The 71,371-nt window shown below is 53.9% G+C and overlaps 2 protein-coding genes across 2 annotated transcripts in view; both read left to right on the top strand.

Annotated features, from left to right (window-relative positions):
• LOC133358389 (hypoxanthine-guanine phosphoribosyltransferase-like) overlaps positions 1-2,120 on the top strand; it is a 20,285-nt gene extending 18,165 nt beyond the window's left edge. The window contains exon 9 of the mRNA XM_061576704.1: positions 1-2,120. This exon is cut by the window's left edge and continues 1,640 nt beyond it. The gene's annotated coding sequence lies outside the window, so the exon portion shown is untranslated.
• Positions 2,121-20,682: 18,562 nt separating this feature from the next.
• On the top strand, positions 20,683-66,209 carry LOC133358278 (macrophage mannose receptor 1-like). The gene is made up of 28 exons (XM_061576515.1): positions 20,683-20,780; positions 22,894-23,358; positions 23,805-23,975; positions 25,711-25,875; positions 26,476-26,589; positions 27,421-27,573; positions 29,231-29,404; positions 29,760-29,923; positions 31,514-31,618; positions 37,133-37,248; positions 38,031-38,179; positions 38,624-38,844; positions 39,909-40,036; positions 40,161-40,248; positions 40,942-41,086; positions 42,182-42,220; positions 44,506-44,672; positions 45,255-45,322; positions 45,679-45,779; positions 49,947-50,092; positions 57,663-57,774; positions 59,853-60,004; positions 60,840-60,945; positions 63,081-63,310; positions 63,792-63,960; positions 64,492-64,644; positions 65,200-65,316; positions 65,968-66,209. Exons 1-28 carry the CDS (start codon positions 20,696-20,698, stop codon positions 66,207-66,209), a joined length of 4,245 nt encoding a protein of 1,414 aa, XP_061432499.1. The 5' UTR covers positions 20,683-20,695.
• Positions 66,210-71,371: the final 5,162 nt, after the last annotated feature.

Raw genomic sequence — 71,371 nt, 5'->3', positions numbered from 1 at the left:
TTTCAATTATAACAGTCGTCACGATGCAACTCGCAAAGCCCTTTTAGTTTGCCTTCACTGGTGCATGCGAATCGTCGTGAGTCGTGGTCGATCCACTGCCAGGTGAAGGCCGCCCCAAGTCTACGCACGCTCTATATCTCGCGGTCCAGCTGCGCAACAAATCTTTCGTCTCGCTCTCACGAGCCGGCTCCGTTGCCAATCTCCCAATTCATAGGCACTCGCGCGTGCGCACGAGTGTGTTACGTTTATCGTTGAATCTTTACGTTTCCTATGAGGACCGGGCCGTCCACAGCCGTTGCACCAAGTTCACGGGAGCCAACGCAGCCGCTCACGGATTCTGTGTGCACCGCTAGGGAAACATAAACAAATCTCATGTAATAGTGAACCCCGAAGCATCGTGTGATTTGATGAATCGTGCGTTTCCGCCTGCTGCAAGACATCGGTGCTCCTGTGTTGATATGATTTTTTATCTTTTACAGCCAAATATTTTTTCACGCCGTGTGTAAAATGGTAACGCTTTTACCGTTTTATGGACGGCGAGGCTGTAAAGTAATCGAGTGAAACCATTTTATTTTCTAAAGTATATATACACATTATATGTAAATGTAATATATACATTGTGTGCGCTTGTTGTTGTGTGTGAACGGTAATTGTGGATGGCAGGGGGCAAATCCATTCAGTCCTCCGCTAGCCGCGTAGGAATAAGCCAACCCTCGAGTGGCAGGCAGGGCCAACCCAGGGTTTCCTGGAGGCCTGGGGCTGTATGCCCCGGGGGGGGGGGGCAGAATGCCAATTGGCGGGGGGGGGGGGATGTAGCTCTTATTAATTCGCGACTAAAACGAAAAAGATCTATGGGGGAGGAGGGGCTCTTGTTTGAGGTCTTGGAGGAAAAATTATCCCCTTTTGCCTCACGGTGTGGGGGGTGGGGGATGTGGACGGCGCATCGATCGGTACCGGTCTTTTTTTATGCTCGCGATTTTCACGCGGCGTGGAATCGCGCGCGCAAGAAAACAACGGTCTGCCCTTGTCGTACGTTGTTGCGTATAATCGGGTTCACGTGATCGCCACCGACCACCCCCTGGAGGCCGCTACATTCGCCAAAACAAATTTAAAATATTTATAATATATACACAAGAGTTGATTCTCGAGTCGAATCGTGACCCTGAATTGCAACAATTCATGCGCGAGTTTTCGCGGGAGGGGGAGTACTGAATCGATGCACCCCTAGGGTAGTTATCGTATCAGCAATTGCTGATTGTGGCTTTGGTTCAGTTTCGTGAACGCAGCACAATGTCGCATATCCGACTCGCACGGGGGGGGGGGGGGGGGGGGGGACCAGGGTATAGGCCGCTATGTGAACCGGTCGATTACGGGAACATCCACAGAAATGTATCGTTAAACACCGCGCACGAACCTCGCACTGTTGTGTGCACGTGCATAGGCGGCGGTGGCGTCGCAGTGGTTAGTGCTGCGCTACGAACCTGGCGACCCGGGCTCGATTCCCGCTCACGGCCAACGTCAGTCACGAATATCCGAACTGGTCCTGGGTCCTCACCTAGGTCGACTCGGTCTCAAATGAGTACCTGGTGCGGCAAAGGCGGCCGAGCGTGTGGTGCTGGCCATCCATCCCCTCGTGTGCCGTGGTAACCTTCATAGGTGCTCGCTAACCGGACTTTCCCCAACAGTCTGTTGAAGCTATACGGTGGGTCTTTGTCCAGTTGAAATGACTGGTCAGGGCGGATATGCAACATTGTACTGTATACCTCGTGCGTTTTGCTCTTGAAAAGATACGCAAAGGGAACGCAATGTGCTGCGTGGGCCACAGGCGAGAGATTTTAATTCGGTTGATTAGCTTGGTTTTTGTTTGAAGTCCTCAGGAGGTTTTGTTTTTGGTCAGCATGTGTTGTATTTTCCCAGTATTTTATTTTATCACGCACACTCTCGGACGACCGCTTTGTGTGCGCACGCGTGACATATGGCACCTTCAGCCATTGCGATTTCTCCATTGGCGGAGCGTTAAAAGAAAAAAAGGTTACATTTGAATCTGCATGCGTGTTTTTGGTGTGTAAGCCCCGAACTTTAATGGTGAATGATAAATAATATGATGATGATAATAATAATCTTGCAATAACGTGCACGGCGTTTCACGGACAAAGATGACCATGATCCTGACGGTCGGCGTCGCTCGAAAGCCAGGCGAAGGATGGCGTCTTGTCCCCGGGGGAGACTTGAGCGCTGCTGCTGCTGCCGCAGCCGGTGCAGAGGGGGGGGACGATGGCGTTCCGGACGGTGGTGGCAAAAAGAGACGTTCGGTTTTCCTCCGGACTCTTTTCAGGTGTTCACGTTCACCGCAGAGCTCGCGTGACGATGATCGCAGAGCTCGCGTGACGATGATCGCAGAGCTCGCGTGACGATGATCGCAGAGCTCGCGTAGCGATGATCACAGAGTTCGCGTGACAATGATCGCAGAGCTCGCGTGACGATGATCGCAGAGCTCGCGTGACGATGATCACAGAGCTCGCGTGACGATGATCACAGAGCTCGCATGACGATGATCACAGCTCGCGTGACGATGATCACAGCTCGCGTGACGATGATCACAGAGCTCGAGTGACGATGATCACAGAGCTCGAGTGACGATCACAGAGCTCGCGTGACGATGATCACAGAGCTCACGTGACGATCACAGAGCTCGCGTGACGATGATCACAGAGCTCGCGTGATGATGATCACAGAGCTCGCGTGACGATGATCACAGAGCTCGTGTGACGATGATCGCAGAGCTCGAGTGACGATGATCGCAGAGTTCGCGTGACGATGATCGCAGAGCTCGCGTGACGATGATCGCAGAGCTCGCGTGACGATCGCAGAGCTCGCGTGACGATGATCGCAGAGCTCGCGTGACGATGATCACAGAGCTCGCGTGACGATGATCACAGAGCTCGCGTGACGATGATCACAGAGCTCGCGTGACGATGATCACAGAGCTCGCGTGACGATGATCGCAGAGCTCGCGTGACGATGATCACAGAGCTCGCATGACGATGATCACAGCTCGCGTGACGATGATCACAGCTCGCGTGACGATGATCACAGCTCGAGTGACGATGATCACAGAGCTCGAGTGACGATGATCACAGAGCTCGCGTGACGATGATCACAGAGCTCACGTGACGATCACAGAGCTCGCGTGACGATGATCACAGAGCTCGCGTGATGATGATCACAGAGCTCGCGTGACGATGATCACAGAGCTCGTGTGACGATGATCGCAGAGCTCGAGTGACGATGATCGCAGAGTTCGCGTGACGATGATCGCAGAGCTCGCGTGACGATGATCGCAGAGCTCGCGTGACGATCGCAGAGCTCGCGTGACGATGATCGCAGAGCTCGCGTGACGATGATCACAGAGCTCGCGTGACGATGATCACAGAGCTCGCGTGACGATGATCACAGAGCTCGCGTGACGATGATCACAGAGTTCGCGTGACGATCACAGAGCTCGCGTGATGATGATCACAGAGCTCGCGTGACGATGATCACAGAGCTCGTCTGACGATGATCACAGAGCTCGCGTGACGATCGCAGAGCTCGCGTGACGATCACAGAGCTCGCGTGACGATGATCACAGAGTTCGCGTGACGATCGCAGAGCTCACGTGATGATGATCACAGAGCTCGTGTGACGATCACAGAGTTCGCATGACGATGATCGCAGAGCTCGCGTGATGATGATCGCAGAGTTCGCGTGACGATCGCAGAGCTCGCGTGATGATGATCGCAGAGTTCGCGTGACGATGATCGCAGAGCTCGTGTGACGATGATCACAGAGTTCGTGTGACGATCACAGAGTTCGCGTGACGACGATCACAGAGCTCGCGTGACGATGATCGCAGAGCTCACGTGACGATGATCACAGAGCTCGTGTGACGATGATCACAGTTCGCGTGACGATCACAGAGCTCACGTGACGATGATCACAGAGTTCGCGTGACGATGATCACAGAGCTCACGTGATGATGATCACAGAGTTCGCGTGATGATGATCACAGAGCTCGCGTGACGATGATCACAGAGCTCACGTGATGATGATCGCAGAGCTCGCGTGACGATGATCACAGAGCTCGTGTGACGATCACAGAGTTCGCGTGACGATGATCACAGAGCTCGAGTGACGATGATCACAGAGCTCACATGACGATGATCACAGAGCTTGTGTGATGATGATCACAGAGTTCGCGTGACGATGATCACAGAGCTCGCGTGACGATGATCACAGAGCTCGTGTGATGATGATCACAGAGTTCGCGTGACGATCACAGAGCTCGCGTGACGATGATCACAGAGCTCGCGTGACGATGATCGCAGAGCTCGCGTGATGATGATCGCAGAGTTCGCGTGACGATCACAGAGCTCGCATGACGATGATCACAGAGCTCGCGTGACGATGATCACAGAGCTCGCGTGACGATCACAGAGCTCGCGTGACGATGATCACAGAGCTCGCGTGACGATCGCAGAGCTCGCATGACGATCACAGAGCTCGCGCGACGATCACAGAGCTCGCGTGACGATGATCACAGAGCTCGCGTGATGATGATCGCAGAGCTCGCGTGACGATGATCGCAGAGCTCGTGTGACGATCGCAGAGCTCGTGTGACGATGATCGCAGAGTTCGCGTGACGACGATCACAGAGCTCGTGTGACGATGATCGCAGAGTTCGCTTGACGACGATCACAGAGTTCGCGTGACGATGATCACAGAGCTCGCGTGACGATGATCACAGCTCGCGTGACGATGATCACAGAGCTCGCGTGACGATCACAGAGCTCGCGTGACGATCACAGCTCGCGTGACGATGATCACAGAGCTCGCGTGACGATGATCACAGAGCTCGCGTGACGATGATCGCACAGCTCGCGTGACGATGATCACAGAGTTCGCGTGACGATGATCGCACAGCTCGCGTGACGATGATCACAGAGCTCGCGTGACGATGATCGCCGCCGCTCAGGGAATGGTCTGGCGCAGGGGTCTGCAACCAGAATAACCAAAAACGGAGCCATTTTTTTTGTTTCCAATTCGGTAACAAAAAATTCAAAAGCCGCAATGCACGTGATACAAGTCGGTGGTCTTTAAAGAGCCACATGCAGCTCCAGAGTCGAGGGTTTGCTGACCCCAACCCCCGGTCTGGCGCACTCGGCACCCGCGCCGTGGTGGTCGCGCGAGGCGCAGCCGTCGTGACCGAATGGCACGACGGCTGCGCCTCGCGTCGAGCTTGGCCTGCGTCGGCTCGCCGCGGAGGAGCGTGGTTCGGATCCCCCTCGCTCCCCCGGCCCTGTTACAACTGCGGATGTTGAATACACGGCGCTGTCTGCTTCATAGTGGCGTCATTTGAAAAGAGTAGGCCGTGGGGTACCGGCGTCACGGTTCCAAGTTTGAAGATGTACCTGCGCAACGCTTGGTTGGGATGACGCGCAACAGCTCCGCCCCCGACTGCTGAAACTAACGCCTTGCGCTACATAACTACGGCACGGATACCGAATGGTCGAGACCCACACGGTCCCCGCCGTTAACACGCCACCGGGAGCGAGCGAAATTTCTTCCGTTTCATCTCCCCAAAGATGCCCGCGGTAGCGCATTGGTGAAAACATTTTGAGAGCGGGGACCGCTTGACGGGGGAGGAGGGAGAGGTGCCCGGCTTCAAGCCGCCGGAACGCCGCGCCCCGGACGCGAAGTCTGCTGCTGCTACTTCTATCGCGAACCGAATTGCCAAAGTATAAACCGAGGACTGCCTGATAGCTGGGGCTTGTGTTGCTATAACAGGGTTAGATCCTACACCTGTCCAGTTGGTGGCAGACGGTGGACACGTTGGTGGAATGTGGCGTGCATTTGGCAAGGTCGTATCTAAGCCAAACAAGGAGGAGAGGGTCTGTCCCAACATTCCAATGTTGGACCCTTCGGGAAAATATTTTGAGTCTTTCCTGGCTAAGCAAGCAAAGGGCATTATTATTATTTATTCTAGATTTGAAGCTTTCGTGACTGCAATGATTCATATTCTTAGGTTTTTTCGGTAAAGTCACGTAGGTAAAACATCAAAATTAATAAAAATAAAATAAAGATCACGACGTTTCGGAGGCAACACAAGTCTCCGTCATCAGGTGGGACCGTCACAGCCAGATTAGCTGCATCAAGTGAGGCAATGATTCAAGATGTAATCCCTTAAAAGCGAGTTGAGGGGGGAGGAGAGGGGGGGGGGGGGCTCATCAGAATGTATCTATCGCGGACCCTTTTGGCCCAGCCCCCCCCTCCCTCCCGATACGTTCCATTCATTGGCTACCACATTCTGATGAGCCCCCCCCCCCCTCTCCTCCCCCTCAACTCGCTTTTAAGGGATTACATCTTGAATCATTGCCTCACTTGATACAGCAAATCTGGCTGTGACGGTCCCACCTGATGACGGAGACTTGTGTTGCCTCCGAAACGTCGTGATCTTTATTTTATTTTATTTTTATTAATTTTGATGTTTTACCTACGTGACTTTACCGAAAAAACCTAAGAATATTATTATTTATGTCGAGCCAAATTGTCTTGTAGCTCAAGTCAGCAAAATGCGGCAGCGCTCACACCTCCGTTGTCGAACCAATAGTGGAAATTCCATATTCCCGTGGTGGGGACCAGTTTTTCCATATGATGACCGCTTTAACCCTCCCTGCAAAGTAGCCGTGTGTGTTTCATTGACGTCGGAGAGACATTGTGCCGAGTTGAGATCTGACCCGGGTTCAAACTCGAGGGTGGAGGGGCTGAAACCACTGCGTTCCCCTCCCTTTACGTCTCCCCCAAACATCGGTCATTAATCTGTAAACTATTTTTGTTTTAATCTTAATTTTGGAGCTTTCGTGACTGCAGGAATTATTCTTTGGTTCTTTCGGTTAAGTCACGTCTAAAGATAAAATAATAAATTAAATAATAGCATATTACGACGTTTCGATTGCAACACAAGCAATCATCATCAGGCATGTGATGTCTGTCTATAGTTTTCTAGTTAGATTTTTGTTGCTATTTCTTTTATGCCTGATGATGATTGCTTGTGTAGCAATCGAAACGTCGTAATATGCTATTATTTAATGTATTATTTTATCTTTAGACGTGACTTTACCGAAAGAACCAAAGAATATTTTTGTTTTACCAGGTAAGGCCCACTGAGCTATGTCGCTGTTGTTGACAAGCGACCTGGCCACAAATGTGTGAGCGCAACGAAGTTGCTTATCGTCGTGTGGAAATGTACAGCATCCAAATACTCTTCAACGCGTCATGTTGATTCTAAATGCGGAGGGGAAAAGCTGGAGGGCCCCGAGAAAAACCCACGCGACCACGGGGAGAGAAAGAGAGAGAGAGACACGCAAACTCCAAATCTACAGCAGCAGGCGTCGGGGTCAGGGATCCTAACCCGCGTTTCAAACAACTTGCGGAGCGGACCCTTCTGCCTCGCCGCATTCCTCTACAACAGTGGTGCTTATAACTTTGACCCCAAAATTACACCCCTAAAAAAAATCTGGCCACGTCTCGCGCCCCCCAGAAAGGTCATCTCGCACCCTCCAGTGGCTGCGTGCACGCACCCCCAGGGGAAGAACCACACCGCTCTAGAACATTGGCCGTGGTCGTGACCCCCCGGGAAATGTGGCCACGGCTACAACGCCGCTGACGTGGCGGTGGGGGGCCGTCCAGTATCGGGGTGGGGGGCGCGGGGGGGGACACACGCTTAAGCCCCCCTCTTCCCCCAGGCAGGTGCTGCCCCCAAAATTGTCTTCACGAGTTGGCAGCGTCACTGTGGCCGCAGGCAAAAATAGTCGCTGGGTCCAGAGTTGTCCAGCTGCCGTGGCTCGTACATCGAGTTTCCATCGCTCACTCGCGACGCCTCGGTCAGCATTTTTTTTTGCCTTTTCAATCAACACCGTTGCAAGCAACTTCACGGGGCATGTCACAAGCACAATTCTTACCGCGCGGTGCGAAAGAGGGCTGCGCTGCGTGACTGTCATCTTCCCCAGGGGGTTGGTGGTGGTGGTGGGGGATGGGCGCAATTGCAACAAGGTCGTAGTGCAATGCTGGCTGCTCGAATTCCAAGCGTAAACGTTTTGTTGGGATGGGAACGTGACCGTGCAGTGTTCACGATTTGGAATCTGCTCACCTGACCAGCCCTCTTGTCAGTCCACTGCTGGATGAGGGCCTTCCCCTGTGGCGTGGCGGTCATGGCTGTTTGTTTGACCATACTTCACCACGCTCTTCAGTGATTGTTTGCGAAGCGGGAGATGGCGTGTGGCGGGGTTGATGAGGGTACCAGAACCAGTGCAGACATCGCTCGCCACTGATGTTATCCGTGACGATGAATCGAATACGGGTCGTCAGGTTCATATCATAGCTCGGTTCACTAACCACAGTGCCACCGCTCCCCCCCCACCACCCCCCAACTAGAATAGATTCATCTTCTTGGTTCTTTCGGTAAAGTCACGTAGAAGAGAAGTAATAAAATAAAATTAAAAAAACAATAAAATAATTCTCACGACGTTGTGTTGTGGCTGAAACGTCGTGAGAATTGTTTTATGTTTTATTTTAATTATTTTATTACTTCCCTTCTACGTGACTTTACCGAAAGAACCAAGAAGATGAATCCCTGCAGTCACGAAAGCTTTAAATCGAACTAGAATAGATTCGACACGTGAACACCTTGGCAGGGTTATAGAGGGATGAGTGGACGGCGGTGTTGCCAGTGTCGTTGCGTTTTCGGCAGGCCACCAGTCAGCCCGTCCAGGAAGTTTTTGCCAGTAACTCGCACGGATTACATTTGTATCCATACTTTTATTCAGGTGACCAGGGTGGCTCAGACGTTGATCAATTGGGTTCGAATCTGGGTTTCAGCCACACCCCCCTCCCCCGTGATTAGACCGGGTTCTCAAGTGTAGTACTGGAGTGAGTTACTCTACACAAACAACAACATTAAACACCATTGGAACCTCATTTGCCAGTAAAAAATATGATAATAGTTTTTTTAACCTTCTATCTGGCAACAAAACTGACATCCTTTTTTACAAGGAGTCATGTTTGCATAGACCACAATACCTGCAGCCATAATGCAAACAAAAAAACATAACTCTGATAATATAACATAACTCTGATAATATATAATATATATCAGAGTTATGTTTTTGTTTGCATTATGGCTGCAGGTATTGTGGTCTATGCAAACATGACTCCTTGTAAAAAAAGGTGTCAGTTTTGTTGCCAGATAGAAGGGTAAAAAAACAATTATAACAACATTAAAATTCGTTTTGGACTTAATTTGGCGAAATCCCAGCTCTTGAGAATTAAAGTAAAAACAGGGACTCTTCTACTTACAAACAGGTTGGGTTCCAGAGGTCTGTTGGTAAGTCCAACTTTACGCCTGTCAATTACAGACATGTACGGCATGTACACTAAACACGGGGAATGGCTTTAAAGTTGTAAAATTTTCTGTAGATGCCACTGGTTCTTCATGTTCTGCAGATGTATACGCCACTGGTGCTTCATGTGGCATCTACGTGAAATACGGACGGGTTTATCTTCTTGGTTCTTTCGGTAAAGTCACGTAAAAGGGAAATAATGAAATAAAAATTAAAATTAAACAATAAAATAATTCTCACGACGTCTCATTCAGACGCTGTCTTTCCGACAGACCTGTTCTTCACATGAGGACGGCTGCTTGCGTTGTGGCCGAAACGTCGTGAGAATTATTTTATTATGTTTTATTTTTATTATTTTATTATTTCCCTTCTACGTGACTTTACCGAAAGAACCAAGAAGATGAATCCCTGCAGTCAGGAAAGCTTTAAAACGGACAGGTTTGTTCGTATCTGAACGTCCGTAAGTCGGTTTGTTCGTAAGTAGAGGAGTACCCTGCATATGTTTTGACTGTCAATACGACGGCGAGCTCTGCTGTAACAGGATGCGGGCCACTTAAAGCGGATCTAAGAAGCGTTTCTGCGATGGCTGCTTCCGCGGGACAACTTTGGCAATTTGCTGGTTCGTTTGTTGCCTCGCTCCGTCCCCCATTGGCAGCTGTTGTTGCCGGGCCAGTTGCAGTGAAGTGCATTGCCCGCCGGGGCAACGTCCGGTGGCTTTCGTTGTAAGGACTGAAAATGTTTTAAAAACGAAAAAAACAAATAGTACACGAGTGGCGTGAGCGTGTGGACGGCGGCGAGATTAAAAACGAAAATAACCAACCAATTCCACGGGTTGTGTGAAAAATAAGAATAGGTGTTGATTTGAATCATTCGTGACTGCAGGAATCCACGTTTTGGTTCTTTCGGTAAAGTCGCGTAGGTAGATATCACATTTTTAAAAAATCACGACGTTTCGATCGCAACAATGACGACCGCTTGTGTTGCGATCGAAACGTCGTGATTTATTTAATTTCTAACTACTTGAATTTACCGAAAGAACCAAAGAGTATAAGAATAGATTTTCATCTTTCTGACAATAAAGCAGGTGTTGTGTTAGGATGTTCGAACACCAAATAGATACATTTTGCAATGTATCAAGTCTGCATTGACCACACACGGTACTTGTGAACGTAATAATACTCGCATTGTTTTTGAAACTGATTGGTCTACACCAGAGACAGCCTTCTGTATGGCCTCGTCTCACCAGTGTCAGACCAGAGATTCACGCCAAAAGTCGAACAGCACAAAGACAATGCACGTGTCAGAGCATTCACAAGCTCGGGGTGAGCGGCTTCTACCGTGGGATACTTTTTTTGCCAGTATCAAAGTATGAAAAATCAAAGTAAGTTTTCCCCCTTTCTGGCAATAAAACAGGAAGTGTTTAAACACCACCTTGTCCACGTTTGTGTTTAATAATAATAACGACGACGTTGGCTCTGGCGTACGAGTGGGACGCTGCTTGTGTAGCAAACCTCCCATTGGTATTATTATTTCTATAATTTTTATTGTTTATTTATATTTATTTTTACCTACGTGACTTTACCGAAAAAAACGAAGAGTATACTCCCATTGGTGCTTTCACTGAATGGGGTTGGCGACTGACTAACTACAAACTACGATTTAAAGCTTTCGTGACTGCAGGGATTCATCTTCTTGGTTCTTTCGGTAAAGTCACGTAGAAGGGAAATAATAAAAATTAAACATAATAAAATAATTTTCACGACGTTTCCGCCACAACGCAAGCAGCCGTCCTCAGGTGACGCTGTCTTTCCGACAGACCTGTTCTTCACCTGAGGACGGCTGCTTGCGTTGTGGCCGAAACGTCGTGAGAATTATTTTATTATGTTTTATTATTATTTTATTATTTCCCTTCTACGTGACTTTACCGAAAGAACCAAGAAGATAGCTACAAACTAATTTTACTTGACCAGGCAAGCCCCCTCTCCCCACCAAGCCTGTCCCTAGCTCTTTTTCATAAGCGACCTGGCGGCCTTCACAGACGATAACAGCTTTACGAAGTGTCGGCTTGCTGTCACCACGTGGAAGTGCATAGCAGCAGCCCAATTACTCTAAACTCGTGAAGTGTGTGGAGGGGAAGAACCGGAGGACCCGGAGAAAAATCCACGCGGCCACGAGGAGTGAGAGAGAGACACGCGCAGACTCCAAATATACAGCAGCAGGGGTCGGGGTCGGGATCGAACCCATGAACTAAACTAAAGCGCTTTTATTTCACCAGGTCAGGGCCCCACTGAGCTATGTAGCGCTTTTTTTAAAATTCTGAAGTGACCTGGTCATCAAATATATAGCTCGCACGAAGTGGCTTGTCATCGCGTGGAAATTTATAGTGGCAGCCAAATACGGAGAAAAATCCACGTGGGGGAGAGAGAGACGCCGCAAACTCTAAATGTCCTGCAGGGGTCTGGATCGAACCCACGGCCTCCTGCATGCCAGGCGAGGTAGTTAACATCTCCTGGCCACCGTGATGATGATGAGAGAGAGATAGACACGCAAACTCCAAATCTACAGCAGCAGGCGTCAGGGTCGGGATCGAACCCACGGCCTCCTGCATACCAGGCGAGGTAGTTAACATCTGGCCACCGTGGCCGGAAGCGGACGGGGAGGGCAACGATGCAATGGACACCTAAATATTTATTCATTTACCCAGATGACGTCATGGTGTCTACTGGGGGGAAAGGTACGTTTTGAATTCAACACGTTCATAATGAAATGTGAAATGTATCGTACGAGTAATGGAAGAACTCCACGACTCCAGGAAGTGGCCCCGAAGTTTGCCATAAAACAAGGGACCGTGGTGATTTACAGGCAACGTGAGTTGAGCGTGGACAATTAGACCGAAGGCGAAACATAACATAACAACATTTTTTTATATATTTTTATGATAGAATATAGTATTGTCATCAGTATGACATAAGTATACCAAGTTTGCAGTCGATAACACATTGGGAAGTGGGTTAAAATTGAGTTAACAGGATTTGAGGATACAACAACAGACAGTGAGTTAATAGAAAGCGTGTAAAAACACATTCCTGCGGAGGGAGCTGGTAGGAACGTTGGGTTGCTCGGTCAATGGCCAGGGTCAACGGCGGCGTGGTGTATTCCGCAAATATGGCCGACTGTGAGGGCGGGCACAAGCCGGCGTGAGTAGGTTAAACGTTGAGTTTTATAAGGGCACCACGGGGTGACCAGCCCCTCCCCACCCAGCCCCACCCCGAACACCCCCCACCCAGCCCCTCCCCACCCAGCCCCTCCCCACCCTCCCCTCTCCACCCAGCCCCACCCCTCCAATTTTTTGATTCACGACGGACGGACGGACACAATAATCCCCTGTGGGCTGGTGTAACCAGGAGGTTCCTACCAGTATAACTTCTTTCCTTTTCAGCGAATGCTGCACTGTACGCTGAGGATGTAACGCGTCTTTAGTGCTGACAGCGGTGACGCCGCTGTTCGTGGAGGGGGGAGGGGCGTGGAAGTGACGTCACAATGGCGATGTCCCTCCCAGAGTTTTCTGATGATCGTTCCAAAACAACACGCGCTCGCAAATAACGTGGAGGAGGGGTGGGTGAGAGTGGTCTAGGCCCCGCAATATTTCACATCCGATACACGCTCCCACCACCCCCCAACCCCACCGTGTGTAGGCTATGTGCTCTTGTTAGCGCTCATGACCAACCGATCCTCATTCATACCCCGCACTGCGCAGCAATGGAGGCATCGCTGTACGTAAAAGGAACATCGCGTGAATGCCATACAATGTCAAATGTATAAGAACAAGATGGGTTGTTGTTGTTGTTTAATACGAGGTCATGTGACGGATGAAACAGACGGTGGTGGTTGATCGTCCGTTCGCACACGCACTCCCCCTGTCACCTCCTGACCGGGCCTGCTTCAGCGGCTAAGCGAGGTTATCCGCCGCTTAGCAACAGAGTCCACACAGCGGAATTGCCAGATTCCTCCGAAGGGGCCCGTAAGCCAAAGATGATGTCTGTGCGTGTATATGATAATAATCATCATCATCATAGTCCGCCAGTGTGGTCACTGCCCTCTCCTCTGCACGTTTCGCCGTCTGTGTCGGCGATTGAGGCCACGGCGACCGAGAGCGGGCGGGCGCGTGGCGACTTGTGGAGGTTTGCGGTCGAGGTGAAGTCTCCTCGACTCGGCAGCCTCGTCCTGTAACAAGCGACAACATTAGGCGGCGCGCCGAGCCGGTTCCAACGCTGAGGATCCGGGCTTCGAATGCTGCGGCCCGGGACGCTTCGCGGTTTGAAACCGGAGGCCTCGGCCGTAGCGAGTCGATGATATTCTTAGGTTTTTTCGGTAAAGTCACGTCGGTAAAAAATTGAAATTAAAATTAATAAAATAAAATAAAAAGCGTGCCTTTCCGGGCCCTTCCCCCCTCTACCATTATATATACGGAGTGGTAGCTCTTGTAATCTCTCATTTACTTGATACAGCTGTCGTGGCCGTGACGGTTCCACCTGAAGACGGAAGCTTGTGTTGCCTCCGAAACGTCGTGATTTTTTAAAATTTTACTTTTATTAATTTTAATTTCAATTTTTTACCTACGTGACTTTGCCGAAAAAACCTAAGAATATGAATCCTTGCAGTCACGAAAACTTCAAATCTAGAACGAGTCGATGATCTCTGCGCGGTCATCAATAACTGCAAAGACAAAGATCCCCCGCCCCTGTTTCCCTCGACAAACTTTCGGGGCAAGTGCCGGTCGCGAGTAGCAGCGTCAATGAGGGCCGGCACGGCACACGGATGGGTGGTGTCGGTGGCCAGCAGCAAGCCCAGCCGCCTTTGTCTCCCCAGTGGCGATGTTTACACACCGTACCAGGTTCTCATTTAGGGGCTGAGTCGACCTAGGGGAGGCTCAGGACCTGTTCAGATATTCGCTGTCACTGGTGTTGGCCGTGAGCGGGAACTAAAATGTGTGTTTTTAAATCCTTTATATTAAGTTCGCTTGCTTGCTTGCGTGCTTGCGTGCTTGCTTGCTTGCTTACGACCGTGCAAATCTTTCGGTCGTTTTTTAACCCACTTCCCGTGATCCAATCGAGCTGACATTTTGCACACAGACTCGTTGTGCGTGACAATTAATTTTCGTGAATTTTTTTTCTCCAAAATTTTACACTGTTTAGGGAATTTTTTTCAAATATTTAATTACCAATTGCTTAATGGTGGCAGACAATCATCTGACCCATAGGTGGCAGCCATCTCAAGCCAGAGGACGAGAGGACTCTAGCCGCCACGCATATACAGGATTTAGTGAAAAACTTTGTTTTTACGGGTTAATTTTTATTGTACCGGGTAAGGCCTCGCTGAGCTAGATAAGCGTCCTGGATGCCACAAATGACCGCTCAGCGAAGTGGCTTCTCATCACGTGGGGGATTTGTAGCAGCCAAAAACTCGCGTGATGTTGATTCTAAACGTGGAGGGGGGGTGGGGAAGACGGAGGACCCGGAGAAAAATCCACGCGACCACGGGGAGAGAGAGAGACGCAAACCCCAAATATACAGCAGCAGGCGTCAGGCTTGGGATTGAACCCACGATCTGCATGGCAGTTAACATCTCACCATCCACGGCGCCCGATCGAACTCGAGTCGCCGGGATCGAAGCGCAGTGCGCTAACCGCTACTCGACCACTCCCCACAATGACTGCACACACTGGCAAAGACAAGGACCCCCGTATAGCCTTAACAAACTGTTGGGGCAAGTGCTTTTAGCAAGCACCTATGAAGGTCGTCATGGCACACGAGGGGGTGGGTGGCCAGCACCACGCTCGGCCGCCTTTGTCTCCCTAGTAGCGATGTTTTTATACGTCGCACTAGGTACTCATTTGAGGTTGAGCCGACCTAGGGGAGGCTCAGGAGCGGTTCAGATTTTCATCACCGGTGTTGGCCGTGAGCTAGAAGCGAACCCGGGCCGCTGGGTTCGTAGCGCAGCGCGCTGACCGCTACACTACCGCTCCCCACACACAGACACGCTACACACATAGACACGCATGGACACACACAAAAGATAACAAAGATCCCCCATATAGCCTTAACAGACTGTAGGGGGCACGTGCTGTTAGCGAGCACCTATAAAGGTCGGAACGGTACACGAGGGGGTGGGTGGCCAGCACCACGCCCGACCGCCTTTGTCTCCCTAGTGGCGGTGTTTACACACTGCACCAGGTACTCATTTGAGGCTGAGTCGACCTAGGAGAGGCCCAGGACCGGTTCAGATAATCGTCAATGGTGTTGGCCGTGAGCGGGACACACACACACTTGGACACACACAGGCACACATGGACACACGCACCTGGACACACACAGGCACACATGGACACACACGCGCATGGACACACAGACACGCATGGACACACACAGACACACACACGCATGGACACACACAGACACGCAGAACAATCCCCGTCACGTTCATGTGCGCGGTTTCCCTCTCTCTCTGGAAGGAGAAACGGCACGGGAGCCAAAGTCACGTGGTGCTCGAGACGCGTTTGAGAGTTGAGCCCCCACGGATACTGTCGGCGAGTCGTTAACCCAATGAAGGATTATTCTCATTCAAAAATTAAGGTCGAATTTGTCGTATCAGCTGCTGCTGTTGCCGCTGTTCAACGAGCCCAGATAACCAACGCGTCTCAGCAGAGTCATTGATGTTGTTGTTGGGCGGTGTCCCGTTTTCCTCGTGTGCTTCCGAACCACTCGTTTGCTTTGTGTCGGTCGGTTTTCACTCGATTCGGCGTTGAGCGAAACTTGCTGACGTACACGAGCACCATTTTTTGGCGGACGTGTTAGATACACGCTGTGCCCACACTGCACGTGGAGAGAGAGATCAGCTTGTTCTTGGTTCTTTCGGTAAAGTCACGTACAATGGAAATAATAAAATAATAAAAATAAAACATAATAAAATAATTCTCACGACGTTTCGGCCACAACGCAAGCAGCCGTCCTCAGGTGAAGACCAGGTCTGTCGGGGAGACGCTGTCTCAGGTGTTATGTTTTATTTTTATTATTTTATTATTTCCATTGTACGTGACTTTACCGAAAGAACCAAGAAGATTAATCCCTGCAGTCACGAAAGCTTTAAATCGAAAGAGATCAGCTTGTTTGGTTGACTGCAGAAGTAGCTGTCCAAGCGTCATCTTAGAGCAGTAGCTCTGAACCGCTACTCCAGCCTGCCGCATCCCCTTCGGCTCTCAACGTGAATGTTTTCTCGCGCCCCTTATCAAACGTCGTTGAAGGAGGTCAGCCCTTTACACCCAAGATATGTCGTAACTATAGAGGAGGGGATTTAGCTTATATTCTTGGTTCTTTCGGTAAAGTCACGTAAATAGAAAACAAAAATCCAAAAATATAATAAAAATAATAATAAATAAAAATAAATACAAATCTAAATCATTAATTGAAAATAATAAAAGCAAAAAAAACCACAGTAAAATAAAAATAGTAAAATACAAATAAAATAAATTGAAAATAATAAAAGCAAAATAACCCACGACGTTTCGATCGCAACACAAGCGGCCTTCATCAGGCGGAGAGAAAAGAGAAGGGCAAGCCTCCAAACGTAGCTGCTTATTAGCGGTTCCAAGGTGAGTGAGCGGGCGGGGGGGGGGAAGAGCCGTGCAAGCAACACACGAGCTGCGGCAGCAGCGCGCTAATGGACATGTCACGCCACCCCCAGAAAGGGCATTTCGCACCCCAGGTCTGCGTGCACCCCAGGGTGACGAAGAAAAACCACTCACCGTCTTCAGAGGAAACAGCTCTGAGAACAGCTGGTGCTCAGCGTCCCTTCCGTAAGGATGCAAGATGTCTTCTTGGTTCTTTCGGTATAGTCACGTAGAAGGACAGACCTGTTCTCCACCTGAAGACGGCTGCTTGCGTTGTGGCCGAAACGTCGTGGGAATTATTTTATTATGTTTTATTTTTATTATTTTCCTTCTACGTGACTTTACCGAAAGAACCAAGAAGATGAATCCCTGCAGTCACGAAAGCTTTAAATCGAGATGCATGATGTATTTTACAATTGGAATCTTAAAAAAATTCTCCATACAGGGCTCACCCGTCTATGGGAGCCGTGCTCATTGCTATTGACGCTTCGTTTCTGCTCAGCGGGCCGTTGAATGCGCGTGATGGCAGTGCACGCGGGGTTGTTGGACGACCTGTGTTTGGGGGGGAAGGGTTGACGGCGTTTCATCAGGAAGTTGGGGTTGGTGGGAGATGTGCAGAGACCGAGATATGGACGTTCATCTGTCCGTTAAGTGTCTCCCCATTGACATCGTCTCAAGTTCTGCCAGTCAAGGCGGACTTGCTTCTCAGTTTTAGCATCGAGGCATTGGCGCTCATCTCCTGTTCACGGCCCTGCGGAGCCAGTGGTGGAAATTCCGCATTCCCATGGTGCGGCCGAGTCTATCCTTAGGACAACCGCTCTTCATCCCCCCCCCCCCCCTCTGCAAAATGTTTGGAAATTCTGTGAATTAAAACAAAGATGCCCGCAGCTTCTCCGTCGTTAGTCCGGTTTTTTTTTATATGCTGTGTTCACTTTGCACGTCGTCGTGTCTGCAGCAGTGCAGTGAAGAGCTGGAGCTCGTGTGGCGAGGGCTATGGTTAATGCCCGGTGAGTGTGTGGTTAGGATTAAGGATTGGGATAGGCGCTGGTTGGCGAGTGTGGTGAGGGCTATGGTTAATGTCCGGTGAGTGTGTGGTTATGATTCAGGATGGGGCTAGGGGCTGGTTGGCGAGTGTGGTGAGGGCTATGGTTAATGTCCGGTGAGTGTGTGGTTATGATTCAGGATGGGGCTAGGCGCTGGTTGGCGAGTGTTGTGAGGGTTATGGTTAATGCCCGGTGAGTGTGTGGTTATGATTCAGGATGGGGCTAGGCGCTGGTTGGCGAGTGTGGTGAGGGCTATGGTTATGGCCCGGTGAGTGTGTGGTTATGATTCAGGATGGGGCTAGGCGCTGGTTGGTGAGTGTGGTGAGAACTATGGTTAATGTCCGGTGAGTGTGTGGTTATGATTCAGGATGGGGCTAGGCGCTGGTTGGCGAGTGTGGTGAAGGCTATGGTTAATGCCTGGTGAGTGTGTGGTTATAATTCAGGATGGGGCAAGGCGCTGGTTGGCGAGTGTGGTGAGGGCTGTGGTTAATGCCTGGTGAGTGTGTGGTTAGGATTCAGGATTGGGCTAGGCACTGGTTGGCGAGTGTGGTGAGGGCTATGGTTAATGTCCGGTGAGTGTGTGGTTAGGATTCAGGATGGGGCTAGGTGCTGGTTGGAGAGTGTGGTGAGGGCTATGGTTAATGCCCGGTGAGTGTGTGGTTATGATTCAGGATGGTGCTAGGGGCTGGTTGGCGAGTGTGGTGAGGGTTATGGTTAATGCCTGGTGAGTGTGTGGTTATGATTCAGGATGGTGCTAGGGGCTGGTTGGCGAGTGTGGTGAGGGTTATGGTTAATGCCTGGTGAGTGTGTGGTTATGATTCAGGATGGTGCTAGGGGCTGGTTGGCGAGTGTGGTGAGGGTTATGGTTAATGCCCGGTGAGTGTGTGGTTAGGATTCAGGATTGGGCTAGGCACTGGTTGGCGAGTGTGGTGAGGGCTGTGGTTAATGCCTGGTGAGTGTGTGGTTATGATTCAGGATGGGGCTAGGCGCTGGTTAACTCGTGCGAGCTCTATGATTAAGGACTAGCGGCTAGAACTCATCTCGTCGCCTAGGGTCAGGGCTAATCCAAGTGGCTGCCACTCGGTTGAGGCTAAGTACCGGTTGACGAGTCGGGTTGGAGGAAGTTCTCACCTTCAGGGGCCCCTCGCTAAGTGCTGGCTGGCTCGTTGGCGAGGGCGGAGAAGCCGTCTCTCGCCTCCATGGAGGGCAGTGATGGAGAAATGCGCGTTCCCATGGCTATCTGCTGCAGTGCCCCCCCCTCCAGCCCCCCCCCTCCACCCCACGTTGTCTGCACCTCCTCCCATTGTGACCCGCGTCCTCTCTCACTTTGTGGAGATCCCCCCCCCCCCCGTCTACTCGTGACGGGAAACAGTGGCACGGGATGTGCCCCCCCCTCTCTCCCGACCCCAAGCCTATAAATCCCGAGATTGCCGATTCGATTCAACTCCCACCACCAGCTGCACCAGCAGTAGCAGCAGCAGTAGCAGCAGCAGCAGCACCAGCAGTAGCAGCAGCAGCACCACCACCACCAGCAGTAGCAACAGTAGCAGCAGTAGCAGCAGCAGCACCAGCAGTAGCAGCAGCAGCACCACCACCACCAGCAGTAGCAGCAGCAGTAGCAGCAGCAGCAGTACCACCAGCAGTAGCAGCAGCAGTAGCAGCAGCAGCACCACCACCACCAGCAGTAGCAGCAGCAGTAGCAGCAGCAGCAGTACCACCAGCAGCACCACCACCAGCAGCAGCAGCAGCACCACCACCATCACCAGCAGTAGCAGCAGCACCACCACCAGCAGCAGCAGCACCACCATCCCCATAACTCACGTCCATCCACGACCTCCTGAATCGGAACTTTCCTCTTTCACCACCACCACACTCGCCTCCACCACCACCACCACACTCGCCTCCACCACCACCATATCCACCACCACCACACTCGCCTCCACCACCACCACCACCACCACCACCACACTCGCCTCCACCACCACCATATCCACCACCACCACACTCGCCTCCACCACCACCACCACACTCGCCTCCACCACCACCATATCCACCACCACCACCACCACACTCGCCTCCACCACCACCACTACCACCACCATATCCACAACCACCACACTCGCCTCCACCACCACCACACTCGCCTCCACCACCACCACATCCACCACCACCACACTAGCCTCCACCACCACCATATCCACCACCACCACCACACTCGCCTCCATCACCACAACCACAATTGCATCACCGACCGCGCTCTCATCACCAACACCACCTCCATCACCACTTCCTTCATCACCACTTACTGTCCAAAACGATCATCATACATCACTACTAACCAACCTCGGTCACCACCATCACCTCCTTCACCAACACCACTTCAACAACCACCACCATCACAACCCATCTCTCATCTCCGCCATCAGCACCATATCCTCCATTACCACTGCCACCACTGACTGCCTCATCATCCTCTTCCACCACCACCACCGCCACCTCTTTCTCCAGCTCAGGCTGCTGAGTGTGGGAGTGCTGATTTGCTGGAACTCATGGCGCTGGGCATTCCTGCACGCACGCTGCCGCTGCTGCTGCTCCTGCAGCTGCTGCTCGTGCCGGACAGCTCTGCAGGTGACGGTGAGTGAGTGTCCGCTTGCTTTGACTGTGTGGGGAGCGGTGGCGCAGCGGTTAGCGCGCTGCGCTCCGAACCCGCCCACCTGAGTTTAGATTCCCGCTCGGCCTCCCGACGCCAGCGACTGGAATGTCCGAAGCAGTCGCGGGACATCCCCTCGGGCACGACTCCGCAGTCTGCGTCTAGGGGCCGCGCGCGGCTCTCTTCAATGAACGGCTTCGTGGCCGTTATTCAGTCGCGATTCACCGTCTCGCGTTCACCCACAGTGCATTGCGGCTCTTGAACACGCAGACACGAACAGAATTCGAAACAAATGGCTCTTCCTGTTGTCGTTTACCGACCCTATTAAGGGCGGGGGGGGGGGTTAACGAAACTGGATTGTGTGAGGAGCTCCACACATCCTTGAAAGATCGGTGAGCTCCTCCGGCAGGCAAGGCAGGGTTCAGGGGACAGGGTTCTGGAATGCCGCTGATCGAGGAGGAGGAGGAGAACTCTGCCCCAGCGGTTCTTAACTTTGACTGCAGCCTTGCACCCCCTTGCTTCTCAATAAATAAACAATGTGCGATGTTAATACATACGCAGGGTTTTATGAAACAAAGTAAGTTGTTACTTAATTTGTGTTTCGATGGTTTAGCTTCTAAAAAAAGGCCTGGCCACGTCTCGCCCACCCCCAGAAAGGGCATCTCGCTCCTACAGGGGCTGCGTGCACCCCCGGCTATACGAACCGCTGCTCTACACTTTAAGAATCGTACAGGAATCATCAATTCCACATGGCGGTGTAGGATGATGATGATGACGACAGCGACGTCATAGGACACCCATTCTGATGTAATTTGTGACGTAATGAGACAGCCACGTTGGGTGGGGGACCGTCGAGTTGAGTTGTCCTGAGCGGTGCGTGAGTCGTAAACTCGTAATGTGTTACGTGTCGAGGGCCAGGTATGCGAGGGAGAATGTATAGTCGCTGCCTTTCGGTAAAGTCACGTAGAAGGGAAATAATAAAATAATAAAAATAAAACATAATAAAATTCTCACGACGTTTCGGCCAAAACACAAGCAGCCGTCCTCAGGTGAAGAACAGAGCTGTCGGAAAGACAGCGTCCTAATGTAGGACGCTGTCTGTGAATTTTATGATGTTTTTATTATTTTTTTTGTATTTCCCTTCTACGTGACTTTACCGAAAGATCCAATAATACGAATCCCTGCAGTCACGAAAGCTTTAAATCGAAATTTAGTCTCTGCCTTTTTTCTAGAGACCCATAGACCGACATCGTCAACCTCCATCAAGAGGCCGTCCATAAATGACGTCACGCACCTAGGGGGGGGTCAGACATTTGTAACGATGTGTGACGGGGGGGGGGGGTGAGAAATGTGACGTCACATAAAAATGCGCAACTTTAAATAAATATAGAATTGTTATAACAACACTAATTGTTATAACAACACTCCTACAACATCAGAGTGCAGCGCCACATTAAATACGCACTACAATGACAATAGTTTAAAGCGATTTGAAGCATGTTTTATTTTCAAAATGGAAATATGGTTTGGGGGGAGGGGCAGAGCTTTGTGACGTCATATTTGAGGGGGGTCTGACTTTTTGTGAGGCCGTGTAACAAGGGGGGGGGGGGTCAAAAATCGTCCAAAATTGCGTGACGTCATTTATAGACGGCCCCCAAAGACAAAAGCTCGCCTGTAAAGCCTTAAACAGAGCTATCGGGGCAAGTGCCGTTAGCGAGTAGCACCTATTAAAGAATATTCTGGCCCTTTAAGGCTGAGTCAACCTACGGGAGGCCAAGGACCAGTTCACATATTCGCCATTGCTATTGGTCATGAGGAGGAATCGAACTCGGGTGGCCGGGTTCGCAGCGCCAACAACTGCACCACTGCTCCTCACCACCATCAACCCCGTAACCCTCCACAGGTCCTCAGCAGCTCGAGCTCCCCACCTCGTGACCTGCCATCTCTCCACCACCACCCCCATCACCACCACCACCACCACCAACCCCGTAACCCTCCACAGGTCTCAGCAGCTCGAGCTCCCCACCTCGTGACCTCCCATCTCTCCACCACCACCACCCCCACCACCACCCCCACTAACCTCGTAACCCTCCACAGGTCCCAGCAGCTCGACCTTCCAGATCTACAACGCGGCCCACGACCGCTGCCTGGAGGCCAAGGGCTCCACCACGGGGGTGGCGAAGTGCGACGCCGACGCGCCGGCCCAGCGGTGGCAGTGGGGCTCCTCGGCCACCCTCTTCGCCGCCTCCTCCCCGGGCCTGTGCCTCTCGGGGCCCCTCAAGCCCGCCGAGCTCAACCCCGTGGAGCTGGCGCCGTGCGGCGGGCGGCCGGCGGCGGCCGCGGCGACGGCGGCCACGGGGGGCGTAGCGGCCGGCAAGGTCGGCCTCCTGCAAGCCTGGGAGTGCCGCAACGACACGCTGCTGTCGCTGAGCGGAACGGACCTGCACCTGAACTGGCGCGGGACCCAGGGCTCGGTGGCCGTGCTGTTCAGGGGCATGCTGGGGTGGAGCCGCTGGGTGTTGTGGGATACCCGCGACAGTCTTTGCAGCCGCACCTACACGGGTACGTGAACTGTGCTGGGTAGCTCCCGTTTTTCTACTGCCGCTAACCGAGCCGTGCCTACACGGGTACGTGAACTGTGCTGGGTAGCTCCCGCTTTTCTACTGCCGCTAACCGAGCCGTGCCTACACGGGTACAAGAACCGTGCTGGGTAGCTCTGTCGTTTGGTCAATCGATTACCGATGGTGCCATTATTCGACAAATAATCTGTTTCATTCTTCGACGATGACGACACCTAGACTCGCACTGCAGATAGGAATGCAGGCGAAGCACGATAGAAGCCAATGGCAGTAGTAATTATGAATAATAGTAATGACACTGACAGCACAGGTGACATCCAATCAGACGGCTAGTGAATTAATCGCGGGAAGTTCAAGCCGCTGGCAAGTCACAGAGCCCCCTCCCCTCCTTCTCCACCCACCCCCCGTCTGTGACGATCCGCGCCGCAGCCGTCTACACCTTCGAGGGCAACGCCAAGGGGCAGCCGTGCCACGTGCCGTTCCTCTTTGAGGGCACGTGGTACGGGGGCTGCACCACGCAGGGGCGCAAGGACGGCCTCCTATGGTGCGCCACCACCCCCGACTACGGCGAGGGGAAGTGGGGCTTCTGTCCCGTGCCAGGTGAGGGCGGCGTGCCTCCACCCACCACCCCCCCCCCACTTACCCCTCCACCACCCACCCCCCCACCCACCATCCACTGCCCCCCACACACCCCGCTAGGATCGTAGCGATGAGGGCGAGCAGCAGCAGCAGCGGCTTTTGACTGCTGGCCATCGAGCAAACGCAGCGGTCATCGTCATCGCGGGGCGCTTTCAGATGCGCTCCCGCGGTCGCCTGACCGGTTGCCGGAGCGAATGCGCTGTGGTGAGGTCGTTTGCTTTGAGGTCGTTGCGGTGAGGTCGTTGCGGTGAGGTCGTTGCGGTGAGGTCGTTGCGGTGAGGTCGTTGCGGTGAGGTCGTTGCGGTGAGGTCGTTGCGGTGAGGTCGCCCTCGCCGCACGCACAAAGCGCTGGGCCACAAATCGAGCACGACACCTCGCTGCCGATCTCGCCGCGGAGTCATCAACCATCGTCACGCGAAGTCCGCTCATCTTCGCCGCAGCGGCGCTTGACGGACCGTCGGGCTGAGACGCTGGTCGCCGCATCGTCGTCGTCGCGCGGTGCTTCCAGACGCGCTGCTGCGGCCGTCTGGAACGCTGGAGAGCTGTGTGCACTCTTACATCGTCATCTACATTGACAAACTCGGTTTTTTTTTAGAACTGCTTTTTGCGTTTAGTTTGTTGTCTCTCCCCGCACCTCCGATTGGTGCGGTTGGCTGCCGCACTAATCGGAGGAGTTCAACGTGCACACAAAATGCAAACACACCTCGTCAGCATTTACACTATTGGTACCTCATTTGGCTGTAAAAAAATATGATAATTGTTTTTGTTACCCTTTTATCTGGCAACAAAACTGACACCTTTTTTTACGAGGAGTCATGTTTGCATAGACCACAATACCTGCAGTCATAATGCAAACAAAAAACATAACTCTGATAATGTATGCACTGTCCTTGAAGTTGACTCATCCTAAAAAATGTGTTAGTTTTGTTGCCAGATAAAAGGGTGAAAAAAACAATTATCACACCTCGTCAGTCTAACACGTAGGCATTCGCGACGAATATTATCCAAATCAAGACCAAAGGGGGGGGGGGGGGGCGGCGTTTGGTTAGATTGCGTAAATATAAATGCGTCAATCTTGATTTGACGCTTTCCTGACAGCAGGAATCCATACTCTTTGTTTTTTTTCGGTAAAGTCACGTAAAAAAACCAGGGTATAAATGCGTCATGAAACCCACCGCCACCCGACACAGCCAACTGGAAAGGCTGGTCGCGTCAAGAGAAGGTGCCCATTAGTTAGGAGTTCAGCACACACGGGTGTGTGTGTGTGTGAGTGCCGTGACGTTTCGCCTGGTGATTACAACAACAACCACAACCAAAACAACAACCACAACAACCACAGCATCGACCACAACAACCACCACAACATCAACCACAATAACCAAAACCACCACAACATCAACCACAACATACAAACCACAACATCAACCACCAAAACATCAACCACCACAACATCAACCACCACAACATCAACCACAACAACCAAAACAATCACAACATCAACCACATCAACCACAACATCAACCACAACAACCAAAACAACCACATCAACCACCACAACATCAACCACAACAACCAGCCTCATCAGGCAACAGCCTCGTCGCCTGGTTGCGATGATGTGGTCCGACCCCCTCACCGCCCCCCACCGCCCCCCACCGCCCCCACCACCCCCTACCACCCCCACCGCCCCCCACGTCAGACGACTCGTGCGAGCACTTCTGGCAGAAGGACCCCCGCTCCGGCTGGTGCTACCACCTGGCGCTGTCGGCGGCCCTGCCGTGGTACGAGGCCCGCAGCGCGTGCCGCCAGCGCGGGGCCCAGCTGCTGAGCGTGACCCAGCTCCACGAGCAGGCCTTCCTCTCTGGTGAGGGCACCACACGGCAGCCGGCAGTCGTGGAGCGCACTCAAACACAAGCGTGCTAATTGGATGTGCGGTGGATGTGTGTTGAACTTCTTTCGCGTCGTACGTAGCCAACCGTGCCGATCAGAGGTTCGGTGTGTGTATGTTGGACTTCTTTTGCACCGTACGTAGCCAACCTTGACAATCGGAGGTGCGGTGGATGTGTATAAGGTAGGCACTGATAAGGGGTGGACAGGTCTGGGTTCAAGACGTGTCACGGCCAGGGGGGTGGGGGGTGGTGACCGACGGGTCAAGAGCCCCGCGTCCCCGCGGTGGATTCCACCGCTATCGGCCCTGGAGGTCACGGCGGCGGTGCTGGAGGGTGGACTCCACCGCTCGGCCCTGGAGGTCACGGTGGAGGGTGACTCTCGCCGCGTCCCGAGGACGCCGTGGCCACGCGGTGGGAAAACGAAAAAGCGTGGGCGCCGGCAAGAAACGGGAAGCTGAAACCGTCCAGAGGGGGCTCTCGGGGGCGGTGGCGTGAGCAGGGGGATAGGGGGTGGTGCAGAGCTGCTCCTTTGCCTCGCGGTGTCCCGCACGTGACCCTGCGGCGTCTGCGGCCAGGGCTGACGAGCTCGCAGGACAGCACGCTGTGGACGGGCCTCAACGAGCTGGACGAGCGCGGAGGGTGGCAGTGGAGCGACCACCGACCCTTCCGCTATCTCAACTGGAAGGCGGGTGAGTGCGTGGGCGAGCGGGCGGGCGAGTGAGTGCGTGGGTGAGCGAGTGGGCGGGTGAGTGTGTGGATGAGCAGGCGGGTGGGTGAGTGCGTGGGTGAGCGGGCGGGCGGGTGAGTGCGTGGGTGAGCGGGCAGGCGGGTGAGTGCGTGGGCGAGCGGGCGGGTGAGTGCGTGGGTGAGCGAGTGGGCGGGTGAGTGCGTGGGTGAGCGGGCGGGCGGGTGGGTGAGTGGGCGGGCGGGTGAGTGCATGAGTGATTTGTTTAGTGGTTGAGTGGGTGAGTTGTGATGGGTTTAGCGAGTGAGTGGGTGAGTGAGTTGTGATTGGTTTAGTGAGTGAGTTGTGATTGGTTTAGTGAGTGAGTGGGTGAGTTGTGATTGGTTTAGTGAGTGAGTGAGTTGTGATTGGTTTAGCGAGTGAGTGAGTGAGTTGTGATTGGTTTAGCGAAAGAGTGAGTGAGTTGTGATTGGTTTAGCGAGTGAGTGAGTGAGTTGTGATTGGTTTAGCGAGGGAGTGAGTGAGTTGTGATTGGTTTAGCGAGTGAGTAGGTGAGTTGTGATTGGTTTAGCGGGTGAGTGAGTGAGTGAGTTGTGATTGGTTTAGCGAGGGAGTGAGTGAGTTGTGATTGGTTTAGCGGGTGAGTGAGTGAGTGAGTTGTGATTGGTTTAGCGAGTGGGTGAGTGAGTTGTGATTGGTTTAGCGGGTGAGTGAGTGAGTGAGTTGTGATTGGTTTAGCGAGGGAGTGAGTGAGTTGTGATTGGTTTAGCGAGTGAGTAGGTGAGTTGTGATTGGTTTAGCGGGTGAGTGACCTCGCTGTCTCCGCTCCTGCCAGGACACCCCACGGACGAGGAGGATGCCAGTTGTGGCGCCTTCGACGCCTCGGCCCAAGGCCAGTGGGTCACCCTGGCGTGCTCCAAGCGCCTGGGCTTCATCTGCCACAAGACCATCGCCTCTCCCACGCAGCCTCCACCACAGCCAGCCACGGGTAACCACACCACCATCACCACCACACCTACACACGAGGCACCACACCATCACCACCACACTGCACCACACATGGCACCACGCACTACGACACCACCATATCATGCACGACACCACGACACATCATAAAAACTCATTCTCAATCTCGCTCATTCACACACTCAGTATCTCACTCATCCACCCACTCAGTCACTCACCATCTCACTCATCCACCCATCCACTCAATCACCATCTCACTCATCTACCCACTCATTCACTCACCATATCACTCATTCACTCACCATCTCACTCATTTACCCACTCATTAACTCACCATATCACTCATTCACTCACAATATCACTCATCCACCCACTCATTCACTCACCATCTCACTCATCCACCCACTCATTCACTCACCATCTCACTCATCCACCCACTCAGTTACTCACCATCTCACTCATTCACTCACCATATCACTCATCCACCCACTCAGTAACTCACCATCTCACTCATCCACCCACCCATTCACTCATCCACCCACTCAGTCACTCACCATCTCACTCATTCACTCACCATATCACTCATCCACCCACACAGTCACTCACCATCTCACTCATCCACCCACTCATTCACTCACCATCTCACTCATCCACCCACTCAGTTACTCACCATCTCACTCATTCACTCACCATCTCACTCATCCACCCACTCATTCACTCACCATCTCACTCATCCACCCACTCAGTCACTCACCATATCACTCATCCATCCACTCAGTCACTCACCATATCACTCATCCACCAACTCAGTCACTCACCATCACTCATCCACCCACTCAGTCACTCACCATCTCACTCATCCACCCACTCATTCACTCACCATCTCACTCATCCACCCACTCAGTTACTCACCATCTCACTCATTCACTCACCATCTCACTCATCCACCCACTCATTCACTCACCATCTCACTCATCCACCCACTCAGTCACTCACCATATCACTCATCCATCCACTCAGTCACTCACCATATCACTCATCCACCAACTCAGTCACTCACCATCACTCATCCACCCACCCATTCACTCACCATCTCACTCATTCACTCACCATCTCACTCATCCATCCACTCAGTCACTCACCATCTCACTCATCCACCCACTCAGTCACTCACCATATCACTCATCCATCCACTCAGTCACTCACCATATCACTCATCCACCAACTCAGTCACTCACCATCACTCATCCACCCACCCATTCACTCACTATCTCACTCATCCACCCACTCAGTCACTCACCATATCACTCATCCATCCACTCAGTCACTCACCATATCACTCATCCACCAACTCAGTCACTCACCATCACTCATCCACCCACCCATTCACTCACCATCTCACTCATCCACCCACTCATTCACTCACCATCTCACTCATCCACCCACTCAGTCACTCACCATCTCACTCATCCACCCACTCAGTCACTCACCATATCACTCATCCACCCACTCAGTCACTCACCATCTCACTCATTTACTCACCATCTCACTCACCTTCACCACCACCTTCACCACCACCGCCGCCGCCACCACCACCATCACCACCACCACCGTCACCACCACCACCACCACCGCCGCCACCACCACCGCTGCTGCGGCGCTCTCTCTGCGTTGGGCAGGCGCGGGGCCGCGGGGCTGCGGCGCGTCGTGGCTTCCCTACGCGGGCTCCTGCTACCGCCGGGCGGGGAGGCGCGACACGCAGACGCGCGCCCTGGCCGCGTGCCGGCGCGACGGCGGAGACCTCGCCAGCATCCACAGCGCGCGCGAGCTCGAGTTCCTCGCTGCCCAGCTCGGTGAGACCACAGGGTCGGCGGTGGTGGTGGTGGCGGCGGTTGTGTTTAGCGAACGCGAATTTACGGCGGCTGGCCCGTACTCCCACGGACTTAGCCAGTTAGAACTCACACCGAGCCCTAACCACACCACCCAGCCAGACCCCAACCCTAACCACACCACCCAGATCCTAGCACTAACTACACCATCCAGCCAGACCCTAACCACACCAGCCACCAAGATCCTCGCCCTAGCCCAAACCCAACCAGACCCTCGTCCCAACTGCCCTCAACCTGGAACCCCCCCTGCACCAGGAGGAGGGGTGAAGGGCCGAGTTTGTGGTCCGAGTGATGGATGCGTTTGCCGCCCCGTGTGCAGGAGGAGCGGGGGCGGGAGACGTGTGGATCGGCCTTCACGACCGCCGCTCGCTCCTCTCCTACGAGTGGACGGACGACTCGGCGGTGGAGTTCACGCGGTGGAGCCGCTTCGAGCCGAGCGGCGGAGACCGCAGCGGAGAGAACTGCGTGATCATGACGGCCGCGGTAAAAACAACCGCGTCCACTCGGACCACCACCGCCCGCATCCACCCACACCACCACCACCACCACCCGCACCACCACCGCCACAACCCGCACCACCACCACCACCACCCGCACCACCACCGCCACCACCCGCACCACCACCGCCACCACCCGCACCACCACCGCCACCACCCGCACCACCACCGCCACCACCCGCACCACCACCCGCACCACCACCGCCACCACCCGCACCACCACCGCCACCACCCGCACCACCACCGCCACCACCCGCACCACCACCGCCACCACCCGCCCCACCACCGCCACCACCCGCACCACCACCGCCACCACCCGCACCACCACCGCCACCACCCGCACCACCACCGCCACCACCCGCACCACCGCCCGCGTCCACCCGCACCACCACCCGCACCACCACCACCACCACCGCCACCACCCGCACCACCACCGCCACCACCCGCACCACCACCACTCACACCACCGCCACCACCACCGCCACCACCCGCATCCACCTGCACCACCGCCACCACCACCACGACTACCGCAGTCGCCACCGTACGTAGCCAACCGCGCTAATCGGAGGTGCGTGTGTGTGCTTCGTGTGTGTGTGCTGTGTGTGTGCTTCGTGTGTGTACTGTGTGTGTGTGCTGCGTGTGTGTGTGCTGCGTGTGTGCTGTGTGTGTACTGTGTGTGTGTGCTGCGTGTGTGCTTCGTGTGTGTGCTTCGTGTGTGTGTACTGCGTGTGTGTGCTGCGTGTTTGCTGGGTGTGTGTGTACTGCGTGTGTGCTGCGTGTGTGTGCTGCGTGTGTGTGCTGCGTGTGTGTGCTGTGTGTGTGCGCTGTGTGTGCTGCGTGTGTGCTTCGTGTGTGTGCTGCGTGTGTGTGCTGCGTGTGTGTGCTTCGTGTGTGTGCTGCGTATGTGTGCTTCGTGTGTGTGCTTCGTGTGTGTGCTTCGTGTGTGTGCTGCGTGTGTGTGCTGCGTGTGTGTGTGGCGTGTGTGTGACGTGTGTGTGTGCTGCGTGTGTGTGCTTCGTGTGTGTGCTGCGTGTGTGTGCTGCGTGTGTGTGCTGCGTGTGTGTGCTTCGTGTGTGTGCGCTCCGTGTGTGTGCTGCGTGTGTGTGTGCTGCGTGTGTGCTGTGTGTGTACTGTGTGTGTGTGCTGCGTGTGTGCTTCGTGTGTGTGCTTCGTGTGTGTGTACTGCGTGTGTGTGCTGCGTGTTTGCTGGGTGTGTGTGTACTGCGTGTGTGCTGCGTGTGTGTGCTGCGTGTGTGTGCTGCGTGTGTGTGCTGTGTGTGTGCGCTGTGTGTGCTGCGTGTGTGCTTCGTGTGTGTGCTGCGTGTGTGTGCTGCGTGTGTGTGCTTCGTGTGTGTGCTGCGTATGTGTGCTTCGTGTGTGTGCTTCGTGTGTGTGCTTCGTGTGTGTGCTGCGTGTGTGTGCTGCGTATGTGTGCTGCGTGTGTGTGGCGTGTGTGTGACGTGTGTGTGTGCTGCGTGTGTGTGCTTCGTGTGTGTGCTGCGTGTGTGTGCTGCGTGTGTGTGCTTCGTGTGTGTGATGCGTGTGTGTGCTGCGTGTGTGTGCTGCGTGCGTGCAGGAAGGGCGCTGGAACGACACGCAGTGCGACCGCTCCTTTGACTTTGTGTGCAAGAAGGCACCGAGCGAGCCGGAAATCCACGAGCCGGAGCAGGGTTGCAAACCGGTAGCACGCAGCAACACCAACAACCACCACAACAACTACCACAACCACCACCGTCAACCACCAACACCACTGTCAACCACCACCAGCGTCAACCATTGTCAACAACCACCACCACCATCAACCACAATCACTAAGTGGCGGTGACGTCACCACGACGCTTGTGCCAGGCTATGTGCACCTTGAGGCCACGTGAAGTGCCGAACGCCCGCTGGTAGGAAGTCACGGAGCAGACCCAGATGCCACAGGTCGACTGACTGAGACGACTGGCTGATACACCACCTGTGCCCCCTACTGTGCCAACTTGCTGTGTTTTAGCCACCCGGCGCTCCGCTCATTGTTGTGAGCGTCGCTCCTCCGCCCTCCGTTGTTGTTGGAGGGCGACGGCCTCCAACTGCCCAGTAGCGTCCTTCACGAGCCTCCTCCACAGAGGCCGATCTTGACACCGCTGGTACCAGTCATCGGCAAGTCCACTCAGCTCCACATCCTCCTGTACCACATCACTCCATCTCTTCTCTAGCCCGTGCCGCGCCCGTTTAGCCCCCTCGATCCGGCCGAACAAAAGCTGTTTAGGCATGCGGTGGCTAAGCATGCGGGCTACATGGCCCAGCCAATGCAGCCTTGCCTGCCGGAGGAGCTCACCGATGAGACTTTGTCCAGATCTTTCAAGGATGTGTGAGCTCCTCACACAATCCGGCCTGGTTAAACCCAGGATGGATCGTAGGTAGGCCAGCCTAAATGTTTCTAACCGGCGAAGATGTTCCATTAGGGGGGTCCACGTTTCGCGAGCATAGAGAAGGGAGGGAATGACTGTGGCCGAGAAGACCTGAAGCTTTGTGCGGAGTGACAGACCAGGTAGCTTCCACATAGCATTACGCAACCGATTAAAAGATAATGCCGCTCGACTGATTCGGAGTGAGATCTCTGCTTCATCATTAGACCTCGTTTGCCAGTACCAAAATATAATAATAGGGGTTTTCCCCTTTTTTCTGGCAACAAAACTGAAACCTTTTTACAATGAATCATGTGTGCATTAACCACAATACTTGTGGTTAAAATGCAACCAAAAACACACAGCTTGTTTTTTAGCATCGTCTCAATTGGTGCCGTCTCTGGTGTGGACCAATAAGTTTCAAGGACAATGCATATATTATCAGAGTGTGTTTTTGTTTGCATTTTGACTACAAGTATTGTGGTTTATTCAGACATGATTCATTGTAAAAAGGTTTCAGTTTTGTTGCCAGAAAAAGGGGGGAAAACCCTATTATTTTAGACCTCTGCTGTTAAACCGGAGCCGGTTATGAGCACACTGCCCAGGTATGGGAAACTCTCCACAACTGCCCTATCACCAATTGGGAGTTGTGGGGGTGGAGTGTCCGATGGTACAAAATACCCAGGCAGGTGCTTAGTTTTGTTGGGGCTGATGGTATATCCCCACCTCTTAGTGGCAAGCTCCAGGTTCAGCAGCAGCGCCTCCAACTCTTCCTCTGAGTGAGCAGCAATTACCAGATCATCGGCATACATAACATGGTTGAGCAATAGGGAGCCATCCCTTGACCGCACCCGGGCATCGATCAGCCTCCCATTGTATCTGTACCAGATGGAAATTCCTCCAGTACAGCTATTGAAGGCTTCACGAACTACGTGGTCGAAATAGATGTTAAATAATGTGGGAGCCAGAGGACATCCCTGTCGCACCCCAAGGTGTCCAGGGAATGGCTCCGACTCCCGGCCACATAGTTTTACCCGGGCCCGCTCACCATCATGAAGGTCCTTAATGATCATGAGCAGAGGGTGGTATCATAGGCCTTGACCAGGTCAATAAAGCAGAGATGTAGGTCTTGTTGGAATTCCCAACACCTCTGTTGTAGCAAACGGACAGAGAATATGGCATCTGTGTAGGACCACCCTTTCCTGAAACCACATTGAGGCTCCGCAAGCCTCTCCTCAGTGTGCCTGGCAAGACGATGTTGAATAATCCATGCCAGAACCTTTCCCGGCACACTGAGGAGTGAGATGCCCCTGTAGTTGTTACAGTCTGTGCGGTCCACCTTCTTAAAGAGGGGGACCACCAGGGCATCCTTACAATCCTGTGGAACCCGTCCAGTGGTCCGGACTGTTATTATGATGTCATGTAGGGCAGTCTGTGCACAAACGCCACCCTCCCTCAGCATTTTGCTTTGGAGATCATCTCAGCCCGGTGCCTTTCCTGGTCTCAGACTCTGGATCACCTTTAGTACTTCCTTAACAGATGGCACCTCAGCCAGCCACTCACAGGGGGTGACTTCCTCTTCCAATATTTGAGACACCGTAGCCTCAGCAGGGTCATCCCCACTTTGTTCCACGTTATCCAGGCTGATGTCCCCTCCCCCAGGACCTCACAGAAATGCTCAGCAAATCTGCAAACCTGTTCCTAGGAGTCGGAGATTGGATCACCAATCTTTCCCCTAATGATGGTGTAATAAACCTCTTGGAGACGGCTTGTGGAATCGGTCCTTTTATTTCACTTCTTCAGTTCACAAACACTCAACGTTGCTGGCAGGCAACGGGAAGCGGGCAGACAGCCACAAGAGACGCACCGCCACTTGGCACCCGGAGCTCCGCTCGCGCGTGGCCCCTCTCTCTCTCTTCGTTCCGTGTCTGACCACGTGTCTCTGATCTCTCCCCTTATTTAACGCCTGGGTCACGTGGTACACTCCCGCCAATCCTTAATAGCTTGCGGCGAATGTTCCAGATTCCCCATCAACTCCCAGGACCACGCCCTTTACTTGTCTTCCCATTGGCTGAGGCCAAGACCAGCAGAACTAATCACCCTAGCTGACATCCCGTGATCACGCCGAGGCCATGCTCCCAGGCTCTCCCCCCATTGGCTGTAGAGCAGGACCGGCAGAGCCGATCACCACGTGAGCCGGACATAGGCTCTTATTACAATGGTAATAGGTGTGGCACTGCAGATTACTTTTTTTATGGAATTAAAGAGCGAATTGTGATCGCGGGCCATTGAGGCAGACTCCATCTCCTCAGCAACCTGCGACCACCACCCATCCTTGCAGCACCTCACGGCTCTCCGAACCTCCGAGCGAAGGCTTCGGTAAGCCTCCTCATTCTCTGACATGGGATGCTGTAGCCGATGAGAGTGGGCCTGTCACTTTTTCTCAGCCAGCTTGAACACCTCATCTGTCAGCCAGGGTTTCTGGGTAGATCTGGACCATGTAACTAAAGTAGCCATTGCAGCTGCATGAGCCACAGTCCTAAACCTCGCCCATTTCCCCTCGACATCAGGAGGAGTGGGGGACGATGGCAACCCCAGCCGCAAGCGATGATTCAATTCTCGCTTGCAACTTTTATCAGCTAGCTGAGACCATGCCACTAAGGGTTTGAATGGGGTCCTGGGTGTACACCCACCACTGGAGTGGAAGAATGGCAAGCGCATCTTACATATGACAAGTCGATGGTCAGTGGGCAGATCAGCTCCACGGTAGGTCCTGGTGTCAAGGACATGGGCCTGCATCCGCTGTTCCGTCACTATGTAGTCCAGCAGATGTTCTTGCTTGGACCTGGCATGCATCCATCATGTTGTGTGGATGCGTCAATGCCAGAACAGCGTGTTGGTAATTTCAAGCCCATGAGCTGCACAAAAATCTAGCAGCATCTTGCCGTCGTTATTGAGCTGATCTGGCCCATGCCTTCCAATCATTCCAGACCAGGTGCCAGCATCATGACCAACTTGGGCATTGAAGTCACCCAACAAGATGACTCTATCCCGAGGGGCCACTTTAGCTAGCACCTGTGACAGGAGGTCATAGAAGGCATCTGACTCATCGGTCTTGCCTGCATCCCTCCACGGATGTTCGTCTTCGTTGGGGGCATAAGTAATCACAACCATGACTCCTCGCCTCCGGTTGATGGGAAGGCGAGCCCAAAGTAGCCTGGGGCTTACAGCTTCCCACACCTCACCGCCACGCTCCCACGCCCCCTTCATTCTTTTGTTCAGAAGAAGAGCCACTCCCTGTTGTTTGGCAGTCTCCTGCCCCGAGAAAAGGACTGTCCACCCGTCATGGTGGCAGGACCCAGAGCCGGTCCACCGGACCTCCTGAATACCACAGAGATCCAGCTCCCGACAGAGGAGTGGCAGCCTTTCCTCCGCAGTGAGCGTTCAAACATTCCACGTGGCCACACATAGTGATTTTTTGTTGTTTCTGGAGGAGCCCTGAGGGTGAAGATTCAGTCTCCTGGTTCCGCCAAATGGGGTTTGGCCAGGAGACAATTTTGTCGTCGTGGTTTAGTGGTAATTAATTGAAGCTGGAGGGGTTACCAGTCCCTCGCACCCGTCCAGAGCCCCCATTTGGCCGCTGTGGTGGTTACAAACGCCATGAGGGGAAAGGCCAATCGGAATTGGCCCTCCCCCCACAGCACTGCCCACGACAGCGTTGCCCATCCGGCACCACGAGGAGGTAGGGGGTTGTTTTGCCGCACCACCACCACCGTCAACCACCACCACCGTCAGCACCGACGGCCATCCGCAGCCTCCACCATCAACATCAGCAGCACTTCAGCTGATACAGCGACAACATCCATCCGTCAAAATTGACCACCAACCATCATCACCACGCAGCTGAGACATAACATCAACAACTACCACCAAATGCCTGGTACAATTACTGTGGTCACATCACCTAGCGATCAATGTTCATGTGGTTGATGCTGTTGATGTTGTTATTATTGTTGATGATGTTATAGATGTTGTTATTGATGTTGTTGATGACGATGTTCTTGTTGATTATGATGTTGTTGTAGATGATGTTGTTGATGATGAGGTTGTTGATGATGATGAGGTTGTTGATGATGATGACGACGAGGTTGTTGATGATGATTATGTTGTTGTTGATGATGTTGTTGTTGATGTTGTTGTTGATGATGAGATTGTTGATGATGATGAGGTTGTTGATGATGATGATGACGAGATTGTCGATGATGATGTTGTTAATGATGTTGTTGATGTTGTTGATGATGTTGTTGATGATGAGATTGTTGATGATGATGAAGTTGTTGATGATGATGACGACGAGGTTGTTGATGATGATGTTGTTGTTAATGTTGTTGTTGATGATGTTGTTGTTGATGATGTTGTTGATTATGTTGTTGTCGATGATGTTGTTGTTGATGATGTTGTTGTTGATGATGTTGATGTTGTTGTTGTTGATGATGTTGTTGATGTTGTTGATGATTGATGTTGTTGTTGTTGATGTTGTTGATGATGTTGTTGTTGTTGATGATGTGTTGATGATGTGTTGATGATGATGTTGTTGTTGTTGATGATGTTGTTGATGTTGTTGATGATGATGTTGTTGTTGATGATGTTGTTGATGTTGTTGTTGATGTTGTTGTTGATGTTGTTGTTGATGATGTTGTTGTTGATGATGTTGATGTTGTTGATGATGTTGTTGATGTTGTTGTTGTTGATGTTGTTGTTGATGATGTTGATGATGTTGTTGATGTTGTTGACGTTGTGCGCAGGGCTGGAAGCGCTTCCTCTCCGCGTGCTTTGTGTTTGAAGCGGCGCCCCGGAGCCACGCTGACGCCGTCGCTCGCTGCGCATCTCAGGGGGCGGCACTCGCCAGCGTCCACGACCGGTGCCTCGTCGTCGCCCTCGTCATCATCGTCACGATCATCACCGCACTCATCATCATCGTAATCATCACGATCATCGCCATCATCATCATCGCCCTCATCATCATTATAATCATCACGATCATAATCGGCCTCATCATCACGATCATCACGATCATCACCGCCCTCATCATCATCGTAATCATCACGATCATCATCGCCCTCATCATCATCATCACGATCATCATCGCCCTCATCATCACGATCATCACGATCATCATCGCCTTCATCATAATCATCACGATCATCACCACCCTCATCATCATCATAATCATCACGATCATCATCGCCCTCATCATCACAATCATCACGATCATCATCGCCCTCATCATCATTATCATCACGATCGTCATCATTGTCATCATTATAATCATCGTCGCATCATCGTCAGCCACGCGTTACGCACAACGGCGCGTGTCGCGTTACGACTAGTGCCGTTGGCTACGTACGGTGCGAAAGAAGTTCAGCGCATACGTAGCGTACGTACGTGGGGAGCGGTGGTCGTAGCGGTTAGCGCACTGCCCCTACGAACTTCGGCGACCCGAGTCCGGTTTTCCGCTCGCGACCGACACCGGTGACGATTATCCAAATGGGTCGCCCGGTTTGTTTCGTGTAAAACATCGCCGCCGGGGAGACACAGGCGGCCGGGTGTTGCAGCATTCGCCGGCCTTCGTTAGATGCTCACTGACGGCACTTGCCCCAACGCACCAGCGGAGGCTACACGGGGGATCTTTGCCTTGGCTAGGTTCGAGCAGGCGTTCATCACCAGCCAAATCGGCCTGGGCTCGCTGGGCTCCTATTGGCTGGGCCTGAGCGACGTCGACCAACCAGGGACCTTCAGGTGGCTCGACGGAAGGCCGGTGACCTACACACACTGGGGAGTCAACCAGCCAGGTAGCCCGCTCACGCGCTTGTTGCGGTTGTTGTGGGTGTTGCGGTTGTTGTGGTTGTTGTGGTTGATGCGGTTGTTGCGGTTGTTGTGGTTGTTGCGGTTGTTGCGGTTGTTGTGGTTGCTGCGGTTGTTGTGGTTGTTGTGGTTGTTGCGGTTGGTGTGGTTGTTGTGGTTGCTGCGGTTGTTGCGGTTGTTGTGGTTGTTGCGGTTGTTGCGGTTGTTGCAGTTGTTGTGGTTGCTGCGGTTGTTGCGGTTGTTGTGGTTATTGTGGTTATTGTGGTTGTTGTGGTTGTTGCGGTTGCTGCGGTTGTTGCGGTTGCTGCGGTTGTTGTGGTTATTGTAGTTTCAAGGCCACGAGGCCGGGGCTGTGTTGACGATGGTTGTGGTTGTAGTGGTTGTTGTTGTAGTGGTTGTTGTAGTTGTGGTTGTTGTTGTTGCGGCTGCAGGCGGCGATGCGGCGGGCTGCGTGGTGGTGGAGGCCGGCACCACGGCCGCGGGGCTGTGGAGCGTCAGGAACTGCACGCGCGGAAGGGCCGGCGCCGCGTGCCGGGGCCTCCCGCAGGGGGTCACGGCCCCCCCGCCCCCCACCCCGCCCGGCCCCACCCCCACCCCCCTGCCCTGCGCCGTCGGGTGGACGACGTTGGGCAACCACGAGTACTGCTACCAGGCAAGGCCTCGTCACCTCGTCGTCGTCATCGTCGTCATCATCGTCGTCATCACGTCGTCATCGTCACGTCGTTATAATGCTCATTAACATGACCGATCGTCATCATCATCATCGTCGTCGTCGTCGTCATCGTCGTCATCGTCATCATCGTCGTCATCATCGTCGTCATCGTCATCACGTCGTTATCGTCACGTCGTCATAATGCTCATTAACATGACCGATCGTCATCATCATCATTGTCACATCATCCTCACAAACGTCGTCGTCATCGTCGTCGTGATCATCTTCATCGACAAGGTGTACTGCTTACCAGGCATACGCCATCGTCATCAACGTCATCTGCATCATCATCATCATCGCCATCATCTACTACGCATATGATTACCGAGCATGATGTCATCATCATCATCGTTTACATCATCACCACTCCACTCCACTCAACACTCAGCTACAGCTCAGCACCCCCCCCCCCCTCCGGCTCACCCCCTCCCACCCCTCGCTCACCCACCCACCCCCCGCTCACCCCCCCCCCACTCACCCTACCCCCCACCCCCCCCACCCCCCCCACTCACCCCCCCCCCCCACTCACCTTCCCCACTCACCTTCCCCACTCACCCACCCCCCGCTCACCCCCCCACTCACCCCCCCCCACTCACCCCCCACCCCCCGCTCACCCCCCACCCCCCGCTCACCCCCCCCCTACTCACCTTCCCCACTCACCTTCCCCACTCACCCCCCACCCCCCGCTCACCCCCCCCCCCCACTCACCTTCCCCACTCACCCTCTACCGCCCGCTCACCCCCCACCCCCCGCTCACCCCCCCCCCCACTCACCTTCCCCACTCACCCCCCACCCCGCTCACCCCCCCCCCCTGTTCACCCCCGCCCACTCACCAACCACCCCCCGCTCACCCCCCCCCCCCGCTCACCCCCCCCCACCCCCCGCTGACCCCCCCCCACTCACCCCCCCGCTCACCCCCCCCCCGCTCACCCCCTCCCACTCACCCCCCCCCACTCACCCCCCCCCGCTCACCCTCCCCCGCTCACCCCCCCGCCCTGCTGCAGCTGAACTTCGTGCGTCTGCAAGGGCGCCGCACGTGGGCCGAGTCTCGTGAGCACTGCCGCCAGCAGGGCGCCGACCTGCTGAGCTTGCACGACCGCTCGGAGGCCATCCTGCTGCACAAGATCTCCAGGTGGGCCCCGGGGCCCACGCACCGGGGGGGGGGGGGGGGCCTGTCGATGGCGTCGTCGTCGTTGTTGTCGCTGATTCTTTTTGTTGATTGTTTTTGTTGATTGTTGTTGATTTGCTGCGACAAGGCGTCAGCCGTTTCCAGATACCCACTACTGGATCGGCCTCAATAGCCTGGACCCGGACAAGGGCTTCGTGTGGAGCGACGGCACGCCGGTGAGCGCGCGGCCGGCGCACTCGCGCTCACCAATTCGCTCACCCAGTCGCTCTGCCACCCGCTCGCCCGCTCACCCAGTCGCTCTGCCACCCGCTCACCCGCTCACCCAGTCGCTCTGCCACCCGCTCACCCGCTCACCCACGCGCTCGCCGCACTGCAGGTCGCAACACTTGTCTCTCTCTCTCTCTCTGCTTCTACCACTCGCTCTGCTCCCCACTTGGAATTTCTCTCTCCTCCCATCGTCGTGATTGTCGTCGTCATCGTCACTGTCATCGTCATTGTGGTCATTGTTGTCGTCATCGTCGTCATTGCGGTCATTGTTGTCGTCATTGTCGTAATTGTCGTCATTATCGTCATCATTGTCAGTATCGTCATCATTGTCGTTGTCGTCATTGTCGTCGTCGTCGTCGTCGTCATTGTCATTGTCGTCATTGTCGTTGTCATCATTGTCGTTGTCGTCATCGTCGTCGTCATCATCGTCATCGTCGTCATCGTCGTTATCGTCGTCATCGTCGTCATTGTCGTCATCTTCATCACCATCATCGTCGTCGTCTGCGTCTCCCAAAAAAACAAAAATGACCCTCGCCCCAATTTAAACGGAGCAGCGCCGCCTTCTTCTAACTCGCACTGCTTGCCCCCTGCTCTCCCCGCTTGTTTGTCGGCCGCCCCCGTGGGGCCCTCCCGTGGCCCAGGTGTCGTTCAAGAACTGGGGGCGCGGGGAGCCCAACAACTACGGCAACACGGAGCACTGCGGCGAGGCGAATCGGGGCTGGGCCTCCGAGTGGAACGACATCGACTGCAACGCGTTCATGAACTGGGTGTGCAAGGTGGCACGAGGTGAGCCTGGGTGGGGGGTCGGGGGGTGGGTGGTGGGGGCGGTGGGTGGGGGGAGCCAGGATTGAGAAGGAGATGTACGAAACGTGGACCCCCCCCCATAATGGAACATCTTTGCCGGTTAAAACATTCTGGCTGGCCTGTCTACCTTCCATCCTGGGTGGAACCAGGCTGGAGTGTGTGATGAGCTCACAAATCCTTGAAAGATCTGGACAAAGTCCCATCGGTGAGCTCCTCTGGCAGGCAAGGCTGTGTTGGCTGGGTCATGTAGCCCGCATGCCCAGCCACCGCATGCCTAAACAGCTTTTGTTCGGCCGGATCAAGGGGCCTAAACGGGCGTGGCACAGGCTAGAGATGAGATGGAGTGATGTGGTACAAGAGGACGTAAGAGCTGAGTGGATTTACCGATAACTGGTACCAGCGGTGTCAAGATCGGCCTCTGTAGAGGAGGCTCGTGAAGGACGCTACTGGGCAGTTGGAGGCAGTCACCCTCCAGCAACAACGGAGGGCGGAGGAGCGACGCTCACAACAACGAGCGGAGCGCTTGGCAGCTAGAACACAGCAAGTTGGCACAGTAGGGGGCCAGGTGGTGCATCGTCCAGTCATCTCGGTTAGTCAACCCGTGGCACCTGGGTCTATCCCGTGATCTCCTGCCAGCGGGCATTCGACACTTTACGTGCCCTTGACGTGCACATGGCCTGGCACAAGCGCCGTGGTGACGTTACCGCCACTTAGTGGTAAATGGCGGTTGTTGTTGTTGTACGTGCATGGGGAGCGGTGATGCTGCTGTTAGCGCGCCGCGCTACGAACCCGGCGACCCGAGTTCGATTCCCGCTCACGGCCAACACCGGTGACGATTATCTGAACCGGTCCTGGGCCTCCCCTAGATCCACTCAGCCTCTAATGAGTACCTGGTGATGGTGTGTAAAAACATCGCCACTTTCGGGAGACAAAGGCGGCCGGGCGTGGTGCTGGCCACCAACCCCCTTCGTGTGCCGTGCCCGCCTCCATAGGTGCTGCTTGCTTAGCAGCACTTTCCCCGCCAGTCTGTCAAGGCTATACGGGGGATCTTTGTCTTGTCCTTTGTTGTTGTTGCAGGCGTTGCTGTGAAGCCACCGCCGACAGAGCCGGCCCCAGGTGAGAGGGCTCCTCCTTTCGACCTCAACTTTCTACTGCTGATGTTTCACACGCACACAAAGACAACGATCCCCCGTGTAGCCTCAACAGACTGTTGGGGCAAGTGCTGTTAGCGAGTGCCTATGAAGGCCGGCACGGCACACGAGGGGGTGGGTGGCCAACACCACGTCCGGCCGCCTTTGTCTTCCCAGTGACGATGTTTACACGCTGTGCCAGGTACTCATTTGAGGCTGAGTCGACCTCGGGGAGGCCCAGGACCGGTTCAGATAATTGTCACTGGTGTTGGCCGTAAGTGGGAATCGAACCCGGGTCGCCGGGTTTGTAGCGCAGCGCGCTAACACATACACGCACATACACGCACATACACACACGCACACATACACACACACATACACACACACACGCATGATCCTGTGAAAACCAAATCTGTTATAATCCATAATAGAGGCTTGTTTGGCTTAGATCGCGTAAATATATAAATGTGTCGTTAGACCACCACCCGACACAGCCAACTCGTAAGGGTTGTCACGTAAACAGAACGTGCCAATTCGTCACTAGTACAGCACACGTGTATAGTGTAGTGTATAGTAGTGTATAGTGTAGTGTATAGTGTAGTGTATAGTAGTGTATAGTGTAGTGTATAGTGTCGTGTATAGTCGTGTATAGTGTAGTGTATAGTGTAGCGTATAGTGTAGTGTATAGTCGTGTATAGTGTAGTGTATAGTAATGTATAGTGTAGTGTATAGTCGTGTGTAGCGTAATGTATAGTGTAGTGTATAGTGTCGTGTATAGTCGTGTATAGTGTAGTGTATAGTGTAGTGTATAGTCGTGTATAGTGTAGTGTATAGTGTAGTGTATAGTGTAGTGTATAGTAGTGTATAGTGTAGTGTATAGTGTAGTGTACTAGTACAGCACTAACCGGTGTGTTGGAGAGCCAAGCGACAACATTTACAATCTGAGCAGCGCGACGTTTCGCCAGTAACTACAACCAGCTTCATCAGGCGACAGCCAGATCTGTGGAGAAGTCCACCTGTTCGAAAAAAGCCTGCGTGTTACACTGACCAAAGATTTTGTTGTCGTCATTATTATTGTTGTTATTGTTGTTGATATTGTTCTTATTGTTGTTGTTGTAGTTGTTGTTATAATTGTTGTTATAATAGTTGTTGTTATTATTGTTGTTATAATTGTTGTTGTTATTGGTGTTGTTATTGTTGGTATTATTGTTATTATTGTTGTTGTTATTATTGTTGGTGTTGTTATTCTTGTTGTTATTATTGTTGGTGTTGTAATTGTTATTCGGACTCTGTCTTCTCGACAGACCTGTTCTTCATCTGAGGACGGCTGCTTGAGTTGTGGCCGAAACGTTCGTGAGAAAAGGGAAATAATAAAATAATAAAAATAAAACATAATAAAAAAAAATTTTCACTGTGAGAATTAATAAGACATAATAAAATAAAATTTTCACTGTGAGAATTAATAAAACATCTGTATATATAAAATCGCAAATCTGTCTGTCTGTCTGTGTGTCGCCGGACCATACGCAGTTTCATTGGATGGCGGTTGCCCCTGGCAACGGGTAGCGACGCATTCGCTGCGGGGTGGACGCCATTTTTAATTTCCGTTAAAAATATGCGCACGCATTACCACGCGACTCTGAGGTAAATTCATCAAAGTTTCACGTCCTCTTCACTCCCCCCCCACCCCAATGTGTGCAATTACTATTATAGGGTCGGTAGATAATAAAATTATAGCGATTAGACAGTATTATTGTAGCGCGGGGGGGGGGGGGGAACGGCACCCGTACCCAGCCTCAGCCGGGTGGGCAATTTAGGCGAGGCCGGAGGCTCTGCACGGTACTAGGCCTCGACACCCCACCACACTATAGGCCGTACATATTACTGCACAGCGGCCGAGGAGATCGTGGCTGGGGGGGGGGCAGGGGTAGCAGCCCATCTGTGTATATATGTAAGGTTATTAAGAAATATATTTTTCATCCGGGCAACGCCGGGTACTTATGCTAGTAATAAAATAAAATTCTCACTATGAGAATTTTATTTTATTGTTTTTTTATAATTATTTTATTATTTCCATTCTATGTGACTTTACCGAAAGAACCAAGAAGATTATTGTTGTTTTTGTTATTATTGTTGGTGTTGTTATTGTTATTATTATTGTTGTTACTATTGTTATTGTTATTATTGTTGTTGTTATTGCTGTTGTTATTATTGTTATTATTGTTGTCGTCATTACGTTTTACCCCCCTTACTCCGCGTGCCGCAACGCAGCGCCGGGGCCGTTGGGGTCTCAGTGGGTGGTGCGTGGCGAGGTGGAGTACCTCCTCAACGACTCGCTGAAGCTGCCCTTCGTGCCGGCGCGGGCAGCCTGCCGGAGCCTCGGCGGCGAGCTCGCCTCCATCGCTGACAAAGAGGAGTGGTTCTTCCTCTATCGGAAGGTGACCCGCCGCTCACGCTGCCGCTCACGGCGCTGGTGATGCTGATGCTTTCTGCTGATGCTGCCGGCGATGATGCTGCTGCTGATGATGCTGCTACTGATGATGCTGTCGGTGATGATGATGATGCACTCACACACTCCGTCAATAACCCACTCACCTACCCACCGGCTCACACACACAATCAATCACTCACTCACTTTCTCACCCACTCACAAACTAAAACACTCACCATCTCACTCACCCACTCACTCACTCAGCACCCCACTCCATCAATCCCCCACTCTACTCCCACCATCTCACTCACCCACTCGGCACCCCACTCAATCAATCCCCCACTCTACCCTACCATCTCACTCACCCACTCACTCACTCGGCATGCTACTCCATCAATCCCCCACTCTACCCCCACCATCTCACTCACCCACCCACTCGGCATCCCACTCAATCAATCCCCCACTCACCCCACCAGCGGGGGGGTGAGCAGGGGGGTGGTGAGCGGGGGGGGGGTGAGCGGGGGGGGGGGTGAGCGGGGGGGTTGTGAGCGGGGGGGTTACCTTTGCCCCTTCTTCTTCTGCTGCGTAGGTGGCGAGGATGGCGCGTGACGAGCAGTGGTACATCGGCCTGGAGCTCGGCATTGAACGGAGACCTCGGTGAGTTGGCGCCACACCGGGGGGCCGCACCTGCGAAGGCCCACACGGCGCACGAGGGGGGCGGGTGGTCGGCGCCACGCCCGGCCGCCTTTGTCTCCCCCGGTGCTGATGTTGTACGCGGCGTGCACCGGGTACTCATCTGAGGCTGAGTTTGACCGTCGTTGATGTTGTTGTTGTCACAGCTGGGGGAATGGTACTCCCGTCTTGTGGTAGAGTTGATGTTGTTGTTGATGTTGTTGTTGTTGTCACAGCTGGGTGGATGGAACTCCCGTCACGTGTGAGAGTTGTTGTTGTTGTTGTCACAGTTAGGTGGATGGAACTCCCATCACGTTTGAGAGTTTTTGTTGTTGTCACAGCTGGGTGGATGGAACTCCCATCACGTTTGAGAATTGGGCTCACAACGAGCCCAACGACGCCAACATGGAGGAGAGCTGCGGCACGATGTACTCCAGGAACGGTAAGAGATCAACACTCTGCACCTACGCCGCCTGTCCCCCGAGCCAGCGCTTACCCGTCCGTCGTTGTTGGGGGGCGACGATCATGGTGATGACGACGATGATGATGGCGATGGCGATAGGGATGACGATGATGATGATGACGATGATGATGACGATGACAATGATGACGACGATCATGATGGTGATGAGGATGACGATGGTGATGACGACGACGATGGTGATGACGACGACGATGATGATGACGATGACGACGATGACGATAATGATGACAATGATGATGCTGGTGATGACGACGATGATGGTGACGACGACGATAATGATGACAACGATGATGACGATGATGACGGTGATGATGATGACGACAACGATGATGTTGATGACGATAATGATGACAACGATGATGACGATGAAGGAAGAGTAGGTCCAAAATGACCCTATGGCGGAGTCACCCTCTGGAGCCCCCTCTCAGTTGAGGCCTCCCTCGCAGCGGCACTGTGGTGGCTAGGAGATGTTAACTACCTCGCCTGGTGTACAGGAGGTCGTGGGTTCGATCCCAACCCTGACACCTACTGCTGTATATTTGGAGTTTGCGTGTCTCTCTTTCATCATCATCACAGTGGCTAGGAGATGTTAACTACCTCGCCTGGTGTACAGGAGGTCGTGGGTTCGATCCCGACCCCTGATGCCTGCTGCTGTATATTTGGAGTTTGCGTGTCTCTCTCTCATCATCATCATCATCACGGTGGCTAGGAGATGTTAACTACCTCGCCTGATATACAGGAGGTCGTGGATTCTATCCCGACCCTGACGCCTGCTGCTGTATATTTGGAGTCTGCGTGTCTCTCTTCCCGTGGACGCATGGATTTCTCTCCGTGGTCCTGTGGGGTTTTTTCCCCCTCCACATTCACGATCAACAAAATTCACGTTTTGAGATCATTTGGCCGACAATACATTTCCACGCGATGATAAAGCCCGCTCCGTTGAGCCACCATCGATTTGTGACAGCCAGGTCGCTTCTGCAAAAGGAGCTCTGCATACTCGTTGGTTCTTTCGGTAAAGTCACGTAGGTGAAAAATAAAATAAATTAAATCACGACGTATTCTTAGGTTTTTTCGGTAAAGTCACGTAGGTAAAACATCAAAATTAATAAAAATAAAATAAAGATCACGAAACGTCGTGATCTTTATTTTATTTTATTTTCATTAATTTTGATGTTTTACCTACGTGACTTTACTGAAAAAACCTAAGAATATGAATCCTTGCAGTCACGAAAGCTTCAAATCTAGAATTAAATCACGACGTTTCGGGCGCAACACAAGCGTCCGTCATCAGGTGGGACAACCACAGCAAGAAACAATTGCTGAAGTGGGCAAAAGGGTTGCGGTAACAAGAGGCTATATAGGTAAGAGGGGGGGGGGGGAGTCAGGGAGGAGAGATAGAGAGGGGGGTTAGGGGTAGGCGGAGTTTAGTGAGCAGCACTCCACTCCTCCTACAGTACACACCTCCTACCCTTAACCCTCTCTCTATCTCTCCTCCCTGGCTCCTCCCCCACTCTCTTCCCTATATAGCCTCGTGTCACGGCAGCCCTTTTGCCCACTTCAGCAATTGTCGGGTGGTGGAGGGTTACGACACATTTATAAATAACGCGATCTAAACCCAAAAACGTTGATTATGAATTGTTTCTTGCTGTGGTCGTCCCACCTGATGACGGACGTTTGTGTTGCGCCCGAAACGTCGACATTTAATTTATTTTCTACCTACGTGACCGGCTACATTTGCAACAAAGGAGAAACGCTATCAGGGCAAATGGAGCCCATCAATGTTTGCAGACTACTGCTGGACAGTGACAAGAGGCGTTCCATTTAATGAATACAAGAGACAAGCCAAGAAGCGCTGAGTAGACACCGAATAAGGACTAAACTATGTGCTTATATACACATAATAGTTTTTTGCCTTTTGTTTCATAATAAATTGTAAGTATATAACCCTTTTGCTGATTTTTTAAGTGTTACAAGTGTAACGGGTTCCGGAGACACTTGTAGAGGTAACTTCTTTATTACAATACAACACTCCAACAGTCCAACTCTCCAACAGTCCTGATACTCTGTTACAGCCTAGGTACACAGCCTAGATACTCTACTCTGGCTACGCTCCGGAACTCGCCCTCACAAGGTCGTAGAGTCGGGAGTTCCAGAGTCCCAGCGCTGGCTCTCACAGCATCCCAGGGTCTTCAGATGGCTGGTCGTGGGTCTTGGGTCTTGAGTTACAACTGGGCCCCGATTGTCCAGGGAGCTCTTCTTTTATGCCTGGTCCAACAAGGGGTGGGGCCGTGTGCGCCACCAGACATCCCACAGAGCACACACAGCCCCCCCCCCCCCCGTTGGCGGCGCCCAGAGGCTTAAGCGTCTGGACCCCCTGGGAACCCAGCGCCTGGCGCCCAGAGGCTTAAGCGTCTGGACCCGCCCGGGAACCCAGAGCCCCCAGCAGCCCCTCCCTTCTTATGTCACTACACATGAACAGGACGGATGATATGTTATGTAAAGCAACTATAAAGACATGAACAGACCTAGGTTTGAAATTTACTAGTAAAACTCTACTATCTATTCTAGATTTGAAGTTTTCGTGACTGCAAGGATCCATACTCTTTGGTTCTTTCGGTAAAGTCACGTAGGTGAAAAAATAAGAATAAAAATAGAAATAATCAAACTAAATCGCAAAAATATGGAACGCTTCACGAATGACACGCAAATTCGTGAAGCGTTCCATATTTTTGTGATTTAGTTTGATTATTTGTATTTTTTCACCTACGTGACTTTACCGAAAGAACCAAAGAGTAACTATACTATCTACACAATATACATAGACGTGAAATGTAAAAACATAAATATCTTCAGAACAGTAGCCAATCAGTTGGTTTGTCATTTTTGAAATTCAGAACGTCAAAATCCATAATAAACAGCACATTTCATTTCTGAAGCAGACGCCGATTAACAAATTGGAGACCAGTCTTATTCGGCGGCTTCGGGGATGCCGGATTTCTAAACACGCCGGATAATCACTACATCATCGTTACTTGAAATAGCAAATTTGTGCACATTCTTGCATAACATTAAATGTTAGGTGTTGTGTGTGTTTTTGCGTGTGTTTTAAAACGTTTTTACTATGTGACATTGGCACAAATAAGCATACAAATAGACAAAAATAAATTTGCAACTGTAAAAAGTTCCTGTATTTACTGTACCGAACTTACCACTCCAATCTCGAAGACTCTGCACGATGGGGCGATGTTCGTAGCACCACTACGTAGCCGCCCTTTGGCGTTAGTTCCAAGTTCATTTAGTTCAAGTTCATTTAGCCTCTGGGCTGACACTGCTAGTCAGACGAGGCCCTAAAGAAGGCTGCTACTGTCACTGGTGTAGGCCAATCAATTTCAAAGACAACGCCATTGATTATTATCAGAGCGTGTTTGTTTGGAAGTTCACCAGAAGGAACCTGTGTGGTTAATGCGAACTTGATCCCTTGCAAAAAGGTTTCTATTTGGTGTTTGAACATCTTAACACCTTTTTGGTTCTTTCGGTAAAGTCGCAATACAATTCTCACGACGTTGCGGCCACAACGCAAGCAGCCGTCTTCACCTGAGGACGGCTGCTTGCGTTGTGGCCGAAACGTCGTGAGAATTATTTAATTATGTTTTATTTTTATTATTTATTTCCATTCTACGTGACTTTACCAAAATAACCAAGAAGATGAATCCCTGCAGTCACGAAAGCTTTAAATCGAAATCTTAACACCTTTTGTTTTAAATTTTCCAGAAAGGGTGAACACTGATTATGTTTTTATTATTTTTGTCACACACCACTACGCTCTTGTTTCAACACAACCACGACGTGTTTGACGATCGCCGGACTCGTTTACAGCATTTGGAGCAGTTTCTCCCGGTTTCCCCGGCATCGGCCCGGGACTGCCGGATGAAATGTTAGAAGCTGCCGGATAAGCGCGCGGTGCTGGATTATAATCGATGATCAACTGGCGGCTTCGTAGTTTTTAGGGGGCCCCCTTTCCCTCCGGCCTTTTTACACAAAACTTACGACGTGGGGTGCATGCGGTGTGGCGGTGGGTGCGTGGGGGTGGCGATTGCCCCGCTCGGTTTTCTGCGGCTGGCGCAGGGAAATGGAACGACATCAACTGCGGCGTGCCCCTGGTGTTCATCTGCGAGCGCAACAACGCGTCGGCCGCGGGGCTTCCCACGCTCCCCCCCACCGCCCCCACTGCCGGCGGCTGCCCCTCCGACTGGCTGCCCTTTGGAAACAAGGTACGGGCAAGTTCTCGCGTTACGAAAAATGAAATTTCGTTCCCGGAGACCCGTTTGTAAGTCGAATTGGTTCGTAAGTCGAACCGTTCGTAAGTCTCGCTGGGAACTCAACAGTTGCACCGTGTATTTAAATGCCCGTATGGTTCACATTATGAAAAGCGTTACGGTTCAACATAAAGGGAAGCTTTGTTAAACTCATAAATAAGAAGAAATGTAAAAAAATTATATTTCATGGAAGCTGTTTCGTAAGTGTCATCGTTCCTGAGTGCAGGCGTTCGTAAGTGAGGGCATTCATAAGTCGAGGACCGCCTGTATCTGTTTCTCCCCACGCGAATCGATTGGCAGGGAAGCAGTCTTCCAAATAATGAAAACCCAACATAGCTGCGGCACCCCCTCCTGGAGCACGAGTCCCGGGACTTGGCGTGTGTCTCTCCATGATAGTAATAATAGTAGTAATAATAGTAAATCATAAATTATGACCAAAGTAATTTTCGTGGCGAGTCCTCGATTTACGTTGGGGATGCGTTTCCCCGGAAAACGCAACGTGACGTGAAACAACGGAAATAAAACAATGCACTTCACCACCTAAGATATATTGTCGGCAAGATCACAAATTCCGGTCTTGGGGCCTTTAAATGCCGAGCTCAGCCATGGACATCTCCTAGCTTCGCGAAACACCTAGTAGGGGCGAGTCTTTGAGCTGCAGTGTACCAATGTTTATGCCGATTTAGATATATGTGAAAAGGACTTTGGACGAGGCAAGTATAGTTCAACTCTATCGTTTATTTGCAGATAACGTGCAAACACTTAGAGACCATACGGACCATGCGACACTCCAGGATGCGCCCCGAGCTCTCTCTCGGGCCCCCTATATGTCCTGTATGCCCCCCCCCCTTTTTAGCAGGTTATCCTCTTTCTTCCAATCTCCTTTCCTCTTTATCAACCGTTCCTTGTTAATTATTTAATCTTCCCGCCCCTCCCCTTTGCACCAATCCGATCTGAATCCTGCGATGCCTTCCAATGAGATTGGGGTGGCGGGCGTCGCCCACCAAGCAGTTTGTCAGTGGCTCTGCTACTTTTAAACTGGTGACGTCGTTAAGGCTTCTGGCAGGCTACCCCCCCCCCCCCCCCCCCCCCCCACATACAGACATAGGGTTGGCCGCCAGACCTAAACCCTCACAGATGTACTCATGTCTGATGCGGTTACCACATCTGCGCCTCTATATATGGAACGAAACAGGTGGACTTCTCCTCAAATCTGGCTGTCGCCTGATGAAGCTAGTTGCAATTACTGGCAAAACGTCGTACTCAGATTGTAAATGTTGTGGCTTGGCTCTCCAACACTCCGGTGTGCTGTACTAGTGACGAATTGGCCACGTTCTGTTTACGTGACAACCCTTACTAGTTGGCTGTGTCAGGTAGTGGCGGGTTTTAATGACACGTTTATATATTTACACGATCTAAACAAAAAAAAAAGCTCTTATGTCCGATATGGCTGTTGTTCACAATTGCACCCAATACACAAACAAATATACGTACACATTCCTGAGGGGGAGGTAAAACAAAATTTGGTTAGAAATTTGCAGAGATTTCTTGTTTACATCTAAGTTCCGAAAAAATATGACGAAAGATACCCAAAAGGATGTCCTGTAACAACTTTAAATCTAACAAGTTAATTTAGAGTACTGGCCAGGGATAGCGGCCTAGATTGCACCTAGCGAGGTTAGTACAATGGCGATGTTGTACAGTGTACAGTGTGGCGCCATCTTGTGGTGCTGGTGGTGCGTCTCCTCGTCGATGCACTGCGTGTGGTGGTGGTGCGGCTGTCGTTGAAGCGCTGCGTGTGGTGGTGGTGGTGCGACTGTCGTTGAAGTGCTCCGTGTGGTGGTGGTGGTGCGGCTGTTGTTGAAGTGCTCCATGTGGCGGTGGTGGTGCGACTGTCGTTGAAGTGCTCCGTGTGGTGGTGGTGGTGCGACTGTCGTTGAAGTGCTCCGTGTGGTGGTGGTGGTGCGGCTGTTGTTGAAGTGCTCCATGTGGCGGTGGTGGTGCGGCTGTCGTTGAAGTGCTCCGTGTGGTGGTGGTGGTGCGACTGTCGTTGAAGTGCTCCGTGTGGTGGTGGTGCGACTGTCGTTGAAGTGCTCCGTGTGGTGGTGGTGGTGCGGCTGTAGTTGAAGTGCTCCGTGTGGTGGTGGTGCGACTGTCGTTGAAGTGCTCCGTGTGGTGGTGGTGGTGCGGCTGTTGTTGAAGTGCTCCGTGTGGCGGTGGTGCGGCTGTCGTTGAAGTGCTCCGTGTGGTGGTGGTGGTGCGGCTGTCGTTGAAGTGCTCCGTGTGGTGGTGGTGCGGCTGTCGTTGAAGTGCTCCGTGTGGTGGTGGTGCAGCTGTCGTTGAAGTGCTCCGTGTGGTGGTGGTGCGACTGTCGTTGAAGTGCTCCGTGTGGTGGTGGTGCGGCTGTCGTTGAAGTGCTCCGTGTGGTGGTGCGGCTGTCGTTGAAGTGCTCCGTGTGGTGGTGGTGCGGCTGTCGTTGAAGTGCTCCTTGTGGTGGTGGTGCGGCTGTCGTTGAAGTGCTCCGTGTGGTGGTGGTGGTGCGGCTGTCGTTGAAGTGCTCCGTGTGGTGGTGCGGCTGTCGTTGAAGTGCTCCGTGTGGTGGTGGTGCGGCGTCCGTTGAAGCGCTGCGTGTGGTGGCAGTGCGGCTGTCGTTGAAGTGCTCCGTGTGGCGGTGGTGGTGCGGCTGTCGTTGAAGTGCTCCGTGTGGTGGTGGTGGTGCGACTGTCGTTGAAGTGCTCCGTGTGGTGGTGGTGGTGCGACTGTCGTTGAAGTGCTCCGTGTGGTGGTGGTGGTGCGGCTGTTGTTGAAGTGCTTCGTGTGGCGGTGGTGCGGCTGTCGTTGAAGTGCTCCGTGTGGTGGTGGTGCGGCTGTCGTTGCAGTGCTCCGTGTGGTGGTGGTGCGGCTGTCGTTGAAGTGCTCCGTGTGGTGGTGATGCAGCTGTCGTTGAAGTGCTCCGTGTGGTGGTGGTGCGACTGTCGTTGAAGTGCTCCGTGTGGTGGTGGTGCGGCTGTCGTTGAAGTGCTCCGTGTGGTGGTGCGACTGTCGTTGAAGTGCTCCGTGTGGTGGTGGTGTGGCTGTCGTTGAAGTGCTCCTTGTGGTGGTGGTGCGGCTGTCGTTGAAGTGCTCCGTGTGGTGGTGGTGCGGCTGTCGTTGAAGTGCTCCGTGTGGTGGTGGTGCGACTGTCGTTGAAGTGCTCCGTGTGCTGGTGGTGGTGCGGCTGTCGTTGAAGTGCTCCGTGTGGTGGTGCGGCTGTCGTTGAAGTGCTCCGTGTGGTGGTGGTGGTGCGGCTGTCGTTGAAGTGCTCCGTGTGGTGGTGGTGCGGCTGTCGTTGAAGTGCTCCGTGTGCTGGTGGTGGTGCGGCTGTCGTTGAAGTGCTCCGTGTGGTGGTGGTGGTGCGGCTGTCGTTGAAGTGCTCCGTGTGGTGGTGGTGCGGCTGTCGTTGAAGTGCTCCATGTGGTGGTGGTGCGGCTGTCGTTGAAGTGCTCCGTGTGGTGGTGGTGCGGCTGTCGTTGAAGTGCTCCGTGTGGTGGTGGTGCGGCTGTCGTTGAAGTGCTCCATGTGGTGGTGGTGCGGGTGTCGTTGAAGTGCTCCGTGTGGTGGTGGTGCGGCTGTCGTTGAAGTGCTCCGTGTGGTGGTGGTGGTGCGGGCTGTCGTTGAAGTGCTCCGTGTGGTGGTGGTGGTGCGGCTGTCGTTGAAGTGCTCCGTGTGGTGGTGGTGCGGCTGTCGTTGAAGTGCTCCCTGTGGTGGTGGTGGTGCGGCTGTCGTTGAAGTGCTCCGTGTGGTGGTGGTGGTGCGGCTGTCGTTGAAGTGCTCCCTGTGGTGGTGGTGGTGCGGCTGTCGTTGAAGTGCTCCGTGTGGTGGTGGTGCGGCTGTCGTTGAAGTTGCTCCATGTGGTGGTGGTTGGTGCGGCTGTCGTTGAAGTGCTCCATGTGGTGGTGGTGGTGCGGCTGTCGTTGAAGTGCTCCGTGTGGTGGTGGTGGTGCGGCTGTCGTTGAAGCGCTGCGTGTGGTGGTGGTGGTGCGGCTGTCGTTGAAGTGCTCCGTGTGGTGGTGGTGCGGCTGTCGTTGAAGTGCTCCATGTGGTGTGGTGGTGGTGCGGCTGTCGTTGAAGTGCTCCATGTGGTGGTGGTGGTGCGGCTGTCGTTGAAGTGCTCCATGTGGTGGTGGTGGTGCGGCTGTCGTTGAAGTGCTCCGTGTGGTGGTGGTGGTGCGGCTGTCGTTGAAGTGCTCCGTGTGGTGGTGGTGGTGCGGCTGTCGTTGAAGTGCTCCGTGTGGTGGTGGTGCGGCTGTCGTTGAAGTGCTCCATGTGGTGGTGGTGCGGCTGTCGTTGAAGTGCTCCATGTGGTGGTGGTGCGGCTGTCGTTGAAGTGCTCCATGTGGTGGTGGTGCGGCTGTCGTTGAAGTGCTCCATGTGGTGGCAGTGCGGCTGTCGTTGAAGTGCTCCGTGTGCTGGTGGTGGTGCGGCTGTCGTTGAAGTGCTCCGTGTGGTGGTGGTGCGGCTGTCGTTGAAGTGCTCCGTGTGGTGGTGGTGGTGCGGCTGTCGTTGAAGTGCTCCGTGTGGTGGTGGCGGTGCGGCTGTCGTTAAAGTGCTCCGTGTGGTGGTGGTGGTGCGGCTGTAGTTGAAGTGCTCCGTGTGGTGTGGTGGTGCGGCTGTCGTTGAAGTGCTCCGTGTGGTGGTGGTGGTGCGGCTGTCGTTGAAGTGCTCCGTGTGGTGGTGGTGGTGCGGCTGTAGTTGAAGTGCTCCGTGTGGTGGTGGTGGTGCGGCTGTCGTTGAAGTGCTCCGTGTGGTGGTGGTGGTGCAGCTGTCGTTTGAAGTGCTCCGTGTGGTGGCAGTGCGGCTGTCGTTGAAGTGCTCCGTGGGTGGTGGGTGCGGCTGTAGTTGAAGTGCTCCGTGTGGTGGCGGTGCGGCTGTCGTTGAAGTGCTCCGTGTGGTGGTGGTGGTGCAGCTGTCGTTGAAGTGCTCCGTGTGGTGGCAGTGCGGCTGTCTATGGAAGTGCTCCGTGTGGTGGTGGTGCGGCTGTCGTTGAAGTGCTCCGTGTGGTGGTGGTGGTGCGGCTGTCGTTGAAGTGCTCCGTGTGGTGGTGGTGCGGCTGTCGTTGAAGTGCTCCGTGTGGTGGTGGTGGTGCGGCTGTAGTTGAAGTGCTCCGTGTGGTGGTGGTGCGGCTGTCATTGAAGGGCTCCATGTGGTGGCGGTGGTGCGGCTGTCGTTGAAGTGCTCCGTGTGGTGGTGGTGGTGCGGCTGTCGTTGAAGTGCTCCGTGTGGTGGTGGTGGTGCGGCTGTCGTTGAAGTGCTCCGTGTGGTGGTGGTGCGGCTGTCATTGAAGTGCTCCGTGTGCTGGTGGTGGTGCGGCTGTAGTTGAAGTGCTCCGTGTGGTGGTGCGGCTGTCGTTGAAGTGCTCCGTGTGGTGGTGGTGGTGCGGCTGTCGTTGAAGTGCTCCGTGTGGCGGTGGTGGTGCGGCTGTCGTTGAAGTGCTCCGTGTGGTGGTGGTGGTGCGGCTGTCATTGAAGTGCTCCGTGTGCTGGTGGTGGTGCGGCTGTCGTTGAAGTGCTCCGTGTGGTGGTGGCGGTGCGGCTGTCGTTGAAGTGCTCCGTGTTGTGGTGCGGCTGTCATTGAAGCGCTCCGTGTGGTGGCGGTGGTGCGGCTGTCGTTGAAGTGCTCCGTGTGGTGGTGGTGGTGCGGCTGTCGTTGAAGTGCTCCATGTGCTGGTGGCGGTGCGGCTGTCGTTGAAGTGCTCCGTGTGGTGGTGCGGCTGTCATTGAAGCGCTCCGTGTGGTGGCGGTGGTGCGGCTGTCGTTGAAGTGCTCCGTGTGGTGGTGGTGGTGCGGCTGTCGTTGAAGTGCTTTGTGTGGTGGTGGTGGTGCGGCTGTCGTTGAAGTGCTCTGTGTGGTGGTGGTGGTGCGGCTGTCGTTGAAGTGCTCCGTGTGGTGGCGGTGCGGCTGTCGTTGAAGTGCTCCGTGTGGTGGCGGTGCGGCTGTCGTTGAAGTGCTCCGTGTGGTGGTGGTGCGGCTGTCGTTGAAGTGCTCCGTGTGGTGGTGGTGCGGCTGTCGTTGAAGTGCTCCGTCTGGTGGTGGTGGTGCAGCTGTCGTTGAAGTGCTCCATGTGGTTGTGGTGGTGCGGCTGTCGTTGAAGTGCTCCGTGTGGTGGTGGTGCGGCTGTCGTTGAAGTGCTCCGTGTGGTGGCGGTGCGGCTGTCGTTGAAGTGCTCCGTGTGGTGGCGGTGGTGCGGCTGTCGTTGAAGCGCTCCATGTGGTGGTGGTGGTGCGGCTGTCGTTGAAGTGCTCCATGTGGTGGTGGTGCGGCTGTCGTTGAAGTGCTCCGTGTGGTGGCGGTGCGGCTGTCGTTGAAGTGCTCCGTGTGGTGGTGGTGGTGCGGCTGTCGTTGAAGTGCTCCATGTGGTGGTGGTGCGGCTGTCGTTGAAGTGCTCCGTGTGGTGGCGGTGCGGCTGTCGTTGTAGTGCTCCGTGTGGCGGTGGTGGTGCGGCTGTCGTTGAAGTGCTCCGTGTGGTGGTGGTGGTGCGGCTGTTGTTGAAGCGCTGCGTGTGGTGGTGGTGCGGCTGTCGTTGAAGTGCTCCGTGTGGTGGTGGTGCAGCTGTCGTTGAAGTGCTCCGTGTGGTGGTGGTGGTGCGGCTGTTGTTGAAGCGCTGCGTGTGGTGGTGGTGGTGTGGCTGTCGTTGAAGTGCTCCGTGTGGTGGTGGTGTGGCTGTCGTTGAAGTGCTCCGTGTGGTGGTGGTGCGGCTGTCGTTGAAGTGCTCCGTGTGGTGGTGGTGGTGCGGCTGTTGTTGAAGCGCTGCGTGTGGTGGTGGTGGTGCAGCTGTCGTTGAAGTGCTCCGTGTGGTGGTGGTGCGGCTGTCGTTGAAGTGCTCCGTGTGGTGGTGGCGGTGCAGCTGTTGTTGAAGCGCTGCGTGTGGTGGTGGTGGTGCGGCTGTCGTTGAAGTGCTCCGTGTGGTGGTGGTGCGGCTGTCGTTGAAGTGCTCCCTGTGGTGGTGGTGCGGCTGTCGTTGAAGTGCTCCGTGTGGTGGTGGTGGTGCGGCTGTTGTTGAAGCGCTGCGTGTGGTGGTGGTGGTGCGGCTGTCGTTGAAGTGCTCCGTGTGGTGGTGGTGCGGCTGTCGTTGAAGCGCTCCATGTGGTGGTGGCGGTGCGGCTGTCGTTGAAGTGCTCCGTGTGGTGGCGGTGGTGCGGCTGTCGTTGAAGCGCTCCGTGTGGTGGTGGTGCGGCTGTAGTTGAAGCGCTCCGTGTGGTGGTGGTGGTGCGGCTGTCGTTGAAGTGCTCCGTGTGCTGGTGGTGGTGCGGCTGTCGTTGAAGCGCTCTGTGTGGTGGTGGTGCGGCTGTCGTTGAAGCGCTCCGTGTGGTGGTGGTGGTGCGGCTGTCGTTGAAGTGCTCCGTGTGGTGGTGGCGGTGCGGCTGTCATTGAAGTGCTCCGTGTGGTGGTGGTGGTGCGGCTGTCGTTGAAGTGCTCCGTGTGGTGGTGGTGGTGCGGCTGTAGTTGAAGTGCTCCGTGTGGTGGTGGTGGTGCGGCTGTCGTTGAAGTGCTACAGGTTCCACTCCAACGAGTCCGAGTGGGACACGTGGATCAACAGTCGCAACGTCTGCCGCACGGCCGGGGGTGACCTGGTCTCCATCACCAACTGGAGGGAACAAGGTCAGCGGGTTTCACCTCCCTCCCCCCGCTCCTTCACTCCTTCTCATCTGCTGCCCCCACTGTCTGGAACTCCCACCCCAACTTCATCCCTCAGCGATCTGCCCTGTCCACTCCACTCCCCCGTTCAAGATCCACCGTGGACGTTACTGGCATCTCCCACCTCATCTCACTCCCCTCCACGCACTCTCCTGCCTCTCCCCTCTCATCTCATTATACTCCACGCACTCTCCTACCTCTCCCCTCTCATCTCACTCCACTCCCCTCCACGCACTCTCCTACCTCTCCCCTCTCATCTCACTCCACTCCCCTCCACGCACTCTCCTACCTCTCCCCTCTCATCTCACTCCACTCCCCTCCACGCACTCTCCTGCCTCTCCCCTCTCATCTCACTCCACTCCCCTCCACGCACTCTCCTGCCTCTCCCCTCTAATCTCACTCCACTCCCCTCCACGCACTCTCCTACCTCTCCCCTCTAATCTCACTCCACTCCCCTCCACGCACTCTCCTGCCTCTCCCCTCTCATCTCATTATACTCCACGCACTCTCCTACCTCTCCCCTCTCATCTCACTCCACTCCCCTCCACGCACTCTCCTACCTCTCCCCTCTAATCTCACACCACTCCCCTCCACGCACTCTCCTGCCTCTCCCCTCTCATCTCATTATACTCCACGCACTCTCCTACCTCTCCCCTCTCATCTCACTCCACTCCCCTCCACGCACTCTCCTACCTCTCCCCTCTCATCTCACTCCACTCCCCTCCACGCACTCTCCTACCTCTCCCCTCTCATCTCACTCCACTCCCCTCCACGCACTCTCCTGCCTCTCCCCTCTAATCTCACTCCACTCCCCTCCACGCACTCTCCTGCCTCTCCCCTCTCATCTCACTCCACTCCCCTCCACGCACTCTCCTACCTCTCCCCTCTAATCTCACTCCACTCCCCTCCACGCACTCTCCTGCCTCTCCCCTCTAATCTCACTCCACTCCCCTCCACGCACTCTCCTACCTCTCCCCTCTCATCTCACTCCACTCCCCCTCCACGCACTCTCCTGCCTCTCCCCTCTCATCTCACTCCACTCCCCTCCACGCACTCTCCTACCTCTCCCCTCTAATCTCACTCCACTCCCCTCTACGCACTCTCCTACCTCTCCCCTCTCATCTCACTCCACTCCCCTCCACGCACTCTCCTACCTCTCCCCTCTAATCTCACTCCACTCCCCTCCACGCACTCTCCTACCTCTCCCCTCTAATCTCACTCCACTCCCCTCCACGCACTCTCCTACCTCTCCCCTCTCATCTCACTCTACTCCCCTCCACGCACTCTCCTGCCTCTCCCCTCTCATCTCACTCCACTCCCCTCCACGCACTCTCCTGCCTCTCCCCTCTCATCTCACTCCACTCTTCTCCACGCACTCTCCTGCCTCTCCCCTCTCATCTCATTATACTCCATGCACTCTCCAACCTCTCCCCTCTCATCTCACTCCACTCCCCTCCACGCACTCTCCTGCCTCTCCCCTCTCATCTCACTCCACTCCCCTCCACGCACTCTCCTGCCTCTCCCCTCTCATCTCACTCCACTCCCCTCCACGCACTCTCCTACCTCTCCCCTCTAATCTCACTCCACTCCCCTCCACGCACTCTCCTGCCTCTCCCCTCTCATCTCACACCACTCCCCTCCACGCACTCTCCTGCCTCTCCCCTCTCATCTCATTATACTCCACGCACTCTCCTACCTCTCCCCTCTCATCTCACTCCACTCCCCTCCACGCACTCTCCTGCCTCTCCCCTCTCATCTCACTATACTCCACGCACTCTCCTACCTCTCCCCTCTCATCTCACTCCCCTCCATGTAACTCCCATACCTCTCCCCCGTCATTTTGCTCAAACACTGAGTACTGCACCTGGTGCGGTGAGTAAATATCACCGCCGGGGCAGACAAAAATCAGCCGTGGTGCTGTCTACACAACTCCACTCGTGCGCTACGTCGCCCTTCATGGGCGCATCGCTCGCAGCACTCGCCCTAACGACCTATATGGATGGGGGGGGGGGGGGGGCGGGCGGTCTTTGTCTCTGTCGCAGCCTTCATTGTCAGCAACCTGGCCGCGGTGAACGGCAGAATGTGGATCGGCCTCAACGATCGAAACATGGAGGGGCGCTTCCTGTGGACCAGCGGCGTGCCCGTCCTCTTCACCAACTGGGCCCCGAAGTCTCCACGATCGACCCACAGCAGGGTACGGATTCTCGCCGCCCCACCCTGCCTCGTCTCGGGGTCGGGGACGCGCGAACGCAGCTTGTTTGTTGCGGAGGTCCGCGATTCGAATCCAGTTAATACCGCGGTGCGGTGCGGTATTAACCGTTGCATTTATGCCGTTACTGCTATGCGCCGTCTCCTTCGCTCGTGGCGAACGTGAAACATCCCCGTGACGGCCGTTCGCAAAACAAAAGTTGGCCGTTGTGTGCTTGGCAGTCGCGGTCCAAATTAGAAAGAAGAAACAAAAATCGCGCAGCTAATTTGACTCGATTGGGATTGATCTCCCGTCGCGACTCCCCGTTGTGCCGCTTCGATCGGCGCTGTTTAATCACAGCGGTCACTTCGCATGCACCCCTCAATCTCGGTGGCGGGGTGGTGGCGGTGTGGTGGTGTATGATGGTGGTGGTGGTGGTGGTTTTGTTGGTGTGGTGGTGTTGTTGGTGTGGTGATGGTGGTGGGATGGTGGTGGGATGATGTTGGTGTGATGGTGGTGGTGTATTGGTGTTGGAGGTGTAGTGCGGTGGTGCATTTAGCGCTCTGCGTTACGAACCCGGCGAATCGGATTCGATTCCCGCTCATTGCTAACGTCATGGATAATTATAAGCAGCAGTCGTGGGCCGTCCCGAGTTTGAATCGGCCTCATATGAGTGCCTGATGCGGAGCCGGGGCGTGGTGGTGCCGGTCACCCACCCCCTCGTGTACCACAGTGCCGGCCTTCATAGGTGCTGCTACTCGCTTACAGCACTTGCTCCAAAACTATTACGAGGCTATATGAGCGATGTTTGTCTCTGTCGTGGTGGTGGTGGTGGGGACAGCAAGACTGCGCTCTGCTGCTGGCCACCAGCAAGATGGAGGCCGTGGGGCAGTGGGAGGACGTGCACTGCGATGGGAAGCACGGCTTCATCTGCACGCAGAACAAAGGTGCAAGGCATTCCCTGGGGCACGGGGCCTGTTGTTCACCACTAGGGCCTGTTCACCACTAGGGCCTGTTCACCACTAGGGCCTGTTCATCACTAGGCCCTGTTCATCACTAGGACCTGTTCACCACTAGGCCCTGTTCACCACTAGGCCTTGTTCACCACTAGGCCCTGTTCATCACTGGGGCCTGTTCACCACTAGGCCCTGTTCACCACTAGGCCCTGTTCACCACTAGGCCCTGTTCACCACTAGGCCTTGTTCACCACTAGGCCCTGTTCACCACTAGGCCTTGTTCACCACTAGGGCCTGTTCATCACTAGGCCCTGTTCATCACTAGGCCCTGTTCATCACTGGGGCCTGTTCACCACTAGGCCTTGTTCACCACTAGGCCTTGTTCACCACTAGGGCCTGTTCACCACTAGGCCTTGTTCATCACTGGGGCCTGTTCATCACAAGGCCCTGTTCACCACTAGGCCCTGTTCACCACTTTGGCCTGTTCATCACTAGGCCCTGTTCATCACTAGGCCTGTTCATCACTAGGCCTTGTTCACCACTTGGGCCTGTTCACCACTAGGCCCTGTTCATCACTAGGCCTTGTTCATCACTAGGCCTGTTCATCACTAGGCCCTGTTCACCACTAGGCCCTGTTCATCACTAGGCCTTGTTCACCACTAGGCCCTGTTCACCACTAGGCCCTGTTCATCACTAGGCCTTGTTCATCACTAGGCCTGTTCATCACTAGGCCTTGTTCACCACTAGGGCCTGTTCACCACTAGGCTTTGTTCACCACTAGGCCTTGTTCATCACTAGGCCTGTTCATCACTAGGCCTGTTCATCACTAGGCCTTGTTCACCACTAGGGCCTGTTCACCACTAGGCCCTGTTCACCACTAGGCCTTGTTCACCACTAGGGCCTGTTCACCGCTAGGCCCTGTTCACCACTAGGCCCTGTTCATCACTAGGCCTTGTTCATCACTAGGCCTGTTCATCACTAGGCCTTGTTCATCACTAGGCCCTGTTCACCACTAGGCCCTGTTCACCACTAGGCCTTGTTCATCACTAGGCCTTGTTCACCACTAGGCCTTGTTCATCACTAGGGCCTGTTCACCACTAGGCTTTGTTCACCACTAGGCCTTGTTCACCACTAGGCCCTGTTCACCACTAGGCCCTGTTCACCACTAGGCCCTGTTCACCACTAGGCCCTGTTCACCACTAGGCCCTGTTCACCACTGGGCCTTGTTCACCACTAGGCCCTGTTCACCACTAGGCCCTGTTCATCACTAGGCCTTGCTCACCACTAGGCCCTGTTCACCACTAGGCCCTGTTCACCACTAGGCCCTGTTCACCACTAGGCCCTGTTCACCACTAGGCCCTGTTCACCACTAGGCCCTGTTCATCACTAGGCCCTGTTCATCACTAGGCCTTGTTCACCACTAGGCCCTGTTCACCACTAGGCCCTGTTCATCACTAGGGCCTGTTCACCACTAGGCCCTGTTCACCACTAGGCCTGTTCACCACTAGGCCCTGTTTATCACTAGGCCTTGTTCACCACTAGGCCCTGTTCACCACTAGGCCTTGTTCACCACTAGGCCCTGTTCACCACTAGGCCCTGTTCACCACTAGGCCCTGTTCACCACTAGGCCCTGTTCATCACTAGGCCTGTTCATCACTAGGCCTTGTTCATCGATAGGGCCTGTTCATCACTAGGTCCTGTTCACCACTGGGGCCTGTTTATTACTGGGGCCTGTTCACCACTAGGCCTTGTTCACCACTGGGGCCTGTTCACCACGAGGGCACAGGGCATTGCTCGAGGGAGCTAATTTGACAGGGAGGTTTTTCCGACCAGATATTTTGACTCAACTGTTTGTCTCTTTTGGGTCAGGTCGTCGTGTAGGCACAATGTAAAATTACGACAGCCCTCTACCACCCAGCGACAGAGCCAATCAAACAAAGTTGCCACGTGGGTACACGTGCTCCGGATGATTTGGCTCTCCCATCCATGCTGCATCTATGGGACGCAGCAGCGCCCTCCTCCGTGACGACGACGATGACAGCCACGCAGAGCCGTAAGAACGACGTGGGCCCTGTACCCACTACGGACGGCCTTCCTGCCGACCGCCCCCGCCCCTGTCCCGCCAGACCCATTGCTGCCGAACCGGGAGCAAGCGGTTCCGTTGGCCGGCTTCATGCGTTTTGGCGACGCCGAGTTCCGGGTGCTGGAGGCGCCCCTTGGCTGGACGGCGGCGCGGTCGGCGTGCCGGGCACAGCGGGCGGACGTGGCAAGCGTTGTGAGCCCCTACGAGCAGGCCATGCTCGCCCTCATTGTCCACCTCACGAGGCCGCTCTGGATCGGGCTCAACGGGAACCTGGTCAGTCCTGGCAAGGGGTGGCTGTTGTGTCAATTAATATGATTATTATCGGCTGGACCGATAATAATGTTGTTGTAATAATGATGCGATTTGTGACAGGCGCACGCGCGCGATATTTTGCGACAGTCGAGAGACCATGACTCTAAGGTGCGGAGTGGGGCCTTTAAGAAAGAGGTGGGGCCTTCAAGTGTCTCTTTAAAGTCTGTGCACAACGGTGCTGCTGTGAATGCACAACAGGATAATGGGGGGGGGGGGGGAGAGGCAGGAGAGTGCACGACATCCACTGGTCCGCGTGGGTTGCCAGGCGACAGGTGCGCTGTGTTGACGGGGGTCGCGATGATGCCTGGGATCAGGGGGACAAGCGACCCCTCGCCCGCCCAACGCAGCAGCAGCAGCAGCTTGCCCCCGCACCGTCGCCCTCCACGGGGCTCCCACTGTGCCTCTCCCTCCGTCCCCCTCCCTCTGCATGACTGCACCGCAGACCGGCGGCGACTTTGGCTGGACCGATGGCTGGCCGACCTCGGTGACCTACTGGGCGCCGGAGCAGCCGGCGGACGCTGGGAGCTGCGTGGCCGCGGCACAGAATCAGGGCCTCTGGACCGTCGCCAACTGCAGCAGCAAAATGCCCGTGCTTTGCAAGAAGTGGCACGGTGCCAACCGCACCACGACGCCCGCTCGCATGCCCGCACGCCCACCTGCACGCCCGCCCGCTCGCTCGGCCGCCCGCTCGCTCGCTCGCTCGCTCGCCCGCTCGCTCATCTGCCCTTTTGCACGCCCGCTCGCACGCCCGCCCGCTCACCCGCACGCTCGCCCACACGCTCGCCCGCACACTCGCCTGCCTGCTTGCCCACCCGCTCGCTCACCCACCCGGTATCGCCGCGTTTAGGCGTTCACAGTGATTTAGCGAAAACCCGGTGGTGGTTGTTGTATCTCGAATATATGTTAAAAAAAGTACACGTCCACCGAGGAGATGCAGCGATGGCGAGATCCGTTTGCGTGCGGGGCGGATCGTTGCATCGCAGGATGCTTGAGAAGTGGTAGTGGCGGCTCAGTGGAAGGAGGCCGGTGGATTCATCACGGCTAATGACGACGACGACGACGATGATGTACTCTGCGGCCTTCACGCTGTTCTGTCGAGTTATTTGATCCGTGTGCACCTCCCGACCCCCGGCACATGCCAGTCAAGCCACCGACGGTCCCTCCCGAGGTGGAGGGACGCTGCCCGGAGGATCCGAAGGGGACGGCGTGGGTCCCGTTCCGCAGCAGCTGCTACCTCTTCCAGAGCAGCAAGACCATCACCTGGTCGTACGCCATCCTCATCTGCAACCGCCTAGGTGACCTGCTAGCAACCGCGCAACCGCAACATCCAGCGCAACCGCACGTCCGCAGTTGAGCAACCGCAGCGATGGCTGCAACCGCGAGCACGACTCAACCGCAGCGGCCAAATGCCCGTGCTCTGCTGGAACTGATCGTTTTCCAGGGCAGGTCTCACGGCATCGACACTGGAGCTACCCCGAGCAGTGGGGGGGGGGGGGGCTACGCAGGCAATGGGGAGGGACTACCCCGAGCAGTGGGGAGGGGCTACCCGAGCAGTGGGGAGGGGCTACCCGAGCAGTGGGGAGGGGCTACCCGAGCAGTGGGGAGGGGCTACCCGAGCAGTGGGGAGGGGCTACCCGAGCAGTGGGGAGGGGCTACCCGAGCAGTGGGGAGGGACTACCCGAGCAGTGGGGAGGGGCTACCCCAAGTAATGGGGGGGGGGGTCTACCATAGTAGTGGGGGGGAGTCTATGCAGGCAATGGGGGGGGAGCTACCCTGAGTAGTGGGGGGGGGGGGGTGCCTCTGCCATGACGGGCGAGCGGAGGGGCTGATCTGGTGCGTTGCCTCCCCAGGAGGGAGGCTCGCGACGGTGAACGACCACGTGGAGCACAGCTTCATCGTGGACAACGTGAAGCAACTCAGCGACCAGGTGGCCGGCATGTGGATCGGCATGTTCAAGAACCAGGAAGGTGAGGGGCGGCCGCGGGACTCGCGGACCCGCAGGCCTGGTCGTCGCTCTCGCCACGGCGTTGCTGGCAGAAACGGCGTTGGCGGCAGCCACGGCGTTGCCGGCAGCAACGGCGTTGCCGGCAGCAACGGCGTTGGCGGCAGCAACGGCGTTGCCGGCAGCAACGGCGTTGCCGGCAGCAACGGCATTGGCGGCAGCCACGGCGTTGGCGGCAGCAACGGCGTTGCCGGCAGCAACGGCGTTGGCGGCAATCCCTAACGGGGGCGCTTGGCAGAGACGCCACGAGGACATTTGGGTGTGCGTCGTCGTCATCGCCGCCGCCTTCGTGTAAATTTGGGTGTCCTCGCGGCGAATCGGCACCAGCAGGCTGGAGCGCACCACATCACTGTCACCACGTCACCACATCACCACGTCACCACATCACCGCGTCACAACATCGTCGCCACATCTCTGTTACGAACGGAAAGTTAAAGACAGCCCACAGCGTTGCGATGGTGGTCCATGAAACCCAACCTATGGACCCACGTCGTTAACCCAATGGAGACTCCCCGAGACCCATAGAGACTCCGTTTTCCGCCCAGTCACGTCTTCCCATTTCCCCTGTGGCCCCCCGCCCCCCCTCACCCCCAACTCCCACCCCTGCCGCCATCAGGAGAGTTGCTGTGGATGGACAACGCTCCCGTGAGGTTCACGCACTTTGAACACGACCACAACTGGCACAGTCCGCTGGAGTACTGCACCTACGTGGACACAAGAGAGTGGAGCTGGAAGATGGACCCGTGCTATCGGTTGCGGGGATACGTGTGCGAGGCCCCTAAAGGTAGCCCCCTCGAGTTGGCGCATCAGCGCCGCGGCGGTCGCGTAGATGTAACCAGCAACATGGTGGTCGTGTAGATGTAACTGTGTCACGGTGGTTGTGTAGATGTAACTGTGTCACGGTGGTTGTGTAGATGTAACCGTGTCACGGTGGTTGTGTATATGTAACTGTGTCACGGTGGTTGTGTAGATGTAACTGTGTCACGGTGGTTGTGTAGATGTAACCGTGTCACGGTGGTTGTGTATATGTAACTGTGTCACGGTGGTTGTGTAGATGTAACTGTGTCACGGTGGTTGTGTAGATGTAACCGTGTCACGGTGGTTGTGTAGATGTAACCGTGTCACGGTGGTTGTGTAGATGTAACTGTGTCATGGTGGTTGTGTAGATGTAACTGTGTCACGGTGGTTGTGTAGATGTAACCGTGTCACGGCGGTCGTGTAGATGTAACCGTGTCACGGTCGTTGTGTAGATGTAACTGTGTCACGGTGGTTGTGTAGATGTAACCGTGTCACGGTGGTTGTGTAGATGTAACCGTGTCACGGTGGTTGTGTAGATGTAACCGTGTCACGGTGGTTGTGTAGATGTAACTGTGTCACGGTGGTTGTGTAGATGTAACTGTGTCACGTGGTTGTGTAGATGTAACTGTGTCACGGTGGTTGTGTAGATGTAACTGTGTCATGGTGGTTGTGTAGATGTGACCGTGTCACGGTGGTTGTGTAGATGTAACTGTGTCACGGTGGTTGTGTAGATGTAACTATGTCACGGTGGTTGTGTAGATGTAACTGTGTCACGGTGGTTGTGTAGATGTAACTGTGTCACGGTGGTTGTGTAGATGTAACTGTGTCACGGTGGTTGTGTAGATGTGACCGTGTCACGGTGGTTGTGTAGATGTAACTGTGTCACGGTGGTTGTGTAGATGTAACCGTGTCACGGTGGTTGTGTAGATGTAACTGTGTCACGGTGGTTGTGTAGATGTAACCGTGTCACGGTGGTTGTGTAGATGTAACCGTGTCACGGTGGTTGTGTAGATGTAACCGTGTCACGGTGGTTGTGTAGATGTGACCGTGTCACGGTGGTTGTGTAGATGTAACTGTGTCACGGTGGTTGTGTAGATGTGACCGTGTCACGGTGGTTGTGTAGATGTAACTGTGTCACGGTGGTTGTGTAGATGTAACTGTGTCACGGTGGTTGTGTAGATGTAACCGTGTCATGGTGGTTGTGTAGATGTAACCGTGTCACGGTGGTTGTGTAGATGTAACCGTGTCATGGTGGTTGTGTAGATGTAACCGTGTCACGGTGGTTGTGTAGATGTAACCGTGTCACGGTGGTTGTGTAGATGTAACCTTGTCACGGTGGTTGTGTAGATGTAACCGTGTCACGGTGGTTGTGTAGATGTAACCGTGTCACGGTGGTTGTGTAGATGTAACTGTGTCACGGTGGTTGTGTAGATGTAACTGTGTCACGGTGGTTGTGTAGATGTAACCGTGTCACGGTGGTTGTGTATATGTAACTGTGTCACGGTGGTTGTGTAGATGTAACTGTGTCACGGTGGTTGTGTAGAGGTAACTGTGTCACGGTAGTTGTGTAGATGTAACTGTGTCACGGTGGTTGTGTAGATGTAACTGTGTCACGGTGGTTGTGTAGATGTAACCGTGTCACGGTGGTTGTGTAGATGTAACTGTGTCACGGTGGTTGTGTAGATGTAACTGTGTCACGGTAGTTGTGTAGATGTAACTGTGTCACGGTGGTTGTGTAGATGTAACTGTGTCACGGTAGTTGTGTAGATGTAACTGTGTCACGGTGGTTGTGTAGATGTAACTGTGTCACGGTGGTTGTGTAGATGTAACCGTGTCACGGTGGTTGTGTAGATGTAACCGTGTCACGGTGGTTGTGTAGATGTAACTGTGTCATGGTGGTTGTGTAGATGTAACTGTGTCACGGTGGTTGTGTAGATGTAACCGTGTCACGGCGGTCGTGTAGATGTAACCGTGTCACGGTCGTTGTGTAGATGTAACTGTGTCACGGTGGTTGTGTAGATGTAACCGTGTCACGGTGGTTGTGTAGATGTAACCGTGTCACGGTGGTTGTGTAGATGTAACCGTGTCACGGTGGTTGTGTAGATGTAACTGTGTCACGGTGGTTGTGTAGATGTAACTGTGTCACGTGGTTGTGTAGATGTAACTGTGTCACGGTGGTTGTGTAGATGTAACTGTGTCATGGTGGTTGTGTAGATGTGACCGTGTCACGGTGGTTGTGTAGATGTAACTGTGTCACGGTGGTTGTGTAGATGTAACTGTGTCACGGTGGTTGTGTAGATGTAACTGTGTCACGGTGGTTGTGTAGATGTAACTGTGTCACGGTGGTTGTGTAGATGTAACTGTGTCACGGTGGTTGTGTAGATGTGACCGTGTCACGGTGGTTGTGTAGATGTAACTGTGTCACGGTGGTTGTGTAGATGTAACCGTGTCACGGTGGTTGTGTAGATGTAACTGTGTCACGGTGGTTGTGTAGATGTAACCGTGTCACGGTGGTTGTGTAGATGTAACCGTGTCACGGTGGTTGTGTAGATGTAACCGTGTCACGGTGGTTGTGTAGATGTGACCGTGTCACGGTGGTTGTGTAGATGTAACTGTGTCACGGTGGTTGTGTAGATGTGACCGTGTCACGGTGGTTGTGTAGATGTAACTGTGTCACGGTGGTTGTGTAGATGTACTGTGTCACGGTGGTTGTGTAGATGTAACCGTGTCATGGTGGTTGTGTAGATGTAACCGTGTCACGGTGGTTGTGTAGATGTAACCGTGTCATGGTGGTTGTGTAGATGTAACCGTGTCACGGTGGTTGTGTAGATGTAACCGTGTCACGGTGGTTGTGTAGATGTAACCTTGTCACGGTGGTTGTGTAGATGTAACCGTGTCACGGTGGTTGTGTAGATGTAACCGTGTCACGGTGGTTGTGTAGATGTAACTGTGTCACGGTGGTTGTGTAGATGTAACTGTGTCACGGTGGTTGTGTAGATGTAACTGTGTCACGGTGGTTGTGTAGATGTAACCGTGTCACGGTGGTTGTGTAGATGTAACCATGTCACGGTGGTTGTGTAGATGTAACTGTGTCACGGTGGTTGTGTAGATGTAACCGTGTCACGGTGGTTGTGTAGATGTAACCGTGTCATGGTGGTTGTGTAGATGTAACCGTGTCATGGTGGTCGTGTAGATGTAACCGTGTCACGGTGGTTGTGTAGATGTAACTGTGTCACGGTAGTTGTGTAGATGTAACTGTGTCACGGTGGTTGTGTAGATGTAACTGTGTCACGGTGGTCGTGTAGATGTAACTGTGTCACGGTGGTTGTGTAGATGTAACTGTGTCACGGTGGTTGTGTAGATGTAACTGTGTCACGGTGGTTGTGTAGATGTAACTGTGTCACGGTGGTTGTGTAGATGTAACCGTGTCACGGTGGTTTTGTAGATGTAACCGTGTCACGGTGGTTGTGTAGATGTAACCGTGTCACGGTGGTTGTGTAGATGTAACTGTGTCACGGTGGTTGTGTAGATGTAACTGTGTCACGGTGGTTGTGTAGATGTAACCGTGTCACGGTGGTTGTGTAGATGTAACTGTGTCACGGTGGTCGTGTAGATGTAACCGTGTCACGGTGGTTGTGTAGATGTAACTGTGTCACGGTGGTTGTGTAGATGTAACCGTGTCATGGTGGTTGTGTAGATGTAACCGTGTCACGGTGGTTGTGTAGATGTAACCGTGTCACGGTGGTTGTGTAGATGTAACTGTGTCACGGTGGTTGTGTAGATGTAACCGTGTCACGGTGGTTGTGTAGATGTAACCGTGTCACGGTGGTTGTGTAGATGTAACCGTGTCACGGTGGTTGTGTAGATGTAACCGTGTCACGGTGGTTGTGTAGATGTGACCGTGTCACGGTGGTTGTGTAGATGTAACTGTGTCACGGTGGTTGTGTAGATGTAACGTGTCACGGTGGTTGTGTAGATGTAACTGTGTCACGGTGGTTGTGTAGATGTAACTGTGTCACGGTGGTGTGTAGATGTAACCGTGTCATGGTGGTTGTGTAGATGTAACCGTGTCACGGTGGTTGTGTAGAGTAACCTTGTCACGGTGGTTGTGTAGATGTAACCGGTGTCACGGTGGTTGTGTAGATGTAACCGTGTCACGGTGGTTGTGTAGATGTAACCGTGTCACGGTGGTTGTGTAGATTAACCTGGTGTCACGGTGGTTGTGTAGATGTAACTGTGTCATCGGTGGTTGTGTAGATGTAACGTGTCACGGTGGTGGTGTAGATGTAACGTGTCACGGTGGTTGTGTAGATGTACCGTGCACGGTGTTTGTGTAGATGTAACCATGTCACGGTGGTTGTGTAGATGTAACTGTGTCACGGTGGTTGTGTAGATGTAACCGTGTCACGGTGGTTGTGTAGATGTAACCGTGTCATGGTGGTTGTGTAGATGTAAACCGTGTCATGGTGGTCGTTGTGAATGTAACGTGCACGGTGGTTGTGTAGATGTAACCGGTCACGGTGGTTGTGTAGATGTAACTGTGTCACGGTTGTGTAGATGTAACTGTGTCACGGTGGTTGTGTAGATGTAACCGTGTCACGGTGGTTGTGTAGATGTAACTGTGTCACGGTGGTTGTGTAGATGTAACTGTGTCACGGTGGTTGTGTAGATATAACTGTGTCACGGTGGTTGTGTAGATGTAACTGTGTCACGGTGGTTGTGTAGATGTAACCGTGTCACGGTGGTTGTGTAGATGTAACCGTGTCACGGTGGTTGTGTAGATGTAACTGTGTCACGGTGGTTGTGTAGATGTAACCGTGTCACGGTGGTTGTGTAGATGTAACTGTGTCACGGTGGTTGTGTAGATGTAACCGTGTCACGGTGGTTGTGTAGATGTAACCGTGTCACGGTGGTTGTGTATGTAACCGTGTCACGGTGGTTGTGTAGATGTAACCGTGTCACGGTGGTTGTGTAGATGTAACTGTGTCACGGTGGTTGTGTAGATGTAACCGTGTCACGGTGGTTGTGTAGATGTAACCGTGTCACGGTGGTTGTGTAGATGTAACTGTGTCACGGTGGTTGTGTAGATGTAACTGTGTCACGGTGGTTGTGTAGATGTAACTGTGTCACGTTGGTCTGTAGATGTAACCTGTGTCACGGTGGTTGTGTAGATGTAACTGTGTCACGGTGGTTGTGTAGATGTAACTGTGTCCACGGTGGTT

The sequence above is a fragment of the Lethenteron reissneri genome, chromosome 61, assembly GCF_015708825.2.
Source record: "Lethenteron reissneri isolate LAM-NWPU_2019-01 chromosome 61, ASM1570882v1, whole genome shotgun sequence".
In the NCBI taxonomy this organism is placed as follows: Eukaryota; Metazoa; Chordata; class Hyperoartia; order Petromyzontiformes; family Petromyzontidae; genus Lethenteron; species Lethenteron reissneri.
Note: the sequence above shows the minus strand (reverse complement) of the source record. Positions and strands in the feature narration are given on the sequence as shown.

Coding starts and splice junctions, on each gene's coding strand:
- LOC133358278 (XM_061576515.1), top strand. CDS start 20,696: ATGGCGCTGGGCATTCCTGCACGCACGCTGCCGCTGCTGCTGCTCCTG. Junction 63,961..64,491: donor GCTTTGCAAGAAGTGGCACG/GTGCCAACCGCA, acceptor GGCACATGCCAG/TCAAGCCACCGACGGTCCCT. Junction 64,645..65,199: donor CCTCATCTGCAACCGCCTAG/GTGACCTGCTAG, acceptor TTGCCTCCCCAG/GAGGGAGGCTCGCGACGGTG.